The sequence below is a fragment of the Arachis ipaensis genome, chromosome B9, assembly GCF_059453495.1.
Source record: "Arachis ipaensis isolate K30076 ecotype BB chromosome B9, ASM5945349v1, whole genome shotgun sequence".
Classification (NCBI taxonomy): Eukaryota; Viridiplantae; Streptophyta; class Magnoliopsida; order Fabales; family Fabaceae; genus Arachis; species Arachis ipaensis.
In genome coordinates, this window is record NC_142444.1 from 8577836 (window position 1) to 8639355 (window position 61520).

The 61520-nt window shown below is 32.9% G+C and overlaps 7 protein-coding genes across 10 annotated transcripts; 4 read left to right on the top strand and 3 right to left on the bottom strand.

Annotated features, from left to right (window-relative positions):
* The first annotated feature begins 8810 nt into the window (after positions 1 to 8810).
* HSP60-3A (heat shock protein 60-3A) lies at positions 8811 to 13935 on the top strand. Its single transcript, XM_016321155.3, has 17 exons — positions 8811 to 8996; positions 9088 to 9219; positions 9331 to 9490; positions 9751 to 9926; positions 10157 to 10252; positions 10332 to 10436; positions 10850 to 10936; positions 11024 to 11113; positions 11373 to 11453; positions 11576 to 11644; positions 11719 to 11796; positions 12218 to 12313; positions 12396 to 12495; positions 12602 to 12705; positions 12826 to 12931; positions 13129 to 13207; positions 13562 to 13935. The coding sequence occupies exons 1-17, from the start codon at positions 8937 to 8939 to the stop codon at positions 13665 to 13667; spliced, it is 1725 nt and encodes a 574-aa protein (XP_016176641.1). The 5' UTR covers positions 8811 to 8936; the 3' UTR covers positions 13668 to 13935.
* Positions 13936 to 19175: 5240 nt separating this feature from the next.
* On the top strand, positions 19176 to 20796 carry LOC107614904 (uncharacterized). Its single transcript, XM_016317030.1, has 2 exons — positions 19176 to 19589; positions 19717 to 20796. Exons 1-2 carry the CDS (start codon positions 19176 to 19178, stop codon positions 20794 to 20796), a joined length of 1494 nt encoding a protein of 497 aa, XP_016172516.1.
* A 1373-nt stretch (positions 20797 to 22169) lies between these two features.
* On the top strand, positions 22170 to 23069 carry LOC148543666 (uncharacterized). The gene has a single exon (XM_088498626.1). It carries the CDS (start codon positions 22170 to 22172, stop codon positions 23067 to 23069), a length of 900 nt encoding a protein of 299 aa, XP_088354752.1.
* An 11739-nt stretch (positions 23070 to 34808) lies between these two features.
* Positions 34809 to 37166, bottom strand: LBD22 (LOB domain-containing protein 22). Its single transcript, XM_016317033.3, has 2 exons — positions 36370 to 37166; positions 34809 to 34938 (listed from the first exon to the last, which is right to left on the bottom strand). The coding sequence occupies exons 1-2, from the start codon at positions 37164 to 37166 to the stop codon at positions 34809 to 34811; spliced, it is 927 nt and encodes a 308-aa protein (XP_016172519.1).
* Positions 37167 to 41459: 4293 nt separating this feature from the next.
* MED9 (mediator of RNA polymerase II transcription subunit-like protein) lies at positions 41460 to 45522 on the bottom strand. 4 transcript variants are annotated; one of them, XM_016320943.3, is made up of 7 exons: positions 45039 to 45522; positions 43704 to 43852; positions 42853 to 43306; positions 42699 to 42761; positions 42444 to 42524; positions 41928 to 41986; positions 41460 to 41845 (listed from the first exon to the last, which is right to left on the bottom strand). In XM_016320943.3, the coding sequence occupies exons 3-7, from the start codon at positions 43234 to 43236 to the stop codon at positions 41788 to 41790; spliced, it is 645 nt and encodes a 214-aa protein (XP_016176429.1). In that variant the 5' UTR covers positions 43237 to 43306; positions 43704 to 43852; positions 45039 to 45522; the 3' UTR covers positions 41460 to 41787. The 4 variants fall into 4 exon arrangements, with proteins under 4 accessions (XP_016176429.1, XP_016176430.1, XP_088356020.1 ...); XM_016320944.3 differs by lacking the exon at positions 43704 to 43852; XM_088499894.1 differs by having other exon boundaries at positions 43704 to 45461.
* A 489-nt stretch (positions 45523 to 46011) lies between these two features.
* Positions 46012 to 49220, top strand: LOC107619199 (uncharacterized). The gene is made up of 2 exons (XM_088499710.1): positions 46012 to 46151; positions 48749 to 49220. Exon 2 carries the CDS (start codon positions 48756 to 48758, stop codon positions 48954 to 48956), a length of 201 nt encoding a protein of 66 aa, XP_088355836.1. The 5' UTR covers positions 46012 to 46151; positions 48749 to 48755; the 3' UTR covers positions 48957 to 49220.
* Positions 49221 to 56619: 7399 nt separating this feature from the next.
* LOC107618586 (protein indeterminate-domain 7) lies at positions 56620 to 60115 on the bottom strand. Its single transcript, XM_016320696.3, has 3 exons — positions 59541 to 60115; positions 59049 to 59445; positions 56620 to 57804 (listed from the first exon to the last, which is right to left on the bottom strand). Exons 1-3 carry the CDS (start codon positions 59773 to 59775, stop codon positions 56835 to 56837), a joined length of 1602 nt encoding a protein of 533 aa, XP_016176182.1. The 5' UTR covers positions 59776 to 60115; the 3' UTR covers positions 56620 to 56834.
* Positions 60116 to 61520: the final 1405 nt, after the last annotated feature.

The window sequence follows — 61520 nt, forward strand, 5'->3', positions numbered from 1 at the left end:
GAGATCTGTATCATGTCTCAGAGTTGTATGAAAAGTTGTATAGTGCAAAACAAGATGATCTTTCAATCATTTCCTATTTTACCAAGATGGAAGGGATTTGGAAAGAAATTGATAACTTCACACCGATTCCTATGTGTATTACCTGTACTAGCAAGTAGCAAGTGTATCTATTGTTTGGAAGCAATATGATTATACCGCAATGAAGACTATATTGCAAAATTTCTGTGTGGCTTCAATGATCAATTTGCGACTGCCAAAACCCAAATTATACTATTAAAACCCATACCTGACATGGATACTGTGTTTGCAATGCTAACCCAACAAGAACGCTAGCTCAGTCCTTCAGTTGACACTCCAGATTCACAATCTTATACGCTGCTAATTCTGGTCACAATTCCATCAGAGGCAGAGGTAGATGGGGTATGAATGGTAGAGGAAGAAGTCCAAGCAGGTCTCTTAGCACAAAGCATTGCTCCTTCTGTGGCAGAACAGGACACATTGTTGATACATGCTACAAGAAGCATGACCTTCCCCGTATTTGCAGAAATATGGAAGCATCAATAACACTTTCACTAATGAGAATGATAAAACCAGTACACCTTCGACTGCTATTAAAAATGGTGAGAATCCAAGCTATAGCTTGACCAATGATCTAATTGCTTTAATGTCCATCCTACAACTGTCAACCCAATCTAATCACAATATCAACCAAATCACTACATTAATTGAGCCAAAACCATGTAATCATGTAACCAAGTTGGCCCAAACCCGAATAGAGTCACGCACATTAATGACGAGTGAAAATACGCCCCCGAAAACCCTTCGTTACTTCGCACTCATTATGAAAAAATGTTACTTCTTCCTCAACACAAAATCGCTACACGAAACCGCTCCTTCTCTTTGAATCTCTCTCAAAATCACTTAAACTTCAGTCACGATCTCTGCAAAAACCACTACTGGAGAAGAATCTGGAGAAGATTTGGCAAGGAACAACCAGAAACGAACGAAAACAGTAACAGAGATTCACCTTCCTCCTCCTCCTCATTCTCCGCCTTCTTTTTCGCGTTCCTTCTTCTTCACGTGTTTTCTCCTTATCTTCATTTTTTTTGTTGTTATTGCTACTGTATTTTTTTATCTTTAATCTTTCTCTCCCTGGTGAAGAAGCAGTAGAAGGTGAGAAGGAAGAGTTTTGAATTGTGCAGAGCAGAAATGAACCGAAATGGCCAACTCCACTGAACCGAACATCATTCATGTGCTGAATAAAACGTCATAAACATTTAATCATCAAGAAAAATATTTCTACATGCACAAGGAGTCAATTGAACACACTAACAATCAAGTAAATCAAAATGAGCAACTTCACTGACCCGAGCAACATTCATGTGCTGAATAAAACGTCATAAACATTCAATCATCAAGAATAGTATTTTTTCATGCAAAAGATGTCAACTGAACACATAACAATCAGGTGAACCGAAATGGTCAACACCACTAAACCGAACACCAATCATGTGATGAATAAAACGTGATAAGCATTCAATTAGTAAGAAAAACATTTCTGCATGCACAATGACTCAACTAAACACATTAACAATCAAGTGAATCAAAATGAGCAACTCCACTTAACCGAGTAAAATGTTGGTGTTGTTGGTGATGATCATAACGAAAGAAGAAGAAGAATATGCATGCGGGAAGAAGAAGAAGCAGAAGAAGAACCTACGTGCACGAATCTGAAAGAAGAAGGAGGAGGAGGATGAGGAGAAGAAATACTATTCTTGTTTATTAAAAGTTAATCACAATTTATTCACCACATGAACATTGTTCGGTTCGGTGGCCTTTGTGATTTTGATTCATCAAATGAATGTTGTTCGGTTCGGTGGCCTCCTTTTACTTTGTTCAGAGTTTAAGATTATTGTGATAGCATGCAACAATCATTTCCTAGCTGTCTTAACATAATAACCTCATTCAACTGATTTGAAGTTGAATCATTCATTGTTTCCATTCAGAAGTGTAGATCGAAGAAGAAAACGAAGAAGAAGAAGAAGAAGAAGAAGAAGAATGACGGAGCTTATCACGCTGAATTCAATGCAGATCAATAATGAAGAATGCGAGCAGAGAAGAAAAACGCGAACAGAGAAGAATGACGAATTTTATTAGGTTGAAGAAGAAGAAGAATGCGAATAGAGAAGAAGAAGAAGAACGAAAATGCGAGAAGAGAACAAGGTTTACGATGAAAAAGCTTTATCACGCAGTAGAAGGTTTACGTTATATACATTATATGAGGCACGTGTATAACAAACGTGTAAGGGGGTTGGGGAGGCGCGTCTGATTGAAGTTACTTGGATAGCTTGGATGAAAAAATTACATGGATGTAGAGCTTTTTCGTAATTAAAATATGTTTGATGTTCAATTCATTAGGTATGCGGATGATTATTTTTATTCTTAGGTGGATGGTTATTTTTACTAAGGGTGAGTGGCGTGTGGCAAGCCAAGCAGTAAAGATGAAGTGGGATTAATATTGATGAAGGTGGAGGTAGCCGTCAATTGAAAAAGAAAAGAGTATTTGAGTAAAATATTTCGGTAAATTATGATTTTGGATGGTTATTTTTTTAAATAATTAATTGAATTTTTTAAAAATTTGAAATTTAAAATTGGGAGATTTAAAATTTAAAATTTAAAATTTAATGTAAAATAATTGAATAAAAGTTTTTGAATTTAGAATAATTTATAAAAGAATTTTTATTGTGTATCTCTATTGAGTTAAATAACTAACTCATTATACACATTGTTAATATTTTTCATTGTTTGTCTAATGGGATTCTTTTGATATTACTGGTCCTTAATCGTCATCTATCTCATATCTCTAGATATACCAATTCGATTTATGTGATTTTTGAGCCTAATTTATGTTTCAGAACATAGCATTCTTCTCGTTGAAAAAGATTGATGGTTTAAAATTGAAAAACTAATTTAATTAATATAAAATCTAAAAGTCTAATTAAATTATCACATAAAAACTGATAAATCAATTTAATTATTATCTCTTTTAAATTCTTACTTATAAATTTATTAATCATAATGTTGAGTTGTCGTGGAAAAATGAAAGAAATCATGTTGATGAGAAGAAGACACTAAAGGAGGCAAAATATGAAAAGCATCCGTACCATGAAGTTATGCAATTAATAAGAGAGGCCAGGGGACAAAAAATAAAAAATAAAAAATAAAGAAGCCGAAACATAAATAGAAGAATATTGACATTGAATTGAAAACTGATGTGCTTCAGGTGGCTGTAATTCGTTTCGCTCCCAGCAAAAAGCTTTAACACCCATATCTATGTTAGTTACCTAGTCAATCATTTAACTAGAATCCACTATTTGGACGGACATACTCTGGGAAGGGTAGGAGGCTTCGGCCCAACTTTTTTTTAAAAAATTAATAGTAATAAATTATTAAATATGATTTAATTTTTTTAAAATTTATTTAATATTTAGTCTAATATAAATAAAAATTCAATCTAATTTAAATATTAATAATTTTTAATATTTAAATGAGTAAGTAATAATATTAAAAAAATCTGAAAATACATTATTACTAATATTTTTTAATTAAATAAAATTTTTTAAATCTCATAAAGTAAATTTTTTTTTGTGAGTGTCTTTTTTATTTCATTTGATATTAATTCTTTTTGTTTCAACTATTACAATTAAGAGATCTTTTTCAGTGATAAATATTGTGAAGAATAACTCATAAACAAAATGAAAGGTTAATTTCTTGCTAATTGTCTTTTAATTATATTGAAAAGAAAATTGCTGAAAAATTTGACACAGATTCTATTATCGATAAGTTTTATGATACGAAGAATCGACCACTTCGTTAATAAAAATTATATATATATATTTTTTGTACTTTAAAATATATTCTCTATCGATATATTTTTATAATATATTTTACATTATATAATTTTTATATAATTTTTTAATATTATATATGTTATTGGCCCTCTAAAATAATATTTCTAGATCCGTCCTACTATTTGTCATTATATTTTCAGTAATATTAGATAGACAAAAAATAAGAACCAAAATTTATTTTATTTATTTTATTAAATTTATTTTATTTTATTTAATAAATATTAAATAAAATAAATTTTGTCTGATTTCAACTAAATTTTTTTGTTATTAAACATTTTCGTTATATTTTTATAATATTTGTATTTGTATGTTGGTTTTAAATATAACTCTAGTGCATTATATTATTTATGTATTTTAATTATAGAGGTAAATGTATAATTATTTTATATATATATATATATATATATAGATAATTGACTAATAATTGATTCGTTATATTAATATAAAATATTTTTTTTAATAAACTATATATCGCCGAGAAGAAAAATTTCCAAACTTAATATATAAGATTGGGCTAGGATATCTTGCGAGGTTGGCTTTTATTTTGTAATTATTGAGTCTCGTGTAATAAGATTAAATCCTTGTAAAGTAAATTAAAGAAATTAATAATATAGTAAAATTAAACGAGTGATTAATCACTTTTAAATTAAAATAATAAAATTTATATATAATAAAAAGTATAAATTTAATAATAATTAATATTTTATTTTATCATTTTATTAATCTATTTATTATAGTGTTTTTTACTGAATATAATATGTTAAAAATTAGTAAACAGATGCGTTGGGATACCGATGTTCACACAAATAATAGAATACTGAGGAGTAACGAGCGAGGTAGAAAGAAAAGTTTTTCTACTATATATATTATATGTATATTAAAATTAGTTATTAAAGTCAGTCATTAATATAAAATATATATTAAAATAATTAATATAAATATATATTAAAAATAAATTAAATTATATATATTTATATAATATATATAAATACATTGTTAATTAATTTTAATATATAAATAATATTTTTACATGTTTAATTATAATCCCAGATAATACTAAACATAAAAAATAAAACATTTTGAATGGCCGGCAATCAAAGTCAATCTAAAATATAATATGGTAAAAAAAAAAAAATTAAAACTCCCTTCGATCTAAAATATCTGTTAAATTATAATTACATGTAGAAAAACAAATTGATTAATATTTTCTAACGCACATGGAATTCAACTGGTGTATATTATTCGGGAAATTCTATAATTCTTTAGTTTAGTATCGATTTTTTTCTGAATTTATTTTTTATGTAAATTTAAATATTTAAAATTTATTAATTTATATATTTTTTACGTTTAAGTATTAACGACACCGTAACAAATACCATATTATTCCAAGTTGAAGAAAGTTGGGAGTCCCTCTATTGGTCAACCATTATATCGCCTTGGTCTTTCTTTAATTTATTTTTTAATGGGGTTTTGGTGTTTTGTTAATCAACATTCAACACACGACAACGCCTTTTTTCTTCTGAGTTTAAAAACTTTCAAGCAAATATATAATATATAATGGCAAGTTGGCAACTTGAGAGTTCTATTATTCTATATAGTATAAACCCGGCCAAATCAGAAGTTTGTTTATCTAACCAAGTACCTTGAAATTGCTTTCATAACTAAAATTAATTTGATTCCTCACATTTTAACATAACCATTTAATTAAGCCCCTCATTCTTTTTAAAATAAGTTTAATTATTCTATATAATTTTACTGATTTTTTAATTAAATTCTTACAATTTAAAATTTATAATTTAATATTTATATTAGATAAAAAAATTATAATTAAAATTTCAATAGTTATTATTTTAAAAAATACAATAATATTAAAATATTTTTTATAATATTATATAATTCATTATATATCAAACATAAAAACTAGTATTTAAAAAAGTTGTATTTTAAGAATAAGTTAGAAAGAATCTAATTAAAAGTTTTCATTTAATATAGAGATTTAATTACAAAATTTTAAATTTGAAAATCTAAGTAAAAGTGTGATGAAATTGTAAGAAATTAATAAAATAATTAAATATTACTCATGATACTATAATAATCACAGTTTAAAACTATCTATATTATTAAATACGAAAAAACTCTACATTTATAAAATTTTTTCATCCAAATTATCCAAATAACTTCAATCAGACGCATCTCCTTAACTAGGGACGGATCCACGTTTGTTTGTGTGGGGACAGTTGCCCCATTAAATTTATAGAAAAACAATAATAAGTATATATGTATATAGATAATTGTCCTCATTATTATAATTCATTTGTCTCCTATACTTTAAAAAAAATTGTGTAAGAAAAAATTGTTATTAAATATTAATACAATGATAAAAATTATTATATCGTATATATTTAAAACAAATAATAACAAAAATAATAATAATTCAATTAGCTACTTATCTAAAGTCAAATATAGTTTTTTAAATATAAATGAGATTATTAGTATTTAGTAGTTTTTTTATATAATATATATATATATTAGTTACTTATTTATTTTTTATTATTTAATTTAATTTAATTTAATTTTGGTCTTACTCTTACATATAATAATTATTTTTGTCGAAAACTTTTTACCATAAATATTAAAAAATGTCAATTTTGCAAAATGCTAACAAATTATTTGAATATTTACATAATATAAAAAGAGATATTATCTTATCTATACTTATATACAAAGAGAATTATAGTTGTTTGATTTAAATTTTTATTTTTCTCCCAATTTTTTTGTCTCTCACACAATTTTCGTAAAAATTTAAAATTAGTTAATTTGAATTATATTCCTGATAGATTCTTTAATTATTGAACTATAATATCTTTTGTTTTACATAAAAAATAATCAATAAAAATATAATTTGACAAATATGAAATAGCATTGGTATTAATAATAAATGTATCACACAATAATGTGCCCAAATATTGAAATGAGAAAAAATACTATATGAATTAATATGTTTTTTAATGTGTTAATTATATTTATTAAAAATTTGACTAACTAATATGCTCCAAAATTTAAATATCTAAATATATTGATATTATTTTTGCCCCCACTATTATAATTTTCTAGGTCCGTCACTGTACCCAACTCCCTTACGCGTTTGTTATACACACGCCTCATATAACGTATATAATGTAAATCTTCTACTGCGTGATAAACCTTTTTCAACGTAAACTTTGTTCTCTTCTCGCGTTTTCGTTCTTCTTCTTATTCTTTATTCGCGTTCTTTAACCTAATAAAATTCGTCGTTCTTCTCTGTTCGCGTTTTTCTTCTCTGCTTGCATTCTTCATTATTGATATGCATTAAATTCAACGTAATAAGCTCTGTCGTTCTTCTTCTTCTTCTTCTTCGTTTTCTTCTTCGATCTACACTTCTGAATAGAAACAATGAATGATTCAACTTCAAATAAGTTGAATGAGGTTATTACGTTGAGACAGCTAGGAAATAATTGCTGCATGTTATCATAATAATCTTAAACTCTAAACAAAGTAAAAGGAGGCCACTGAACCGAACAACATTCATTTGGTGAATCATAATCACAAAGGCCACCGAACCGAACAATGTTCGTGTGGTGAATAAATGATGATCAACTTTCAATCAACAAGAATAGTATTTCTCCTCCTCTTCCTCCTCCTCCTTCTTCTTTCAAATTCGTACACGTAGGTTCTTCTTCACGCACGCAGATTCTTCTTCTTCTTTCGTTATAATCATCACCAACAACACCAACATTTTGCTCAGTTAAGTGGAGTTGCTCATTTTGATTCACTTGATTGTTAATGTGTTCAGTTGAATCCTTGTGCATGCAGAAATATTTTTCTTACTAATTGAATGCTTATAACGTTTTATTCAGCACATGATTGGTGTTTAGTTTAGAGGTGTTGACCATTTCGGTTCACCTAATTGTTATGTGTTTAGTTGACTTCTTTTGCATGGAAAAATGCTATTCTTGATGATTGAATGTTTATGACATTTTATTCAGCACATGAATATTGCTTGGGTCAGAGGAGTTGCTCATTTTGATTTACTTGATTGTTAGTGTATTTAATTGAGTCCTTGTGCATGTAGAAATATTTTTCTTGATGATTAAATATTTATGACGTTTTATTCAGCACATGAATGATGTTTGGTTCAGTGGAGTTGGCCATTTCGGTTCATTTTTGTTCTGCACAATTTAAAATTCTTCCTCCTCACCTTCTACTACTTCTTCACCAGGGAGAAAAAGATTAAAAGACAAAAAAATACAGCAGCCATAACAACAAAAGAATGAAGATAAGGAGAAAACACGTGAAGAAGAAGGAACGCGAAAAAGAAGGAGGAGAATGAGGAGGAGGAGGAGGAAGGCTATTTTTGTTCGTTTCTAGTTGTTCTTTGCCAAATCTTCTCGCGATTCTTCTCCAGTAGTGATTTTTGTAGAGATATTGACTGAAATTTGAGTGATTTTGAGAGAGATTCGAAGAGAATGAGCGGTTTCGTGTAACAATTTTATGTTGAGGAAGAAGTAACATTTTTCATAATGAGCTCAAAGTAACAAAGGGTTTTTGTGCGTGTGTTTTCACTCGTCATTAACGTGCGTGACTCTATTTGGATTTGGGTCAACTTGCTTACATGGGTACATAGATGTGTAATGGGCTCCTATATTTTTTATATAACTTTTTTTTGGTAAGTATATTTTTTATATAATTTACTAATAAAAATAAGTGATAGTTGAGGCCCATTACGGTTCGCCCATTGTCTTTTAAAGTTTGGGCTTTCGCTTCTCCTAAACAGGAAATCCAAAAGAAAAAAAAAAAATGAAGGAACATTCGAGAATCCGCAGACAAAATAACAATAGTAATAACCAAAGAATAAAAAATAAATAAAAAATAGTGAAGCTTAAACCCTCTGTAAAGCCCTACTACTCTCAGCGGTCTCCATCATTTCTGAGTTCCATTCATTCATTTCATTCATTCTTTCATTTCTGATTCCCAATTTTTGTTTCAATGTATCGATTAGCTTCCAAGCTAGCCTCCTCCATCACTTCCTCAACCTCAAAGAACGTTGTATGAACAATTACACTCTCCTTTTCCACTCTTGTTTCTTCCACTTCTACGAATTGCAATCTTCATTTTTATTTATGTGTTGCTGGAACAGATACGCTGCAGGGTTATTTCAAGTAGAAACTATGCGAGCAAAGACATCAACTTTGGCGTTGGAGCTCGTGCTGCAATTCTTCAGGGTGTCACTGAGGTTGCTGATGCTGTCAAAGTTACCATGGGACCTAAGGTATTCTTGAGTTTGTTTGGGATTGAATAATGAAATTGACATGATTAGTGTGCAAATTTACTTTATTTAGTTACTTTTTTATGTTTGTTGTTTTTTGGTTGGTTGAATTAGGGTCGTAATGTGATTATTGAGAAAAGTTATGGGAACCCAAGGATCACAAAGGATGGTGTGACAGTAGCTAAGAGTATCAAATTTCAGGATAAGGCTAAGAACATTGGTGCTGATCTTGTTAAGCAGGTTGCCAAGGCTACCAACGCTGCTGCTGGAGATGGTGATTTTACTTTTCATTAAGGATTTGTGTTTTCTTTGATGATATTGCTTTAGTATGAATTCTAGCTGAAGCGATTTTGAACTCAGAAGGAATTGTTTTCAATCATGAGGCTATCAAGTTATTTATTTATTTTTAAAATAAATGTAAGAAGGTATTTTTCATGATTGTTCAAGTATCAAAAAATTTTAAGCTATTTTTCCACGTTGTTCATAACTTAGATCTATTTATCTAACAAGTCTATGTTTCTTCTGTGATTCCAGGTACAACTTGTGCGACGGTGTTAACTCAGGCAATACTGATAGAAGGTTGCAAATCGATTGCAGCTGGTGTAAATGTCATGGATTTGCGTAATGGAATAAATAAGGCAGTTGATGCTGTAATTACTGATTTGAAAAGCAGGGCAGTAATGATAAGCACACCTGAAGAGATAACCCAGGTACAAGCGTCTTTCAGAAAAAATTTCTCTTTCTGAATGAATTTTTGTTTAAAAAAATATGAAGTATATTTTTGTTTTACTTCCCTAATGCCCTTCTATCATTGATTTTAAGAGCGTAAACACTGAATACTATTGACAGTGGGAAGTTTTACAATATATTTATCTGACAATTATCTATTATCTATTGAACTATGTTTGTTGTCCATTTATTTCACTTGTATAACTTGCAGGTTGGGACTATATCTGCAAATGGAGAGAGAGACATTGGTGAATTGATTGCAAAGGCAATGGAAAAAGTTGGAAAGGAAGGAGTTATTACCGTTGCTGTACGTGAATGTTTTGTCCTTTTCTATGAACTTGTTTACAATGTTCAAGTCCAGGTTAGCTAACTTTCAGAGCTTTCAGGATGGAAACACTTTGGACAATGAGTTGGAAGTTGTTGAAGGAATGAAGTTGGGCAGAGGCTATATATCTCCCTATTTTATTAGTGATCAGAAAACCCAGAAATGTGTAAGTGTATAATACTTCTTTTGTCACTAGCATCATTCTGAAAAGCTGAATTACCATATTATGTTCCAGGATGTTGGCATGCTTAGATGGTGTTTCATTTATAATTATTATTATGTTTTGCATTATCTTTTGCGAAATAATGTTTCTATAAAGATGGCCTTATTCGTGATTATTATGATTATGTGGCAAGGATGAAAGTTTCCAGCTTATTGCTTTGAACCCTATTTTCATTTTCCATTGTATAAGTTTATAGCTTCATGCTAAGCAGTGGAAGCAATGTCACAAATATGAACTTGGTTTATTCAGATATTTGTGATGTACATCAAGTTAATTAAAAGCTTCATTAATTTGGGTAGTTTTATCTATTTTTGGTTTTATTTGTGATATTAATAATAACAACTTTGATTTTGTAGGAATTGGATCACCCCCTTATCCTCATCCATGACAAGAAAATTTCAGACATGAATTCATTATTGAAAATATTGGAGCTGTCAGTAGAGGTTTGCAAACTAATATTGACAATGTGCTTGTTTCCATTTGCAGTTTGATTCTTCTCATTGTTTTGATTGTTGTTTGATGTTAATCAGAAAAAAAGACCGCTCCTGGTTGTAGCAGAAGATGTTGAGAGTGATGCATTGGCTATGCTCATACTAAACAAGCATCATGCTGGGCTTAAGGTGATTACACGGCTTTCCTCTTGGTTATATATTCTGTTTCATTTCCCTCTAATTTTAGTGTCATTTATGTTTTATGTTGGTTACCTGAGTCTGCTTTCTTGTGTTGCTCTCTGATTTCTAATTTTCTGTTATGTTTACTTACGTTAGATGTTGAGTATCATATAGTCATCCATGTATTTGCCCTTTATATTGGTAACAACTTGGAACTTGATTTTGTGTTACTTTTTTTCCACTTACTTTCATGTTTCTTGCATTTTAGGTTTGTGCTATAAAAGCTCCCGGTTTCGGTGATAACAGAAAAGCAAATCTAGATGATCTTGCAATTCTTACTGGAGGAGAGGTGATTATCTCCTCCGCTTCTTTATTTCTTAGAGACTGCTTATTGGTTCTTGTTAGGGTGTGTCATTTTTAGAAACTGCTTGTCATTTACTGGGAAAATGATTATGATGGGTTTGGAAACAGGTCATCACAGAAGAGCGTGGTTTTACTCTTGACAAAGTCCTACCAGAAATGCTTGGTACTGCCAAAAAGGTCTGCACTCAAATGAACATACGAGTTTTTTGGTTCTTCATACTATTATATATAACCAAATGAATCCACAACAGGTTACTATCTCCATTGATGACACTATCATTCTACACGGAGGTGGGGATAAGAAACTCATTGCAGAGAGATGTGAGGAGGTATTTTTTATTTTTCGAATTTTTGGAAGTGTTTCATTCTGGTATTTTGTTCAAAGTCATTTAGATTAATAATTTTATATCTATTTCTTGCAGAACCAATTGATCAATATGAAAGGAATTAATCGGATCTTAGCTTAGACTTAATCCAATAATTGTTATAAATATCAAAATCAGAGTGATCATATTCATTCCCTCTAGTGTTTTGTTCCTGCTGCAAATTTTTTTATTGTGCAACTGTGTGCATCGAGTGATGTTTGTTGCATAGACATTTAAAAGTGATCTGAAGTTCTGAACACTACCATTTCAATTAAAATAGTTAACAATCTTTTTATAATCATCATAATGTTTACCAATTACCACTACTCATGTTATATTGCCTTTTATGTAACTTATGATTTAGTACATGGATATTGTTTTATAGCTTAGGACAGCAATGAACAAGAGTTCTTCCACGTTCGATAAAGAAAAAGCACAAGAACGCCTATCAAAACTATCCGGTGGTGTAGCTGTCTTCAAGGTTTGTATCTCACCTCCCGAAAATATTAGTTTGTGATGATCAATTTGTACAAGTTTCTTGAAATGGCATCAAATATCTCCAGGTTGGAGGGGCTAGTGAGGCAGAAGTTGGGGAAAGGAAAGATCGGGTGACAGATGCCCTAAATGCCACTAAAGCAGCAGTCGAGGAGGGAATTGTTCCAGGTACTCTGGCTATTTTTTTTTCTAACTAGGTGGAAAGTATACAGAGTGACCCAGCAAATCAGCATCTACCTTTGACATGTATTATTGATCATCTTGTTTTATTCAGGTGGTGGAGTTGCTCTCTTATATGCTGCAAAAGTGTTGGAGAACCTCGAAACAAAGAACGAGGATGAGAAAAGAGGAGTACAGATTATTCAGAATGCACTTAAGGTTCTTGCACCCTACTTTACTATTTTTTTTTTGTACAGAAAAGACGTTTCTGTCTATTTTACTTCTTGCTTTGTGATTTTTAATCCAACATCTTTCCTCATAGTGCATATTTTGTCATAGGCACCTACCCTTACAATAGCTTCAAATGCTGGTTTCGATGGCACTTTGGTTCAGAGCAAATTGTTAGAACAAGACAATGATAATTTGGGTTTTGATGCTTCTAAAGGTTTGTAACCAGTTTACATATATATTTACAGACTACAACTTTTATCGCTGGTTTTTAGTTTACACCATGTGTGTCTTGTGTATTAGACATTTTTATAAGAAGTTATGAATTATTATTCTCTAGTAATACATGTTATACATGTGTTATTCGTAATGCTTTAGTTGTTGCTTATGATGATGCTTATGTTGCTAAAGCAGGTGCCTATGTTGATATGGTAAAGGCTGGAATCATAGATCCTGTTAAAGTTGTTAGAACGGCTTTGGTAGATGCTGCCAGGTAAAATCATATGATCGTATTGCAGTTATTTTTACCTAGATGGCTAGATGCAATTCAATTTATTCATATATTGGGAGTTGGACATGGAATTGTCATGAGCAGGTAATAATTTAAATAATTACAAATTTTGATCATGTAAATGTTGAATTGACTTGTCGCGCCAACAACAATATTTTTAATGTTGTGCAGACGAGGATGCTTAAATCAAAACATTTGATCTTATTAGCAGTGGTTTATTGTTAATTAACTTGTTCTTTAATACTCAGAAACTGAAATCCGCACTTATTTAAGCAAGGCAGTATGAAAATTTTCAGGAATTAATATCATACTTAAATTAATTTTTTTTAATTGCAGTGTCTCATTGCTACTGACAACAACGGAGGCAGCTATTGTGGATAATCCAAAGGACAAAAATAAAGCTCCCAGCCGGGTGCCAGATATGGATGCCTTGGATATCTAACCTGCTATCCTAAATTATTATTTATGAAGGCATTGTTGTGTATTATTTTTTTTTGAGTCCTGAAATTCCTGTTAAAATAGTTGCAGATTGAAAATCTTAAAATGTATTTAGAGACATTGAAAAAAATAGGACTTCCTATTCACATTTTTTCCCCTGTAAGTTTAGGATACAAAAGAAACTGTTCACTCATCATTCTTTAGGTGAGTCGTCGGATTTATGCAACGAGGCAAAAGTAATTTTTGAAAATTAGATAAATTGAATCGAGTTATATTCCTGCTTATGATTTTTCCTTTCATCCACGAAGATGGGTTAGCTATTTCAAGCTTCTTCAGGAATCAGGATGTTTGAAATAAAATGGAATTAAATTGAATTATTGGAACAATTACTAAATAAGGACTGATTTAAGAATTTATTCATAAAATAAAGAGATGAGTCAGGAGAAAGAAAGAGTGATAATGCTTACTCTGAACTGAGTTTCAAATATAATTATTTGATGTTCGTGAATATTTTAAATTTTCCTTCCTTTTTATCTTTTTATCGTTTTTTTCCTAAAAATATATACATCTCTTATATATGTTCTAATCTTGGATACTGATAAGATTTAATGATCCGTTTTTTGAAACTTTCATATAAAACTACTCTCTTATTTATTTATTTATTTGTATTTGTACGGGAAAATGATTTGAACAGTTTGAACCTTATATGCCTACTAGCAGACAAATATAAAGCTCAAGACACAATTAACATGCAAGCTCTTTATTACAAGTAGAATTAGAACTACTACAATTATTATTACTTTATTAGTATTCAGATACAAGAGAACTCTTAGATAGCGTTTGTTTTGAGGTACTGAGACAGAGACTGAGACTCAGTATTGTGTTTGTTAGTTCAGAGATTGGTACTAAAATTTCTGTCTCTGTCTCTAAAATTTCAGTATTTCAGTACCTCCAAAAAGTAGAGACACAGGAGACTGAAATTTTTAGAGATGGAGACTGAAACTTTAATAATATTTTATACCTAAAATATTAATATTTCAATTAATTAATTTCAATTTTACCCTTTGTGCAAATTAAATTAGAGTTTCATTCTTGTTTCAATTCCTGTCTCCCATTTTGCACCAAACACAATACTGAGATTTATTTCAATCCCTGTCTCTTAGTCTCTGTCTCAATCTTTCCGTCTCTGTCTCTCCACCAAACGCTACCTTATATAAAACACAATACTAGTAACAATGAGGCCACAATGCAGAGATAAAATAAGACAAGAGTATAATGATAATTATTACACTTCAAAGACAAGGAGGTCTTTCCAAACCGGAGCAACATAACACACGAGTTTTTTCTTCCTTTTTTTTTTTTTTTTTAAATATCAGAGTAAAATCATCTCATGTAAATACTTAGATATTTGTTATTTGTTAGATTCTCTTATATATGTATAGCTCTAATAGAATCTATCTTACTAACTAAAGTGAATACTATGATGACTATCATTTTAGTGGCTATAAAAACATAAGATAATTCTAAAATCTTAACAATACATAAAAACTATATTTTTTACTATTTAATAATATTCTTTTATATTGTTAAATAATAAAAAAATATATATTTAATTTTAATTATACATTTTAAGTATTGTTAAAATATCTATTATATTTATCATAATAATAGTCAATTGTAAAATTCACCATCTTACTAATCAATAGTAAATTTTATGATGATATCATAAAATTTTGACACAAACTAGCTAGTAAGAAAGATTCTAACATGAACCATATAACATATACGACAAGTTAACTAACGACAAAGATTTAAATATAACAAGATGATGCTAAGTATTTCATACGAGATGATTATGACTTAGCAAAACAACAACAACAAGGGCAGGGGCAACAGGTAAAGCAGCTTGGAATCTTAACAATGGCCAAACATGACTTAAAGCAACCAGAAACTTGTTGCCAAAGGCATAAAACACCGCAAAGAGCACCACCTGGCAGCTTAACACAGTTGCAGAACATGGAGTTGTTCCCTTTTCCAAATGTGAATCCACTTGAATTTACGGCACCTTTGGTGTTTTGCTTTCCACTATTGTTGCTGGAATAATTATTAGAACTCATGTTGCTTCTTTAATTTGGTGTGTATGATATATTATGGAGGCCTTAATTCAATTCAATGATGTAATGTCTTAGACCTTAGTGATCCTCCTTATGCTATAATACTGTATATATATACACATTGAACAAGGATTAGGCATGGTTTATTTGTATATCTTATTCAGGTTTTTAATTAGTTTTTTTTTACTTTGGATCCTTAACTTTAATTATTTGCATCTGATTCTAGATTTCCATATATCCAGGCAGGGATTATAACAAAAATATTTTACCATTATTTATGGATTATAGTTGCCTTTTTGATATTAATATATAAGGTTTTAATTACTTGCAATATATAAAGAATTGAATATATAGTGCTTAAGCAATTCCTCCTACTTTGGTTGAAGCCTGAAATCACGTATATCTTCTTATTGGATGAAATAATATTTGAGCGCTATGTTAAACTTTAATCCATTAAGAATAAATTGACAAATAAGTCTTCTGAAAGATTATATTTTTGGACAAATTAATTCTTAAGAAAAGACTAATAAAAATTTCAAAGATAAGAATATAAACAAGTGAAATTCAAATTAAAATTTTCTATCCCAATTATAAGGACTAATAATTGTCCTTATCTATTATGATAGAAGCCTTTATTAATATTTTTTTTTTCAGAAATTAATTTATTTAAAGTATAAATCTTCAAAGACTTATTTGTCATTTTACTTAAAAATTTTGTATATTGGAAAGGATGGGTCATTTTGCATTTGATTTAGCTTGTTAATTTTTTTAATTCGCCTCCTTAACTTTGCATCCTATTCCATCCTTAAGAATAAATAATTTAAAAGAAAATGACATGGAATATGATATAAACGTTGTTGCTTACCGTTTGCATATTGCAGGCTTCTTTTAATTTGGATATTTAAGGTTGTTGGAAGATTCTATATGCGAATGTGTGTGAACAAGGAAAGCTTCAGAATGTGACAGAAGAATTCGTTTTTCTAAAATCAAGAGGTAAAAAGAAGAATGAGATACATAATAATTTTATGCTCGTATGCGTATGAGAGTGTGAACAAATATCAACTACATGAAGACTACTATAATATAACATATGTCATATATATATATATATATATTATGGAGACAATAATTAAAGTTATCACATTTAATTTAATATTTATAATTTTATACATGTCATATTTATAATTAGTTATTTATTATATTTTATATTATTTAATTATTTTATAATAATTAAAAATACAAAAAATAAAATAATTAATTTTATATTACTTTAGACTAATTTTTTAAATATTTTTTTGTCTCATATATAAAAGAAACTCATTTGTTGCTTCATGACTAAACTAAAAAATATTTTTTGAATGATACAACTAAGAGATGAGGTCATTATGATGATACAACAGATGAGGTCACTAAACTCATTTATTGTATAATATATAGTATTGCCACTTTTGGGTTAATTTTTTTTTTATATTGGAGGAGTGTGTGAGTTGTGCTTGGTTATGGTGTACACAGGTGTGGGACAGGAAGAAATCGGACCGTCCGAGTTTTTTGTTAAAAAATTCATTGATCGCAAATCGGACCGTCCGATTAGTTTAACATGAAATCGGACCCTCCATTTACACTGTTTTTTTTTAAAAAAAAAACTAAAAACGGATCTTCCGTTAACAATTTTTGTTTTTTTTTTCCTTTAAAACAAAACGGACCCTTCGTTTTTAGTTTTTTTTTTTTTAAATTAAAACGGACCGTCCGAGTTTTATAAAAAAATTAATTTTTTGTAGATCTCCTCTAATCGGATCGTTCGAGTTCCTTGCTCTAAATCGCTCGATCTGATTTCAGCCTCCTGACACCACATGCAGAAAAAACACTTCTATTCTCCATAATGCTGTTACATCCCACACCTTCCTCCATATTAAAAAAAAAAGTGCCACTTTTGACTTATTCTTGCTTTTCTTTTCTTTTTAGTTTTTATTATCAATAATGCTATATAAATAATCTTTTTGTACAATTATTATACAACTAAGAGTTAATTTTTTTTTTCATATTTGTTCACATAGTATTATTCATATTCTTGCAATAGAAATTGTTCATACATGTATATAATTATACAAAAATATTATTTGTACACTAAAATCAATCACTAAAATTAACTACTAATGTATTTATGTATAAATATATGTGTGATTTAATTTACTTTTAACGTGTATTTATATTTTAACATATATTTTATATTGATAATGTTGCGGCCCGGTCCAGCTGGCACAGCGGCCGACCCGGCCCACAAACAACCCGATCCGCGCGATCAGAAGGGCGTCCACAACCCGTCCGGTTCTGCGACCCGAACACGCGCCCCTTTAGCCAGCTGCATAACAGCTGTGGGGCACGAAGCTTCTTGGAAGGTGGCCTCCCCCTGTGGGGCCCGCCCTACTGACAGGGTATATAAGAGGAAGGCCCTACCCCTCCCTAGATATAGAGGTACGTCACCATATCCCCTATTCTCATACCACCTGCACACCTTCTGACTTGAGCGTTGGAGTGTCATTGGAGGTGGCACCTCCCTCAACTCACGAAGAGCTCGGGAAGTCGGCTGCTCTCTCCACTCGCGCCCCAGACCCGAACCCATACCAGGCCCTACCTTTGCACCCGACAAGCATCCCTGAACCGTCCGGTAACCAACTAACCGTACATTGGCGCCGTCTGTGGGGACATGGACTTTATTTTGGGCACAGTAGGGGCGGACGACGGAGGCGAGCCCCGCGGGGAGGGAATGGACCCAGAAACGGTAGCGTAGCCACAGGCGCTCCCACTTGCGAGCGCACCAGATCCCCCCACGACAACCTGAGAGACGACCCTTTGGAGGAACGGGCAGTGATAGCACAAGAATAATACAAGAACTGCGCCACAAAGTGCAAAACCTAGAATGGGAAGTGACCAGTAGAGAACGCCATCAACCGACTCCCAGTCAAGAACGTTCCCGATCTCCTCAAAGCAGAGAAAGAAGCCTCCGAAGAAGTCGCTCCAGGCGCACTCCAAGCCCCCGGACAGAGTCTGAGAGCCAGGAAAGTAGGGAAGTGCCAAGGAGACTACGAGATCCTGTGATTTACTCCCGATCACCGACGAGAGAAGCTGTAGAAGAAGACCGAAAAGGCAGCAGAGAAAGACCAAGGAGAAGCCGACCACAGTAAGAAGACAACAGAGAGAGGTCAAGGAGAAGCCGACCACACAGGGAAGACAGTAGAGAAAAAACGAGGAAAAGGCGACAACCGGTGGTCATGGGAGCAACTCCTTTCTACCACTCGATCTTGGAAGTCTGGCTACCGAAGCACTTCGATAAGCCAACGAACATGAAGTATGATGGGACCTAAGACCCCCAGGAGCACCTAACAACCTTTGAGGCCAGGATGAACCTGGAAGGAGTGGGCGATGAAGTAAGGTGTCGCGCTTTCCCTGTAACCGTAACTGGGCCGGCAATTCGTTGGTTAAACGCCCTCCCTCAGGGCTCCATAATCTCCTTTGCCGACATCAGTCGTGCTTTCTTGGCTCAGTTCACTACACGTATCGCTAAAACGAAGCACCCGATCAATCTGCTGGGAATAACACAAAAAACTGGCGAGCTGACCCAGAAATACTTGGATAGATTCAACGACGAGTGCTTAGAGATCGACGGCTTAACCGATTCGGTAGCCAGCCTGTGCTTGACCAACGGGTTATTGAATGAGGATTTCAGGAAACACCTTACCACCAAGCCCGTTTGGACAATGCAAGAAATTCATAACGTGGCCAGGGAATATATCAATGATGAAGAAGTCAGCCAGGTCGTGGCAGTCAATAAGTGGCAGCCCGCTTACTCCGATGCTTGCCCACTCAGTGGCGGGGAAAGGTCGAAGGAGCACTCCAAAGACGGAGGATCAGCTAAAACCTTCAAGCCGTTTTCCTGAGTAGGAAAGTTTACCAACTATACCCCCCCTGACAGCTCCAATCGTTGAAGTCTACCAGCAGATTGCCGACAAGGACATCTTGTCGCAGCCCCGACAGCTCAAGGATAGGACGGGAGGAAAGAAAAACCTCTATTGCAATTACCACAAGGGTTATGGCCACAAAATCCAAGACTACTTTGACCTTAAAGACGCCCTAGAGCAAGCTATTCGGGAGGGGAAGCTGGCTGATTTCTCCCACCTTATAAGGGAACCGAGGAGGCGGGACCACGACCGGTCCAGCGAGGACAAAAACCGCGCCGTGAGACAAAGACGAGAGCTCGAGGAGGATAATGAACGCGGCCTTACTGTTGTAAATGTAGTGATCGGGAGAGATGTTCCCCCCAAATCGAAATCGGCTAGCAAGAAGGACGCCAAGGTCTTAGCTATGTCTTCTGGCTCCACGCCGCCCTCCCGGAGGGTATCGTCGATATCATTCGGTCCCAAAGACCAATGGTTTGATGATGCGACGGAGAACCCTCCGATGGTGATCACGGCCAGGGTAGGCACCGGCCTGGTAAAATGGATCCTGGTCGACACGGGAGCCGATTCCAACATCATGTTCCGTAATGTATTTGATGCTTTGGGCCTATGGGATGCCGACTTGAGGGGCCACCAACACGGCGTCGTCGGCCTGGGCGATAACTTCATCAAGCCTGACGGAGTAGTTTCCCTCCCGGTCTCTATTGGTGGAGGTCGAGGGAAGAGGTCGCTAATGGCGGAGTTCGTTGTCTTAAGAGACTCCACGACCTGCAACCTCATCTTGGGGAGGAAGACCATTAACGAGTTTGGAGCAGTGATTTGCACCAAACTGCTGCTAATGAAGTTTGTTGCTGATGACGGATCAGTGGGGACCGTCAGGGGAGATTTGGAAATGGCGGTCGCATGTGACAACGCCAGCCTTTCTCTGAGGAAGAAATCTAAGGAAGCATCTGGTGTCTTCCTCGCCGACCTGGACGTATGGTTGATGACAAGCCCAGGCCGAAACCTGAAGGGGACCTCGAAAAGTTCAGGGTCGGTGATTCGGATGAAAAGTTCACCTTTGTAAATAGAAACCTGCCTCACGACTTGAAAGAACCCCTGATGGAGATGATCAGAGCTAACGACGACTTGTTTGCCTGGACTCTGGCCGACATGCCGGGTATAGACCCCCAGTTCATGTCACACCAACTAGCCGTAAGAGCAGAAGCAAAGCCGGTGGCTCAAAGAAGGAGGAAAATGTCCCAAGAAAGGGCAGAAGAGGTGGCCAGGCAAACGGCCAATCTACTAGAAGCGGGCTTCATCCGGGAACTCGACTACTCGACTTGGCTGTCGAACGTAGTCCTAGTTAAAAAGCCCAGTGGGAAATGGAGAATGCGCGTGGATTATTCCAATCTCAACAAAGCATGTCCCAAGGATTCTTTCCCCCTTCCCAACATTGATGCCCTTGTTGACGCGGCGATAGGGTACCGATATCTGAGTTTCATGGATGCCTATTCCGGGTACAATGAGATACCGATGCACCGGCCAGATGAGGAGAAAATGGCGTTTATAATGCCAGGAGGGACATACTGCTACAAGGTGATGCCTTTCGGACTGAAGAACGCAGGGGCTGCGTACCAAAGGCTGATGAATAAGATATTCAAAGACCTTATTGGCGGGACGGTAGAGGTGTACGTAGACGACATCCTGGTCAAGACCGCCAAGGCTGAGGACCTCATCAATGACCTAGAGAACGTCTTCTCCTCTCTTTGACAACACGGCATGAGGCTCAATCCACTCAAGTGTGCCTTTGTCGTCGAAGCTGGGAAATTCTTGGGGTTCATGATAACCTAGAGAGGAGTGGAAGCCAACCCGGAAAAATGCAAAGTAATCCTACAAATGAAGAGCCTAGGATGCGTGAAAGATGTCCAAAGGTTGGCGCGCAAACTCACCGCGCTGTCCCGCTTCCTCGGTGTGTCGGCGGCCAAAGCGCTACCCTTTTTCAACTTGATGAAAAAGGGGATAGCATTCGAATGGACCCCGGTATGCGAGGAGGTTTTCAAGCAATTCAAAGAAATAATCTCGGCACCACCCGTCCTAGGGAGGCCTAAGAATGGAGAAGCATTGTACTTGTACTTGGCAGTAACCGATGAGGCATTGGCGGCGGTCTTGGTGCGAGAAGAAGGGAAGATCTAACAACCAATATATTTCGTGACTAAGGCACTATAAGGAGCAGAGCTAAGGTACAACAAGCTGGAGAAGGTGGCATATGCGCTCCTGACCTCATCCCGCAGGCTGCGGCAATACTTTCAAGGGCACCAAGTAATCGTCATGGCGGATCAGGCAATCCGCCAAGTACTCTAGAAACCTGATCTGGCAGGTAGAATGATGACTTGGATTGTTGAACTCTCCCAATATGACTTGTAATATGAACCCAGGCACGCGATCAAGGCTCAAGCCATGGCTGACTTCCTGGTAGAGGTCATAGGGGACCCTGCTGGGACTCCGAGCACACGGTGGAAGCTCCATGTGGACGGAGTATCCAACCAAATGTTCGGAGGAGCAGGAATCATCTTAGAGAACCCAAGTGGAGTTGTATACGAGCAGTCATTCAAGTTTGAATTTCCGGTATCGAACAATCAAGCAGAATACGAGGCCTTACTGGGCGGCCTAGCTCTAGCAAGAGAGGTCGGAGCTTCCAAACTGGAAATATGTAGCGACTCACAGGTCGTGACCTCGCAGATCAATGGGACCTACCAAGCCAGAGATTCGCTATTACAAAAATATCTGGAGAAAGTCAGGGAATGGAGTAAGCAATTTGAGGAGGTCACAGTTCAGCATGTACCAAGAGAGACGAACGCACGGGCAGACCTCCTATCAAAGCTGGCGAGCACAAAACCAGGGACGGGGAACCGATCTCTCATTCAGGGTTTGATAAAGGAACCGACAGTGGCGTTGCATCTGACCCAGGTAGATCCTTCCTGGATGAGCCCAATCATCAATTTCTTGGAAAAGGCCGAACTCCCCAGCGACGAGAAGGCGGCAAAGACAATAAGGCGAGAAACGGCCAAGTATACAATCTTACAAGGCCAATTGTTTAAGAAGGGGCTTAACCAACCCCTGTTGAAGTGTCTGCGTCCCGACCAAACGGACTACGTCCTTAGAGAAGTCCACGAGGGATGTTGCGGCCACCACATCAGAGGAAAGGCCCTAGCCAGAAAGCTTGTCAGAGCCGGTTATTACTGGCCCTCTATAATGGCGGATTCTAAAGAATTCGTTAGAAGGTGCAAAAGATGCCAAGAGAACGCCAACTTCCACAAAGCACCAGCGGCCAAGCTAAGCCTACTAACGGTTTCCTGACCTTTCTCGCAATGGGGAATCGATCTGTTAGGACCTTTTCCGATCGGGCCAGGGCAGGTCAAGTACTTAATAGTGGCCATCAATTATTATACCAAGTGGATAGAAGCCGAGCCGTTAGCTAGTATATCCTCGGAAAACTGTCAAAAGTTCATGTGGAGACAGGTGATAGCCAGGTTTGGAATCCCGAAAGTCGTTATCTCGGATAACGGGACCCAGTTCGTTGATAAGAAATTCGGAGAGTTCCTTACCGGCCTGGGCATAAAGCAAAGTTCTCGTCAGTAGAGCATCCCTAAACCAACGGTCAAGTTGAGGCTGTGAATAAGGTTATCCTGCAAGGCCTCAAGAAGAGAGTTGACCAGAAAAGGGGGCATGGGCGGACGAGTTAGCCTCAGTCCTCTGGTCCTATCGCACGACGCAGCAGTCATCTACCAGAGAGACCCCCTTCCGACTCACGTATGGGGTAGAGGCAATAATACCCATGGAGATCGGCGAGCCTAGCCCACGGCTGCTCCTAGGAGGAGTTGAGGAACCCGTAGAAAAGGATTTGATAGAGGAGGCCAGGGAGACGACCCATCTATCAAAAATGGCGTTAAAGCAAAGAATGGCCCTACGTTACAATGCCAAGGTACTCAAGAGAGAATTTGAACGGGGCGACCTGATCTTGCAACGCAACGACATATGGCTACCGACTCTGGGTGAAGGAAAGTTAGCGGCAAACTGGGAAGGCCCATATAGGGTGAAGGAGGTCCTCGGCAATGGTGCCTACAAGTTAGAGCAGCTGGACGGCAAGGAAGTTTTGAGGACCTGGAATGCGGGCAACTTAAGGAGATTCTATTCATAGTAAGCAAGAAGCGCCAACCGAGCAGATGACCTGCCGCTGTAAACGGTTTAGTAAGACCCGTGTTATTTTCTGTTGAGTTATTTGCCTTTGTCATATATTTACTATTACCTTGTCTTAGAACCATTTACCTATATTATTCATCTACTATTTGTCGTTTCCTTTTTACGTTGAGAATCGCTAATTGAATGGCTACGCCGGTTAAACGACGAAACGGTATGCCGGGACTAATCACCTCGGAAACCACTAAAGTAAAGAACGTCACCGTGCGCGGTTACTAAAACAATAAAAGCCACGGTCCGGCTTTACCAATTATTAGCAAAACGGTAAGTAAATATAAACAAATAGCCGACTACCAACAGAACGGTAAAGAGGATACAAAATAAAATGATTACCAACAAAGCTAGAAGAGAAGTAGTTCGGTATATGCCGACCAAACGGCAAGCATATTTGTTAAAACTACGAAAGTTCTAAATCCACAAAATTTTACAGTCTACAAAGCTAAAAGTTACTTCTTCGGCATGTCAACAATCATGCCATCCCTAATAGTTTTGAAAATGCCAACAGCCGAGATATCGAAATCGGGAGCCAGTAGCTTCACTTGAGCTTTGAGGGCCTCCTCAGTCATTAAGATGGCACTCTCGCCCTGCTTCACGGTGTCTTTATACTTCTTCTTAAATTCAACAGCTTCACCCTGGGCCACCTTGGCCGACGAGAGGGCCTCATCATGCTCCTTCTCCAGCGTGACCACCCGACCCTGAGCAGTATTAAGTTGACTTTTCAGGGTGAGCTCTCGCTCGGTAAGACGCGCCACGGAGGCGTCAGCAGTCTTGACCTTTTCCTTAACAGTTTTGACTTCCTCCTCAGCAACCTTTACCTTCTCCTCGGCTGCCTTGGCCCTCTCCTTGGCAGCAGCAAGTTGTTCCCGAAACAACTTCACTTCATCTCTGTACTTGGCATTGGCCTTGACAGAAGATTCAAGTTTCGTTCCCAAATACCGTGTTTCTGCCAAGGCAGATTCCACCTTCCTCGCTATAGCTGCTCCTCGAAGCAAAGTTCGGTACATCCACCTTGTTTGCGAAGCAAGGTCCCCACCGTAAAAGAAGTCCTCGGTGTCGGGAAGCAGCTGGAAATCGATAAAGTTTCCGGCATCAAATTTCTTCTCCATAACGGTGAGAACCCCCTCCGGACTGGAAGACGGCTTCCTCTTCTTAGGATTCTCAACCAACACTTCAATTTCAAGACTAGAAGGAGATTTCCTTTTCCTTGATTCGTCACCCTCCTCTTCGTCCCCCAGATCCCCCTCTAGTCGGGGACCCGAACCAGCCCCTACCTCCTGCTGAGGACCCGAAGTGGTGTGCTAGTTCCGGGCCCCTCCCCCTGAGTAGGTTGGGACGGGAGATCAGGCTCAATGACATCATCAGCTGGCACCTCCTGGGTAGGAGTAGCGTGTAAGGCCCACATCGGTTGGGGAGGGGAACGAAGCATGCCTTATAAGGATGTGGATACCTCTCCCTAGCATGACGCGTTTTGACGAGTGAGTGTGGGGGGCTTAGGCTATCATCCCTATCGTCAAAGGCAAAACCGTGAGGCCTTGTGTGCCAAAGCGGACAATATCGTGCTAGCGGGTGGTATGGGCTGTTACAGATGGTATCAGAGCCGGAACCCGGATCGATGTGCCAGCGAGGACGCTGGACTCCCTTAGGGGGGTGGATTGTAAGGCCCACATTGGTTGGGGAGGGGAACGAAGCATGCCTTATAAGGATGTGGATACCTCTCCCTAGCATGACGCGTTTTGACGAGTGAGTGTGGGGGGCTTAGGCTATCATCCCTATCATCAAAGGCAAAACCGTGAGGCCTTGTGTGCCAAAGCGGACAATATCGTACTAGCGGGTGGTCTAGGCTGTTACATAGCGGAGTCATCATCACTGCCATCAGCTAAGAAGGTGTTGAACAAAGCATCAAGTCCTGTTACCTCGGCAGACATTGACACTGCAACAAAACACAAGAGCCTGTTAGTCGTCAAACCGAAACCACAAAAAGGACAATTGTAAACACGGGTATATCGCCATACGGCTACTCACATATATAATTCCTAGCCATGTCCCGATCACCCATGAGGAGATGGAGATTAACGAGATTCTTCTCAAAAATAGCCAACAATACGTTGGCAACCCTCTTGTTCTCAGAAGATAACCCTTTATATGTTATTTTGGTAAAGGCGTTAGCTCCCGCCCCGAAACTCCAGTAAGTCGGTATGCGACGTTCCCCTTCTAATGTCAGCCAAAAGAAATGCCGACCTTCTGCGGGACGGACCTTGAAATACTTATCCTTAAAACCGTGATAGGAATCTTTGAAGATGCCGAAGATCTTCTGGCCTTGGGCCGCCCGGAAGGACATGTAGCCCTTTTTATCTCTCCCCTCTTTGGAAGGATTTGTTAAAGTAAAAAGAAAAAGAAACACTTCGACGGAGACCGGCAACTCCAGATGCTCACACACCATCTCAAAACAGCGAATGGAAGCCCAGTTGTTCGGATGCAATTGGGATGGCGCCACGTCGCAACGATTAAGTAGCGCCATTTGGAAAGGGGAGAAGGGAAGGCGAACTCCCAGGTGAGTAAACATGGTCTTATACAACCACATCCAATCGGGGACCTGAGGAGAGTGCATATTTAATTGATATATTCGTTCGTTGTCGGCAGGAATGAAAGCTGCGTAATTAGCCTCCTCGTCAGTTCCTCCACAAAGATAGTCGGCCTGTCGGAACTCCGTAAGTTCCTCTAGGGACATTTGATTAGGGGCGTCCTTCACATCCGAAGTCACCCAAGTATATCGGTCATAGGGTGCCGGTCTCACGACCCTCACGATAGGATGCTGGGCCATACCTACAGTGGGGGCACCACCCAATATCAGTCTAAGAGGCCGAGAAGCCGGTACTAATACCAGAAACTATAACTCACCTATTCGACAACTACAAAACAAGGTATAAATCTACAACCAAGAGCAAGGCCAGAAAAACAAAATCCTAGAATGGTAACCCCCTACAGTATCTACCTAATGCTAAAACGCCAGCAAACATGCAATTCAAATCAAGAGTGCAACGACAGGAAGACGAACGATGAAAATAAGCAACTCCATGCCAATACCAAAGAAAAGAATAGGGAGTTTACCAGGATATTGGCAATGATCAGGGAGGATCAAAAAGTTGGGGAAGATCTGAACAAAGCAGGGGCTTGCAGTAAAGATTTTGGAAGAAAATGGAGGAAGCAAAAGAAACGTAGCAACAATATAATGAAACCGAAATGAAACCAGAGAAAAACTGAAAAGAAACCAACTCTAAGAAGCGCGAAAGGTAGGGGCAAATTAGTCTTTTCCCGCGGGATTTTGAATTACCCATTAAGAGCATTAAATGCTCAATGCAAAGAACGGGGCGACAAAAGATGCTCCCAAATCACGAACAGGCATACCCGCGGGCAGAAGGCGTGTCCTTCCCACGGACGACCGACTAGGCGACGACTCGCGAAAGAGAAAGCAAAACGCGCCACCAACGGCATTCACGGCCATAGCTGGCGCGTTTGGGGCACTGTTGCGGCCCGGCCCAGCTGGCATAGCGGCCGACCCGACCCACAAATAACCCGATCTGCGCGATCGGAAGGTCGTCCACAACCCGTCCGGTTCTGCTACCCAAACACGCGTCCCTTTGGCCAACTGCATAACAGCTGTGGGGCACGAAACTTCCTGGAAGGTGGTCTCTCCCTGTGGAGCCCGCCCTACTAACAGGGTATATAAGGAGAGGGTCCTACCCCTCCCCAGAGGTACGTTATCATATCCCCTATTCTCATACCACCTGCACACCTTCTGACTTAAGCGTTGGAGTGTCATTGCAGGTGGCACCCCCCTCAACTCACGAAGAGCTCGGGAAGTCAGCTGCTCTCTCAACTCGCGCTCCAGACCCGAACCGATACCAGGCCCTACCTTTACACCCGACAAGCATCTCTGAACCATCCAGTAACTAACTAACCGTAGAGATAACTAATTTTGGTTATTAATTTTAGTGGACATATAACATAGTCAATAATTATATATTATTCAAATTCTTGCAAAAAAATTTCATTTTGGCCTGAGTTGCCCATCTTAAGGGAGTCATTTTGAAATTATCGCCACTCGTGTTGAGAATTCAATGTTCACTCATGTTGAACTTGAATCTACAAGTTTGAGGGGTTTTTTTCCCCAAAAGATTTGAAAGACATTATTCTGTCTTTCATTATACGTAATCATAACTTATTTTTTGGTCTTTGTTTGCCTTCATTAATTATTTCTAGAATAAATGTATAATTATAAATGTATGTTGTCATATTAGATTATAGATGTTAAATTAAATAAAATAATTTTAAATTATTATCTCTCTAACATTTTAATTATTGTAACAATTACTAAATTTGGAACAAATTAGTTATGCAATAGATATCTTTTAATAAGTTTAGGAACTAATGAGTAATAAACAAATATTAGAAGGATTATGCTACGTGTACACTAAAATCAGCCATTAAAATTAGCTACTAATATAAAATATATGTTAAAATATAAATACATATTGAAAATAAATTAAACCACACATGCATTTATACATAAATATATTGGTGACTGATTTTAGTAGTTGATTTTGGTGTATAAATAACATTTTTCATATTAGAAACTAAAGTGGTCATTTAAAAAAAGAGAAAATGACAAATAGGTCCCTGACCTTTTGGTCATGGGCATTTTTATTCCTGAACTGACCATTGAAAAATACTTTTAAGTCCCTGACCTTCACAAAACTTGGACGGATCAGTCCCTCTGTCCAAATGCCTCCGTCGGGGACTGATCTGTCCAAATGCCTTCGTCAGGGACTGATCCGTCCAAGTTTTGTGAAGATCAGGGACTTAAAAGTATTTTTTAATGATCAGGGACGAAAATATCCGCGGAACAAAAAGTCAGGAACTTAGGAACCTATTTGTTGTTTTCTCTTAAAAAAATTAAGGACTAAAAATAAAGAAATGAGTAAGGAGAAAGAAAGAGTGTTAATGTTTACAGTGAACTAAGGTTCAAATACATTGATTTGATTTTAGTGTCCATTTTATAATATTTTAAATCTTCCTTTTTTTTCATGTATACATTTTTTATATAATGATCCATTTTTTAAAAAACTTTTTCACATAAAACTAATTTTTTTCCACTTGTATTTTTAGGGAAAAAACCCGAACTTAGTCCAACAAATATGATGCTAAAGACACAATTAACATATATGCCAGCTTTTTATTATGAGTAGAATTAGATCAGAATTGCTACAATCGTTATTATATTATTAGCATTCAGATATATGAAAACTTCTATAAAACACAATATTAGATAGTAGTAATTGGATCACACTGCAAAGATAATAAGACAAAATTTAAGAAAATGATAGTTATTACATTTTTTTTTAAAGATAATAGGTTATATTTCATTAATTATTAAAAAATAAAATACAAGATGTTCAAAAGCAGAACATCATAATAAAAACCCGCAACCTCTTAATTGAATATGGGGAGTCTATGCCATTTGAGCTATTACTGATTGGCAATAGTTATTCCATTTCAAAGACAAGGAAGAGTGTTTTTTTATTAGAATCCACCTATATATATAGTAATAGAATCTATCTTACTAAGAAAAATATTATGATAGTTACTATTATATAATTAACATCATTCTAAAACATTTTAATTGAGATGATTATGACTTATCAAAACAACAACAACAGAGACAAGGACAGCAGGTAATAAAGCAGCTTCGAATTTTAATTTTTGCGAAACATGACTTAAAGCCACCACCTCGCAGCTTAACACAATTGGAGCAAAATATGGAGTTGTTGCCATCTCCAGATGTGGGCCCAGTTGAATTCAACACTCCTGTCATGGTTTGCTCCCCGCTATTGTTGCTGGAGAAATTATTAGAACTCATGTTGCTGCGTGCTTTATTGTGTATGATTATGATATATTGTGAAGGCCTTAATTAATTAAATTCAATGATGTATTTAATGTTTTAGAGCTTTGTGATCTTCCTTATGCTATAGTGCTGTGTGTATATATATACACCAGACAAGAATTGCGATGTGGTTCATTTGAATATCTTATTCAAGTTTTTAATTAGTTTTTTTTACTTTGGGTCGTCCATTGCATCTGATTCCAGATTTAAGTTTCCAGGAACCCAGGAATTGCAAGAAAAATAATATTTTACTATGGATTATTAACGTGCTGCATAGATATAAAATATTATATACACATATATACAAACATTTTATTTATTTTGATGACTAGTTATTTTATTGAAAACATAGAAAATAATTTATATAAACAAATGCATGTATATCTGGTGATTTTTTTGGTTCTTAGAAAATTTTTGATAATATTCGTAAATTTTCAACTAACTCCGTATAAAATAAATCACCCACTATAAATTATAGTTGCCTTTTTTATATTAAGGCTTTTTTAAAAATATATAAAGAATCAACTATATTAAGTATACATTAAAATTAGTCACTAATATAAAATATATAAATATATTAATAATTAATTTTAGTGACTAATTTTAGTGTACAAGTAATATTTTTTATAAAGAATTAAATACTGGTATAAGTAATTCCTCTTATTTTTGTTGAAACTTGAAACCACGCACGTGTATCTTTCTATTGGATGTAATCATGTTTGATTGGAGTTAAATTATTTGCTTAGTAAAATTTTGACATATAGTTTGCATACTCATCTTAAATTTAAGAGTTATGATCGATTAAATCAAAATACGTCTTCACTAACTGAGTTGGTAACTTTGTTATATGCTTAATTAATATTTTATGTTCTCAAATTAGTTCCACATATTAACAAATAAATAGGTTTATTTCAATGGTTTTAACCCATTTTTCTTGTTGCAGTTGTTGCTTTTAGGGAAACAATTAAAGGTGTGACTATTTTTACGTGACATATACACTGAAAAAATCAATTAAGGGATAAGTATTGTTTTAGTCCCTAACGTTGAGGGTCAGAATTGAAACCATCCTCAATATTAAGGATGATTCTAAATAAAAAATTACATTGATGATGGTTTCGATTCTGACCCCAACGTTAGGTACTAAAACAATACTTATCCCATCAATTAATTATTTATTTTATGAGCTATCCTTTGTATATGATTGGAGAAGGAGTGCCCATTTTGCATCTGATTCATCTTTTTAAGTTTCTTACTTCAATTCCTTAACTTTGCATCCTATTCCATCCATAACAAATAAATAAATAAATAAATTAAAAAAAATTATATAAAATTTGATATATATATATATAAAGTATTATTGTTGATTATCATTAAGATATTAATTACTTAAAAGGTTTCTTTTGAATATTCAAGATTAGTTGTTGAAAATTTCTACGTATGCATGTGAACAAGGAAAGCTTCAGAATGTAGCAAATTAAAGAATTCGTTTTTCTAACAATCAAAAGAAGTTTTAAAAAAATGAGATACATAATGTTTATGGTCATATGAGTTTGTGAACAAATATCAATTGCATGAAGAATCTTCCAAAAGAATCACGTTTTGCTTTTCTTTGAATGATATAATAGACGAGGTCACCATGATGAGATCACTCGCATTCACAAACTTCTATGTTAGTTATGCCACTTGCCACTTGCTTTTTTTTTTTTTTTTGTAGTTTTTATCATCAATAATTCTTCAAGAACAATTTTTTTGTACAATTATTATATACAGTGTTAAAAAATTTTTATATTTGCATATAAAAGTTTTATAACTCTTAGTTATAGAAAAAAGAAGAAAATTGTTCATATAGTATTAGACATTTTGAAATGATCATGACTCATGTTGAAAATTCGATAATGTTAAGGTTTCTAATCCCATCGATTTAAAAGAAATTAATTATTCTGTCTTTCATTTCAAATCAAATTCAATTTCAATTTCTATTATTTTCTAAAATACTAAAGTATACGAATTTATCTCGAGTAATAAGCATAATGTATGCACCTTAATTCTAAAGGAATATTTTTTCACTACCTCTTCACTCTGATATTCTCATGCATGAGAAATATTATGGATATATAGTGTTTTGAAGGTTACTTTTAATTAATGTGATTTGGATTTGATTTGTTGATGGGGTATTTCAATATCTTCTCCAGTAATATGATGTCATCTGAATTTTTTTGAAAAAATTGAGGTAGTATCTATAAAAAATTCTGATACTTAAATTAACAAAAATATTAAGTTAATTTTATATAAATTAGAGTTAAGAAATACGAGATAGAAGAGAATATTTATATAATAATAAAAATAAATTATTTTTAATTTTATTATTTTTCTTTTATCTAGTGATTATTAAGATTAAATATGATCAAGGATATAGATTTTTGGACTTTACCTACTTTTAGACTAAGCTAAATTGTGATCAAGATATGAACAGATAATACGGTACATTAATATTTCTCTCATATAAATACTATTGTGTGATCGAAATAAACATAGTAAAATTGATGTGAAAAATCATCAACGAAATTAACAAACGAAATTATATACGTAATAATATCATTCACATGTATCGTACATATATAATATTGCATAAATAGATTGTGACACATATGATACAGGAACAGAATTTTTTTTAAGAGTAAAATTTCACTTCGACCCTTAATTATTTTATTAACTTTTATTTGATCTATTATCAATTGAAAAATAATATTTCAATTCTTAACATTAATTCTATCAAGCATATTTTACTTTTTTTATTAATATTTTTATCTAAAATTAACGAATTTTATATATGTATCACATTAACTGATAATGTGTCGAGAAACTATTTTAAGAAACAAAACGTCTTTATTGTATTAACAATACACCGTAATAAAAATAGGACAATTAAACTTTTAAAATTTTTTTTTAGAAAATATAACTAATTTAAATATATACACATAAACTCAAATATAATTAAAAATTTTTAAAATATAATAATTCAATAAGTACAAATTTAATAAAACTATAAAAATTATGTATTAGAATAATTTAACCCGCAATCTATAAAGAATTGAATAGTGGTGCTATATAAGTAATTCCTCTTATTTTGATTGAAAGTAACTTGAAACCATGAAACCATGTATATCTTCTTATTATTGGATGTAATCGTGTTTGATTGCAGTAAAATTATTTGCATGAAAAAGTATAAAAAATTTGTTTTTAGTTATCCAACATTAATTAATTTTAAGATTTTGTGTTTATAATTTAGGATACAGAATTAAGGATGGGAGCAAGATTTATAATGTAGGATTTAAAATTAAAAAAAAATAAAATAATTTTAAAAAAGTTGATAAATATTAACTGAAAAAAAAAAATAATTTTCTAACATTACTTTGTTTGCCTAGTAAAATTTTGACATAGTTGCATACTCACTTTAAATTTAAGAGGTATGATTAAGTCAAAAAATACATCTTTACTAACTGATGAGTTGGTAACTTTGTTATATGCTTAATTAATACTTTATATTCTCAAATTAATTTCCCATATTAGCAAATAAATAGGTTTATTTCAATGAGTTTAGCCCATTTTGCTCCTTCCAGCTGTTGCTTCTAGAGGTGTATGTGACTACTTTAGGTGACACTGAAAAATTCAATTATGTATTTATTCTATGAGCTATCCTTTGTATATTATTATTGGAGAAAGATGGACAATTTTACATCTGATTCAGCTCCTTAAGTTTCTACATATGCATCAGTGTGAACAAGCAAAGCTTAAGAATGTAGCAAATTAAAGAAGAATTCGTTTTTCCAACAAACAAATTAAAACAAGTTTAAAAAATATGAGATACACATAATGTTTATGACTTTATACTCGTATGAGTGTCTGAAAGATTTAAATCAATGGATGAGATTAAAATATTTTTTATAAAATAATAACTCTATAAAACACACTTATATTAAAAAATTTAAAAAGAAATTTTATTTAAAAATATCTATTTTATTTTCTTCCTTGTTATACCACACTTTAATTTCCTTTTCTCCTTTTTTATCACATTTAATTTATAGGTACCGAACTTAGGGTTCGTTTGAAAAATTTCAAAAAAACTACTTTTTTTTTTTTACTTTTGATTTATAAAAAGTTACATTAATAGTGTTTGGTACAATTTTTTAGATAAACTTTTAACTTTTTAAAAAGTTATTTAAGAGGAAGTTAAAAAATGTGACTTCTCCTATTTTCAAAAGCTATTTTATCACTCCTATTTAATGCATAACTTTAAAATAAGGACTTCTATAATAACTTTCCAAACACAAAATAACTTATTTAAAAATTATTATTAATACAAATTCTTATATTTTAAGCTCCTTTTTTTTCAAAAGAACTTATTTAAAAAGTTTAGTAAAACTGGGCCTTACTCTCTATCTTTTTCTATTGTCTTCTCTTCTTCGTTTTACTTTTTCCTTCTTCTACATATGCACTACTTCAAAGATAAACCTCACATTCTAAGACATTAACATATGTTAGTTGCCACTTGCCACTTTCCCATATACAAAAGGTCCTTCATGTAGTCTATGTTCTAATCAAAGTACTAATTGTGTATTTGCAATAATAATAGAACCTCAATGAAAAGAAAGTAGTATCCTTTATTAGAAGAGGGAATAAAATTAAAAGAGGAAAAAAAAATGAGATAGTCTTCTGTGATAGAAATAGTATTGCTACAGCCGCATTTATAGTTCCAAAACTTTTAATAAGCTCAAAAATAAAATGTGCTAAAATAAACATTCTTCTAATGACAACAAATGATGTGAAGATAAAAGAGAAAAAATAATGTATCTTCTACAATAATAATAATCTATATTGCTCTCTAATTATAATATATCTCAGCTAGTACAATTTGTGAGTGTAAACAAAGTTGCTGCACCTTTCAGATCATGGTCTTGAACTTGTTGGAAGCAATCAGTTTCTGCTTTTATTACAGCATCATCTATCTTAAACAAAACTGCTTCATCACTGCAAAATAATTAACATGATTAGATGATGTTTTATATGTATCAACTAGAAAAAGATTGAACATGGAAAATAATAGTAGTACATTCAATCATAGTAGATATTTGATTATTTCTTTAATTTATTGTTGGAATTAATATTGCCATTTACATATATCCAGTAAACAATTATTCCTAATCACATGCATTGGATGCATGCAATTCTTTCTCTAGTATAATTTCAGTCACTTTTAAATTTCAACATTGTGCATGCATGGAAAATTTTAAAATATTTGAGAGTTAATAAAAAATTAGTCTAGAATAATCTATTATTTATTTTATATTCATAAATTATTATTAAAATAAATAAATAATTTTAAATATAATAAATATAGAATTATACATTGTATTAATAATTAGTCAATTTTAAATAATAAATTATAAATACTAAATATTAAATTTTAATAATATTAAAATAAAATATTAACCTAAAATATTGAACAACATTATTAAAAAATATTTATTTTCTAATATTTCTCCTATTAACACTATTCAAAAGTTTAGATAGAGTAAAACATCTCAATTATTCCATTATTGCCGTTAAACACATTAGCCTTTTCGATAAGATTGTCTATCAAAGAGATAACTAACCAATGACGGGAAGGAGACAATGATCCCCTAAATTAATAATTTATACACAGTAAATCTTTATTTTTTTTTAATTTAATCTTTCTTTAATTTTAATTTTTTATCTTTAATTTATATTTTTCATATTGACCCTCCTAAAAAAAATTTCTAGCTCATCCCTGTAAACAAACCACTCTAACGGCAACATTATCATCCTCGTAAGCAACAAAAAAATCACAACCACCAAATCTAGTTTGTTTTTGAGGAGATCATCATCATCACCAATTTGAATAACTCCCGTTATTGTTTCTGTACCTATTTTCAATTTTCTTAAAGAATTTTTTCTTTTTTCAATTTCATTTCTCAAAACTTGGTTCAAATTCACCCAATTCCAATATAACACCGGCACAAACAAAAGAACATACAAACACAAAAACCCCACACCTCAACGCAGCATAACATACAATAAGATTATATCCCCTTTTTTTTTTTTTGAGTGAAATGTATAGCTTCTTTGATGCAAAATAATTAACTGAATCAATGATATCATGAATTCTATACATTGAACTAATAAATTTTGTGAATCCAAACCATTGCAATTATTATATTACATATAAACAATTCACCTTTTTAGCTTGGATCTTTATTTGTGTAACCTAATTAATCAACTAGATCTGCTAAGGTCGTATCATATTTACTCATCACATAATTTTTGTAATCAAATCGAGACAAAATTATGATGATATAACATTTTTTCTTCAAATGAAAGAACATCCAGATCAAAAGAAAAGATAATGATAATAATGAACCATATATATATAAAACAAACCTGCGCTGAACTAAATCTTGAGGCTCAAATCCAAGTTCATTTCTGTCATCGGAAGGCATATCAAGCATTGGCTTATGATCATACTCATCACCAACACTACAGTTACTATTCTGCCCCTGCAACGACAACGACGATAGCGAATTTTGCATGGACCACATGTTAGCATGTTCTTGCAAAGGGGTACCGTTGTTGCTACTGCTATCATTCACCTCTTGCACCATCATACACTGCTCGTGATGCGGCATTTGTTGAAGGTAATGGTAATGGTTAACCCCATTACCACCAACAACAAGGCCGCCACCGCCACCAGAACTGTACAGCGTCAACGGATCTGAATTGATACTGTCATCTCCGTTGACGCTGACATTAATATTACTGGTGGCGGTTTGGTTATAAAGATGTTGGGCCTGTTGATGTTGGGCCTGGGCTCTAAGTATAGCCAATTGTTGAAGGACGAGCTCCAACTCGGCCAGGTGAAACTCGATCTGAGCCTGAAGATCTTGTACCATGCGATAGCAACCGCCAACGGGGTCCTTGGCTCGCATATCGGATTGAAAGATGATGGTTTTCATAGCTTCGTCCTTTTCGTGAGGATTAAGGACCTTGATGATCTTGGTGATGTTGCTTACGCCGAAAAGCTTGTGAGCGTTGAGGAACTGGCGTTGGCGGTCATGGGGGAAATAGGGGGCGAGAATGCAATCGGGAGCGCATTTGCGGCGTTGGTATTTGCAGGCAGCACAGGCCTGGGTGGTGCTGTTGCCAGTGCGTGTTGTAATGGTGGAGTTTGAGGAGCTCATGGCTTTTTGTGAGAGAGAAAAGGAGGAGAGACAGAAAAAGAAGGAGGGGAGTTTGAGATATCAACTGCGTCTCCGGCGGGGAGGGGATGAAAGAAGGTTAGGGGATGGGAATGGAAGCGTAGGGATGTTAGAAGGCTTCGGACTTTTTCTCCAATATCAGAGTTTCTCTTCCCTTAATTTCGAAGAATGCTGAAACTCATGGTTGATCCAGAGAAATGTTAGGAGTGGCATGACATGTATATATGCATGCATGCATGCATGTGTGTATCAGAGAAAGAGAGAGATCATAACGGATTCAATTGTGTCAATCGATATTTTTGGGTTATCCAATCACCATAGTATATATAATCAATTTTGCTAAGTACACGGTAACTTTTATAAATAATGTGAATAATAAATTTTAAAATTAATCTAATAAAATAAATAAATACTTCTCTCCAAATTATTTTATAAATATTAATATTAAAATAATTATATGCACACTTAGTAAATTAAATATTTAGTTATTATTAATTGTGTATGAATAAATTGAATTAAAAAAATAATTATTCAATTAAAAATAATGAACATAATTATCTATATATCTATTAAATTAAACATTCGACATATTCATTATTCACGTGATTTAGTATTCTTATTTTTTACTTATACTTTCCTATATATAATATATGTTAATTAAGCTTCTTATAGGTTTTGTTACACTTCAACATGGTAGTGCATATAGTGCTTAATTACCAAGTGTTATTATTTGACATTTGCGTTATGGTATATTAAGTTATTAACCAAAAAGAGAATATATAAAAAACAAGATATATAGTATAAGAATGAATTAAGAATCTTATGATATTGTCGATTTAAAGTTTTTTTTAAAGAATTATCATACATCTTTGTATCTCAATGTTATCTGTATCGATTATGTCATGGGTACACTAAAATTAATTATCAGTATAAAATATATATTAAAATATAAATATATTAAAAATAAATTAAATTACATATATATATTTATACATAAAAAAATTATAAGAAGACAATGAGAATAATAAATAATATAAATAATATAATAAAAAATTAAAATCATAAATAAGATGATTAATTAATTATTAATAATTTATATTTTAAAATTTAAAAAATAAAAATTTTAAATTAAACCAAATTACAAACGATACAGTTATGCCTAATATCACGCTAACCTCACTTTTCCAGAGTAACCAGTCGCAACTTCACTCCTCGCTCTCTGGTCCGACACTGCCCAAATTCTAGCTGCCGCTGCCTAGCCTTCTATCAACGTCGTCCAGCTTCTCTGTAGATGTCCAATTGCGCCGCACCGGCTGCCGCCCAGCCTCTTCGCCAACGTCTGATCGCGCCACACCAGCCCTAGAGAGCTTCCTTCACACTGCCCACTCGCAGCTGGCCGTGCAGCCTCCCCGCAGCCCACTGCGTTCATCGTCCCAGCATCACCATCCACGATAGATCCGATCAACATACATGAACGTACACGATTAAGGGAGTTTGATCATGGTTGCTTCTTCTGTTCATTCATCTCCTTCTTCTTCTACTTCAATGGCTAGTTTAGGATGGTCACTTTAGTATGTATGCAGATGATTATTTTAATTTTTATGTGAATGATTATTTTGATTGGATTGGGTTTAGTTATATATAATTAAAATATGTTGAATGTTCAATTCATTAATTACGCGGATGATTATATTTATCCTTAAGTGAATGGTTACTTTTACTAGGGGTGAGCAATATTGGCGGTGGCGTAGGACAAGCCAAGCAGGGACGGTGAATTGGGATGATTATTGATGAAAGTATGGGTGGCAGTCGGTTAAGAAATAAGAGGGTGTTGGAATGAAATGTTTGGTAAATTAGGGTTTGGAATGATTATTTTTTTTGAATAACTAATTAAGTGGATTTTTTTATTTAGGTAATTTGTGGAGTGTTTTTTATTTACATATATTAGACTAAATCTGCAGCTCATTGTTCACATTGTTTAGATTTTTTATTGTCTTTCTAATGGAATTGATACATAAATATATGGGTTATGCTAGGTAACCAATGACTTTGTTGAACAACATGAACAACCACCAATAAAATAAAAACACACTACACCTTCAAATTACCCACCTAAATTTTAATATTAGAATAACCATTCACACACCTAATGAAATGAACATTCCATATATCCATTGTTCATATTGTTTAATATTTTCATTGTTTACCTATACTTTTCCTAAATATATTAGTAGTTAATTTTAATAATGGATTTTAGTGTACAAATAATATTTTTCATCCGTTCTAACGATGAATTAAGGTCTCGTTTGGGAAGCTTTAAAAGTAACTTTTTTGAGTTTTTGACTTATGAAAAGTAGTAGTATTAATGTCGGGTGCAATTTTTAAAATCAAGTTGCAACTTTCTAAAAAACTATTTAGGAGTTTATAGAAAAGTTAAAAAAATGACTTCTCTCATAATACTACTATTTTTTTTATCACATTTCTATAAAATAAATATTTTTAGAACTAAAAATTTAAATACAAAATAATTTATTTATAAACTATTTTTAATATGGTTATAGTCAAATTTCACGTAGGAATCTTTTGTGCGACGTAACAATTAGCTATCGACGGAAAAGGAAATAATGCATGCATGGTGTGATAAGGGAAAATTACTCATTTGCCAATAGAAAGGAATCAACTTTAAGTAGTTAAAATTAGTCTTTTTTTTTTTTTAAATTAAAGTTTAGAGTTTAAATTTTAAAATTTATGGTTAAAAATTAAAAATTTAGGATTTAAAATTTATTATGAAAAAAAAGTTAGTTAATATTAACGAAAAATAATTAGATTTTTAATTGAATTTTTGAAAAATAATAATAATACCTTTTTATTTTAAATATACATAAGATAAAGTGTTCAAATTTGTACGTTCTTGTATACCGATTTCTCTCCCATAATGTTACCATAGTGTTTTTGGTATTGATTTCATCTCATTTTGCTTTTTGAAGGCATTATTGATATATTTAGTTTGCATGCGTAAGCGTAATGTTGAGGGAGAAAAGGAATGGGCATGAAGCATGGGATATGGTATGGTATGACATGACAAGGCATGATATGAAATTATGGATACATTTTTCAGTATCCACAGGTGGTGTAATATCCATATTCCAAGGAATAATGCAGTTAAAAAGTCAAGTCAAAATCTCATTTTACCTCAGGATATAATTATTGATTATATATTATATATTTTTCTTAACTACGAAGAGCGATTCATTTGGAGATGGTTCATTATAAAAGATAAGAGTCAATAGCAGTTTAATTATGTGCATTATGTTAATGTGGCTGATATTTCACTCCATTAACACCTACATCATATATTTTTGCATGCATGCAAATTATGCATGATTCGAAGCTTGCCATTGTATTTTTATTATAGGTTATACTAGCAAAATAATAACTCAAAATTATTTTATTTAACTCAACGTTCATGATTTTATATATATGACATTTATAATAACATATTTATTATATTTAATAGTATCCAATTATTTTAATAGTAATTTTAAAATACAAAACAAGTTATTCAGTGATAATTAAAGAATGCACAATAAGTTTTATTATATGGTTACAAACTTATGGTATCGATATTGATGTGGTAAATGGTAATGCACATTGGCAATGAATGAGTTCTTTGAGCTGAATGATAATAATCATAAACAAAAATATTATTTGTATACCAAAAACAGTCATTAGTTTTATATAAATACATGTATAATTTAATTTATTTTTAATGTATATTCGTATTTCAACATATATTTTATACTGATAAATACATGTATAATTTAATTTATTTTTAATGTGTATTCGTATTTCAACATATATTTTATACTGATGACTAACTTTAGTGCCTAATTTTAGTATATACATAGCATAACTTTAATCATAAATCATAATTGAGTATGGCTTTAGGTTTTTTTTTTTTAATTTTTTTTTCATCTTTTGTGAAAATAATAACATCCTTCAATTTGAATAGTCAAACTATGAGATGTATTGCAACAAACCAACCCTCACGTGAATGACATTTGTTCGTTCTCATCGTAAATAGTAAAAACTAGTCATAAAATTAGTAATAGCGAGTTTTATCCTATATTTTCACAGAAATATTTTTCAGTGGATTGAAAAGCAGATCGAGAATTCGAGATAGACAGATAAGTTTCTCTCAATCCAATTTTATATTTGTAGTGTGAATTCTATAATTACTTTTTCTATTTTCTATCGACAACAAGACAGTGACACTCAACATCAATGAGAATGCTGTTCAGCTATGCACTTCTTGTGTTCTGTACTTTGATGATAATCAGATATACATGTGCTATCGGCTATCTTTCCATCAAGAAATAACTTTAAGCTACACCTATTAATCCTTGACTACATTGAGATTGTAGAACATAAATCTAATTCTGAGACATGCTCTTGAACAACGTATCAAGTGTAAATCTTAGCAATTTTGTTAATTTGAAGTTAGAAACTGGAGATACACATCTAGTAAAACAACGAAGCTACAATCTCTCGACAAACAATACAATATTTGTGGTTTTTAGCCAACCTGAAAATTGACAGGCTCCTATGGCTCAGACTTAACAAGCTCCTCGACAGAATTTCGGTAATTAGCAATCAAGTCTCTGTAACAAGGAGAAAAATGAATACGTGTTTAGCATCAAGCAACTCAATCAAACATAGATATCAGATAAACATAGCACTAACCTTCGTTGATTTAGCAATTGCTCACTTTCTTCTAGCTTCTTGTTCTGTCCCTCAACTGTCTGCATTTAGCATCATCCAGAAAGTACAAACTCATATTAGACCTAGAATAGTACCGGTATAAAACAGCAAGTTAAAGATTCAACTTTTCTACTGTTTAAAGAACAATCATATCAAGATGCAGAATAGAATATGTATCATTCTTCTTTTCTGTGTTGGTCGATGCATGTGTTTTTTTAATTATCATGCATAGGTTGGACACATAAGTATAAATGCTAAAACCTCAAACCCAGCTCAAGACACACATAAATACACAAGTGCACACATGAGTGCACCTAGTACCAAAACCATAATAAAATTATTCAGTTTCAGCACACTTTTGAAGCTAAATATTTAGAAGTTCAAGTGTTTAATTAAATATGCCTATCCTCTATGTAGCAACCAATATATGTAAAAGCAAAGCATAAAATAAGAAACATATTTTACAACAGAAACAGAAATTGCAGAATCGCTAAATACCATCGCCTTGGTGCTAATGGAGTCGGAGATTGAGTTCAACAGTTGCTGGCACTTCTCAAAATGGGTGCTCAATTCAGTGATCTATAACAACAAAACCAACCAAATATGACACAAATGACTATTCAAACTTTCAAACAACCCTCAATTGGGAAGTTCAATTGCCAAAACGAAAAAAGAAAAAAAAAGGTGATTGATATTGAACAAAACAATGAAAACAAGGCAAAAAAAATGAATGAAATTTAAAACATATCATACCAATGCATCTGACTGTTGATCTGGAGTCCCATGCTCGATAACCTCAGCCAAATTCTCAACCAGCTATACCCAAAAATAAAACTAAAAAATTAAATATAAATCATAACAAAGCAACAATAACAATGAAGTTAAGGGGAAACTGGGTTAAGGTTACATGTAAGAGGTGGTAGTGTGAGGCCAGTGATTGGTGAAGGTTCTGCTGCTGCTGCTGCTGCTGCTGTTGCTGTTGCTGTTGCTGTTGCAGCTGCTGCTGCTGCTGTTGTTGTTGCTGCTGCTGCTGCTGCTGCTGCAGAAGAAGTTGCTGTTGTTGTTGTTGTTGTTGTTGTTGTTGTTGTTGTTGTTGCTGATAAAGCTGCTGCTGTTGTTGGAATTGAGGCTGTTGAGGTTGCTGAAACGTTTGATGGAGAAACTGTTGTTGTTGCTGCTGCTGTTGCTGCTGGTGGAGATAGAGGGGATCTTGAGATTGAGAATGGGTTGGGGTGTTAGTGTTGTGGGTTGGGATCATTGTCCAGTTTCCTCCTGAAGAAAACTGATCCATCGATTCAATTCAATTCTGCCCTTTGCAAACACAGATTAGGGTTCGAGCACCAACAATACCACTATTGTTTCTACATTAACCACCAAATACCATTAGAAGTTTAGAGGATGCAAAAGCCCCTAATATTACTTGAAAAATACACAAAAGCAAAATTGACACATGAATGAATAATCACAGTATATGTTTGAACTATGAACTATGCAAAAGCCCTTCCAGCTCACCAATTACAAGAATAGGACTAGGTCTAAGTGAAAATAGTATAAATAAGAGTAAAACTAGTGTAATAATTGTATGCAACAGTGATGAAATGAAATTTCCTTCTCATTGACTATGTTCTTCTCTAATTCCTCTTCTAAATTATAATAATTCTTCTTCTCCCTTATTACACACTCATCCAAATATTCCCCCTGATTCTTAATTCCATTCATACACCATTCTTAAGATAACAGCAAGAACAACAAATATACCAGTGAGAGGACGATGCCGACGGAACGAAGAAACGCTGCAGCCAGAGGAAGGGAGGGAATCACAGCAGCAGAGTGAGAAGAGAAATCAGGGGCAGAGGATACGGCGAAGGCTGGGTTTCCTTTTCGACCTTTTTTTTTTCAATGGATAACTAACAAAAAAATTCATCTCTTTAATAAATGGTGAACTGTATTTATATTTATCAAGGTTCTGAAAACCGGACCGGTCATCAAACCGCTTTAGTCATTGGTTTATTGGTCTAACCGGTCTAACCGTGGTTTAACCGAAAAAACCGTTCCATGATAAAATAATAAGTAAATTATAAATAAACATCATAAAATATCTTTCAAATTTAAAACCCTACACAAACTATCACCAACTAAATGTAATTAATCATCAAAATATGCAAAATAATTGCAGTGCACAAGTTAAAGATAGACAATATTACCTTAACGTAATTGAGTCAAAAAGTAAAACAAAACAGGCTCTTTTAATTCTTTTATGCTTGTAGGCTTTAATATAATCATTAATATAATCATTATCATACAGAGGAACTTTGTTGAAGGAATTTATGGCAACCAAAATAGGCCCTGCTTTTGTCTGAATTGTACAAGATATGATTAACAAGGTTAAATATTGAAGTTAGTTAATCAGACCAAACAAGAATATTTCCCAGTTGTCTCACTGAGTCCAGCCAAATGAAAAAAACATCACTGTGTACTATCGTAATTCTAGATCATATCTTACTTTCCCATCAGGCAGTGAAACAACAGAAAGCAGTTCCAGAAGATGTTGTTATCTTAAAACTGATTTCAAAGCCTAGAAGCAGAGTGAAATTAAAAACATGAAGCATATAATAAATCAAAAGATCACCAATTGCAATTTTTTTAATAAGAACAGAAGTTAAGAACAATGAAAAATGAAGAAAGATTAACATTTTTCAACCCAATTTTAACAAAGCTCATCACAATGATTAACAACAACAAAAAGCACTGAAGGAACAGTGAATCAGTAACATGGGCAGTGCAAATTTAAAATTTAAAAGTTATCAATTTAAAATCTATCATCAAATACAATCAGTGAGCAAAGCCAATCAACCAAGCACTCACTGAGCATTCTGTTATGATTCTGTGACTAGGAAGCAACAAATTCAGCAACAAATTCAAGTTACAGCAACAAATTTAACAAATCTTAGTAAAGTCCCGATTTACAGCAACATTTAGATCAGCAACAAGGCAAATTTATTGATTAGCAATTTTTTCGGCAACATGCAAAAATACAGGGAGAAGGGAAATCTGGAGAAGAGAGAACAGGGAAGCGATGGTGCAGGGACTCACCAACGGTCGACGGCGAGTCAGCGACCACCCCACGGAAGGCGACGAAGCAAGAGACAACCCCACGAGTTGCTTCTGCCGCCGGCGACGAGACAGGCGAACCACGAGATGCCAGTGACTGAGACGAGACTCGAGTGACACTGGGAGGCAGATTCGAGCAGAGACAACCACAGACGACGAGCAGCAACCAACGCGCACAGCTCGAGCACTCACTGGCGGAGGGAGGCGCGAGCAGCCGAGCACAGAGGAGAGAGGCGAGATGCGAGCAAACGACGCGGAGGATCCGGCGAGAGGCCCGAGAGCACGAAGACGGTAGTTCTTGAGTGCGACGGACGGCGGCAGCAATCTCCCACTCCGACAGACGGCGACGACGATTGGTGGAGGCTGCTAGGGTTTGGTTTCTTTGGCTGCTAGGGCATTTGCTGCAGAAAGGAGTTGGAGAAGTGGGGGATAAGTGGATAACGCGTCACGCGTGCAATCTTTTCCCTTTCAACAAAGGAAACGACGTCGTTTATGTAAACCGGCCGGCTTCCGATCCGATCTGACCGACCAGTTACTGGCCGGTTTAACGGTTCTCGAACGGTTTTAAATTGAGCGGTTTTACAAACTGGATCGGACCATTTTTATGATCGGTTTCCGATTCAACCGGTTCGACCGATCGGTCCTATCCAATTTTTAAAATTGATATTTATACTTGATAAATAAACTGTACTCCTAATTAGAAATTTTGTAAAATAAAATTTGATTTTTAAATAATTTTATTTTTTAATTTTATTTATAAAAAAATACATCAACATTTAATTTACAAATCTTTTATAAATATATATTTAATTATTTTTATTGTAGTTATAAATCTCTCAAGGAAAGGACAAATTTGTTGTTTATCTCTAAAAAATATACTGTTCAATACATGAAACGACGTTGTCGTTTGGAGCAGCCGCATTGCGCCCTCACCGCAACCTTGAACATTACAGACCTTATATCTAGGTCCGAGGGACAAGGCAAGGAACACAGCGGGGCGAGCATTAGATTCGTCGTTGCACTGTCCTCTTTCCTCTTCACATTTCCCTCAAAGGTTTCATCTTTCACGTGGATCCACCTCCATTTCACTTTCAGGTTTGATTTTTTTTTTTTTTTTTTGGTACTTGAACTTGCTGTATCAGCTGCAAATGCCGTCATTCTCAATTCAGCTATCCTTTGTAATAATTAACTCTTGTTTAGGCTCAGAATATTAATACAATTAGAGGATTAATTAACTCTTGATTGATTATGTGAATTAAAAGAGGGGGGGGGGGGATTATGAATTTGGTGAGGTTCTTTAGTTAGGATTGTTTATGATAGTTTATCATCTGTAAATTCAAAACTAAATACCTAATTAGAGTTCCGTGAATTAAGTATGATCAAAAGTAGGGGGTTTTTAAGCTTCATGCTTCAACTATCTTGATGTCTAATCAGATATTAGGAAATGAAAAAAAAGGGGAGAAGAAAAACTGTTACATAGATATGGATTCAGTACCCATACCCTATACATATAAGAGTAGGATTATGAAATTTTTGCCAAAAAGTACGGTACGAGAGGGTATATATAACATTTTTTTTTCATTATAATACTTTGAATAGTAAGTGCCCAACAACTACTAGTATCCGGTACAAGTAAAATAGCCATTTAGAAATGCCTATGCTTCAAAGTAGAAGAGGAAGAAGAAACCTTATTTACAAAATTTTATATTCATGACTAGAAAATGCCTTTCACATAGTTTTATGAGGGGATATGTAAAAGTTCTAATGCTATCTTACTTTCCCAACAGAATTTACATAAATTTTGATTCGGGCAGCTATGCGACTTCTGTGCCAGACTTACCCATTTTATCTTTCTCTTCATGCATATCTTGGGCGATACAATTGTGTCCAAATCTTGCAAGACAATCGTATCTGAAATTGTGATCTAGGGAGATGCATTGATTGCAATGCTTAGTGCAGAAGTAGGTTAACTGAAAAAATGTATCTGCTCTGGTGGTGTTGTAGAGATTTTTTCCTCAAGTCAATATAGCAAGGATAAAGCTCAATAGATCGATTGAATGGGGGTAAAGTTTATGTTTCTTGTGTTGAATCTGTTTTAGCTTGTGGCAAGCCATCCCGGTTGCCAAAATGGAGGAATACTGGTTATCTATTTGCAAAAGAGTCATAGTTGCTAAGAACTATAGTTGTAATTTGAAACTGACTTTGGTGATCTGATCTAAACTTCAACACCGAATAGCTTTGATTCTGGGTGCATTAAGTAAACCATTTTAGTACTGGCTAACTTTGACAAAATCAAATTCACACTAGCTGATGAGTTCTTGATGGCACCTTGATTCCCTTTTCTTGTAATGATTATTGATTATTGGTGAATAGAAATGTCTCGAAGTTACAATGAAAATATAAAGCTCTACACACAGGACCAACAAGAATTAGTGTTGATAGGATTAAAGTGAAAAGTAATTATTCAGTGCTCTAACTGCAGCAAGATACAAAATTTAGGAACAGAGAACAAAGCTTATCAACATCTGTGCCCTCAAGTTAGACCCTGCTTTTGATTGAAGATCATGATATTCATGATTAGAATGGCAAATAGCAAGTGTTAGGGAATAAGTAATATAATATAGTGTTAGTGGCCTTGGGCTTATGTTAGTCTTAAAATGTGTTTTATTCCTCAGTATAAATAGACAAGATGACTCCCATAATTAAGTTAGTCACTCCTTTTACTCTCTTTCTCTAATTTCAAGCATGCCTGGTCATACCAGGTGAAATTGGCTCTGTGTACCATTCAATGCTATTGAGAGATCTTTAAAAAGGCCAACATTCGAAGGAAGATGAAATATGGTTTTAAACTGATGTCAATGGCCCAATTCTAGTAATGTTTTAAAGACCATCAACTTCTGAAAGGGATAAGTCTTTTATGACGTCTTATATTGTTTAGACCTACCATTTGTCAGATGATTCTATAAACCAAATTTGATCATAATTTAAAATTTTTGGATAGAATACATACAATCAAAAGTAATGTTCCATAATTCTCTAGTTGGACTTGTTCTGTAAGAACAGGTGCCAATTATAGGAGAATCAACAAATATTAAATGAGTAAACCTCTAGGACTTGAGCAAAAGAGGCAGTTTCATCCTCTTCCTGGTATGTATTATTCACTGCAAAAACAGAAAATGTGTACAATAGTGGTAGCCTGTTAGATGTTGAGTCTCTCTCCTAAATCTGATTCTATTTCAGCTTTCTAACAGCACTCTTCGTCTCTCCCACACCCTGTATAGTTCTAAGTTCTAACAACCTCACTCCCGTGCCATTGCCAACTCAGCACACTTGGTTACAAATGTGCACCCGTACTCTTCCTTAATTCTGTGTCTATTTTCTTATTTCACCCTTTCTTTCATGCACTCTATTAAGCGAGTTACTAAGTTTTGTGAATACTTGTATTGCGCTTGAAAATGGTTTCATGATTGCTATTGTACACATTTTTTGTATGAGAAAGGCCTTTCATTTTTAGAGGGTTAAATAGTAATCCTTGAAAGTTCATAGTTTATTGCTGGCATGCATTTACATTGATGTTGCTGATTGACGGAAACCGGGGTTTTCTTTGTGTATGGAAATGGCATTCCTATGCTAATATGTAATAAACTTGCTCAGTATGCAAGTTGGTGTCAATCTGATTTGCTCTTTTGCAGGTAGAATATGGCAATAAAACCAACAGTTGCATTGAGAGCTATACTTGTTGGAGGGGTTGCAGCATTCGCTAAAATAGCCGGCGCAATGAAGGCAGCAGGTGGTGTAAAAATGGGCGCAGCTGCGGCTGCAATGACAGCAGCAGCAACCGCAGCTGTGGCAGGATCAAAACAAGAACAAAAAGATGCTCCTCAACAGTCTCCAAAATAATGTATCTTTATCTGTTTCCGGATTTCTTTATGTAGATTAGTTGAATCTTCCCCGAGTTTTATGGGAACAAAGAGAGCCATTTGCGGATTGTGATATAAACAGATGGTGAATATAATAACCACTTCAAATGTTCTGTTAGATATGGAATCATGGAGTCTTAAATGAAGCTGTACACTCAGCTGAGTAGTGTGTTTTAGATGTTGTAAATTTTATTTTGCAAAATGACGACTTTGCAGTGAATTTATTTTATTTTATTTTTTTCAATTTTCCTGTGCCAGTTTATGTTTGTATTTTTATATAAAGTTTATTTTAATACTTAATAACACGATTTCATTTTTGCATAATGATTAGTTATTTAATGTTGATTATGCTGGCTTCCACAATGTTAAAAGTAGTATGGAATGGTCTAGTGGTGAAGGGTTTATGTAGTATGTATGAAGTTATAGTTTTAAACTTCATTGCTATAAATGTAACAAAAAAAAATGGTAGTTGCAACCTTTGGGGGAAATGTTGGTTGTGCTTGCAATTGAGTTAGAACGTGGAGTTGGAAACTGATGCTAGAAGTGCATAGAAGGACAATAGAACAGTGTTCGGAACATTATGCTATATAGCTTGAATTTTAGGCACTTTAAATGTAATTGATTCCTACACATTAAACAAGGTGTTGATAACTTTAGCAAAATTTGCTAGAGAATCTAAGAGAAACGGAAATGGATCAATTTTTTGTTTCACTTGAGAGGATAAAATGTTATCTCTCATCATACATTTTATAGGTAGGACCAAGAGAAAACATTGAACGATTATAAATTACACTTTATTCTTCCAATTGAAAAAAAAAATTGAGATGATCTATTCACAATAAAAACAGGTTTGGTTTAGTTTATAAGAGGAGAGGTAAGTAGTCTAATTGCTAGTTTTAGTTGTTTTAGTTCTTGCTTGCTATTAATTTACTATCTGTTTGATCTCTTTGAGCTGCACTAACAGCCATAAGGGCAATAGTCTTAGTCCTAGTTGCTGCCTATAAATACTAGTTGATTAGTTAGTTTTAGTTTTTGTAAAATTTCTGTTAGATCTGTTAGAATAGGAGAGGAAGAACTCCCTCCATAGTTGGTAGTTTCACCAGTGTATTTCAATGAGAGACTGATTTGCAATTTCTAATTCATCAATAAAGCCTCTAAATCTATCGGAATCCTTGGGTGAGTCTTGGGTGGGTTAAGCTCCTAACTCTCTTTTGCATATTAATAGTCAAGATTATAACATAAATTTTTAATAACGTTTATTTTATGTAGTGTAAAATATACTTTTTGAGATGCTGTCTTAGCAACTCAATAATTAAATTCTAAAGATATAATTAAAACATATTTGAAACATCAGAAATAAAATTTAAAATAAAATAAATGTTAAAGATAATTTTAAAATATTTTAAAAACTTTTAAGATATTTTATTCTTTTGTTTAAGTAGTCATGTTAAGCATAGTTATAAAAATCGAACTAGACCAGCTGGTTTAACTGAAAAATCAATGAACCGAATTTTAATCCGATTCGGTTTACTCATTTGGCTGTCTAAGGAAGTTGTGCTTCTAAGTACAATATTTGACAAATACTAATTATATAGTATACATAAATATCTAATTTAATTTAATTTTTTATTTTTATATTTTTCAAATTAATTATATTTTAATTATATACCATTATTAATATAAATATAAATTTCACTAAAAATTTATTAATTTACTTTATCTATTTTATTGCTAGTATTGTGATTAAGGTTATTTGTTTTGATATTAGTGTTAAAATCTACTGATATTATAGTTAGATAATAGGCTTTGTGAATTAATCATTTTTTTTATTGTGTCAAATTAAGATACTATTGTAGTATTACTGATAAATTTTATGGTTTTTTATATTAGTTATTTTTAGAAGTGGAGACTTGATTCTTCATAAAATGTTGGTGAAAATATGTATTTCAAATTTTAATTTTAAGTTTTTAACTATTTTATATTTTATATTTTATAGTTACGTGAGATCGGTTTTATCGGTTCAACCAATAATTTATCGGTTGAACTAATAAATCAGTGAACCAATAATTTAACTGGTTCGATCACTGATTCGATTCTAACAACTATGATGTTAAGTAATTAACTTTTTTTAGTTAATATTAGTCAATTTTTTAAAAATTATTTTATTTATTTTAAATTATAAACTTAAATACTAAAATTAATTAATATTAGCTGACTAAAATTGAGTTGCTATACTTTCTCTTTAAGGAGTTATAAGTTATAACATTTGACTATCCATGTATCTCAATTAGAATTTAGTAGTGCGTAGTTTGTAGCACTGTAGCAGTACTTTGAGTGCGAGAGTGGAGCCGTTTGAAAAAATGGATCCTTTTAATTTTTTTAATAATCAAAGAAAGAAAGTGTAATTTTTTATTTTTTAATATTTTTTTTATATTTTTTAAATCTTACTTATAAAATTAATAATAAATAATTATATTTTATTCTTTTAATTATTAAAAAAGATTGAGAAGATCACCACCAAAAAAATTGAGGTTGGTGTCGGACAAGAGCACGAGGAATACGAATAGGATAGATGACTGAAAATGTTAACAGCAACCCATGTGAATCAAAATCAGAATACCATTTCCCTCCATTTCTTTCTCTTTATTCATGCCCTCACACACACCTGTCCTTTTTTTACTCTATTTTGAACCAAAATTAAGTTGAGATTTTAAGCATATAAAAAAATTATTATACAAATGCAAACAAGTTTTATTATTGATCTATTATAAATTTAATTATTCTATTGATTGACTATTTAGTTAAAAGAATGTAAATAAATATGTATAAATTGATTTAGGATGTGTTTGGTAATTACGTTTGAAGGAAAAAGTACGTTAGAACTTTTTGAAAGCTTCAATTTTTTATTTGGCTAATTTTTTTTAATTTTTTTCATAAAATCACGTCTACAAGAAGTAATAATTTCTAATTTTTCCGTTGCACTAACGTGCTTTTAGCATTACCTTCAACATTTATTTTTCTTTTACCAACTTTATTTTTTATACATGTTATTGCATTATTTATAAAATTCTTATTATTTCTCTATAATTTTTTTATTATTTATTATTTATATTTTTTATTAATTTTTTATTTGACATTATATATTTTTATAGTTATAATTTTTATGTATTATATTTATTATTATCTTTTTATAATAGAATTTATTGATCCCATTAGGTAAAATAAATTAAACAAAAAAATTAACCATAAATGATAATAATAATAATAGTTAAAAATTATAACCTACTAAAAAAAATACTAAGAATATTAAAAATATACTATATAAAAAACATAAAAAAATGTATAAAAAAAATTAAATATGTATAAAAAAATAACATTATAATTTAATGTCATGTCCTTTTAAGTAATTATCTATCTAAAAGTGATTTTAACTAATATTATCCAAACAATATTTATTTTATTAAAATCAATTTTGATAAAGAATTGCTAAACATAAATCATGTTGAGTTACTTCTACCCAAAATCAATTCTATAAAATCACTTTTATTCAAACTCCAATTTGACAAACCACAATCTAAACACACACTTAGTGATTGATTTTAATATACATGTAATTTTATATATATATAAATATGTGTGTGTTTTTAATAAAAAATATTTTAACAATACAATTCCTTGATAGAATATTGATTGCCAACTTGATTTTGATAATTATGTAACACTCATATCAAAGCAAAAATGAGTAGTATAGTATATGGTGGGTAATAATGCTCATATGAATATAAAATCAAATAGTGTCTATAATGCAATATTATCTCACTAAGACACTAACTAATACTTTGTTTTTTTTTTTCTCTCCTATAAAATATAGTATTGTCTCAGTAACTTAATAAAGTAGTCTTTTTATTATATAAATTTTCAAAATCCTATCCACTATTTGGCTATAATCTCTAATAAATTGTTATATACTAATGCAACATTTTGAAAATCTTTTTAAATTATAATTTTATTAATATATGAAATACATGGAAATTAAAACAAGAATAAGCCCACACGCCAATTAATTATAACTCAAATGACATAGTCTTTTCATACTCATCTAAAATATCGCGAATTCGAATCTCCTTATCTTTAGTAAAAGAAAAAAAAAGCCCACACAGGGTGTAGAAACTGGTCCAATCATATATAGGTGAAGATAAACACACATACATAATTACACTACATATATAGATGAGTTGGAGAAGAAAGTGATGGAGGCTTATATAGTCAAACACAAAAGGTGACATTGATTTTGGCCAAAGGAGATGGAAGAAAAGAAAAAGGCATCTTTATAATCTTTTTACAACGACAAGTCAACTAGGATTATGGCTCAATATATATACATGCCCATCAATAAACAGAAAAAACACATACAACAAACAAATACCCTTCAATCATTCTGGCAACTCTTTCAGCTTTTAGAGCTACCAATATCCACTTATTAATTATTATTGTTGTTTTTGCATTCTTATTACCTTGTGACTTTTAATTCAGATTTTTTTTTCCAGCCAAAAAGCACTCCCAACAAATCACATCTACACCCAATATAAACAGTATAATATAGTACATAATGTTTTTGTTAATTATTATTATAAAGAATTTTATATATATTTAACTAAGTTTATTATTAGTATGTAGTTATTATGACATCATATAAGTGTAAAGATAAAGACAAGACAAAAATTGTATATTATTGTAATTCTTTATTATTTTTATTTTTAGAAGAACAAAAATACAATGAATTTATAATGTTACAATTATCTTCACCTCCAAACAAACATTTTTATATTTTGATTACACATGTATATATTATATTATGTATGTTAAAAATTCAAGATAATAACTCAAGAGAGAATTTGCTATGTAGATACTATTATATGAATAAACAATAAAAAATGTTTATTTACATGTCAAAGAATATTTTTCACAGCCGTACAATCAGGGGAGGAGCTAGATAAAATATTAAAGAAGACCAAAAATATTTACACAATAAAATAAGACTAAAATAAAATTTTATGGGGTTAAACTGAAATTTACATATAATTTATATGTAAAAATTTAAAATTAGGGTGACCATTGCCCCCTTTTTATGTACGTAGCTTTGTCCCTGCATACAATCACAATCGTTTTCTAAGATGACTATTTATACGATTAATTTAAAAGATAATTATTTTTGTTAATGTTGTGTTATGTGATTAAATGTATGTGTAAAATAATTTTACACTGACAGTGCATCAAAATTAAATTCAATCTAAATATAATAAAAAAACTTAACCTAATATATTTTTCTTTTAGACAAATTGAACATTTTAATAAATATATATAATAAAACTAATACTTAATTAAAAAATTAAAAATGAAAACTTTACATTTTTATTTTTAATCATACAAAAAAAAAAAAAAAATTGAAGACACTAGTTACAAAATCTAGCAAGAATGTATGGCTAAGAAAGAGTGTGCTTTTTGCTGTATCTATATTCTCTAGCTACCAGCTTAGCTAGCCCACCACCCTTTCCCTTTACATTGTTTAGTTGTGTCTGCACCTTCCCTATCTCACACAAAGATAACTCACTACTTACATGAAAATGACAAACATGCAATTATACCATATCATTTCTATATCTTTAGCCTAGCTTCTTCATCAATTAACCAAAGACATTTTTAAACAAAAATCAAACACAATTTATTAGTTTCCCTTCTCATGTAAAGGTAGGAGAATATAATAATATGGGTAGGATCATAGATTATTGGTACGTACTATGTATATTTGTCCCTTTTTTTTAATCCTTTCCTTTTCATGTGTGTATGATGGAGGCTCAGTACACAAGAGCATTGGGATTCAGAGGAATCTTTCGCTGCAGAGATGTTTTGCCTTTACAAAACCAATGAAAGTTGAGGTGGTAACGCCACTTTCAATGCATGCTTAGCTTGTTTATTATTACTATATCAATTCTCAATTTATCAATATATTACTTACATTGACTTAATAATGTGAAAAAGCATATATAGTCTAAGCTAGGAGTTTAGGGATAAGCATATCTGTCTCGCATTTCTCTTCTTGTAAAGTTCCTACTTAAACACACATGTAATTATTACCCTAATGATATGTATATATACCTTAAGAATATATAATAATAATAATAATAATAATAATAATAATAATAATAATAATTAGTCCCATATAATGTAATTATAATTATGTGTTTTAGTAGAAATAAAATATTAAAAATTATATTTTCCTTAGATTTTACTAAATATTATTTGGTAGAAAATATAAAACTATTGAATCTAAAAACAAGTAGGTCATATATATTTTTTAATTTATTTATAATTGAATATTTATTAATTTTTTTTGTCAAAATCTTGTTACTACATTTATTTATTTAAATTTATTACTACTAGTGAATTGATAGGTATATACTTCCATCCATATCAATTCACTTGTTCTATTTTTTAAATTCTGAAAATAAATTGATTAATTAAATAATAGATATAATCTTGTATTTTAAAGAAAAAACTGTAATTTAATATAAGTGAGGAGAAGATGACATACTTACTTAGGTCTCTTTTTTAATATTTTAATTTTCAAATGCTGCTATTAAAAATATATTAGTAGACTTAACATGATAATTTAAGATAATGATCTGAGTAGAAATAAATTAAACTAAAACTAACTTATCACATTTAATTTCTATAATTAAACCACAAAACAAAAAAACATTAGTTTACAAGCTAACATGCATGCACATCTGTCATATTAACGAATGCTCCCTCTTCTGAAGAATCCAATGCTTAATAATATATGCTCCCCTACCATATAATATATAATTAACAAACTTTATTCGGACATATTTTCTCTCCATACCTATATCTATATAATATTTTGTTGCCTCTTGCTAACAAAAACATGTGTGGCCATACAGTTTTGTTGTTTTGTATTCATGTTTTTGTTGTGATTGTGAATATAAGATTCAAATTAAAGCAACAATTATATTTATTTTTATATCCCAATTAATCATTATCACCTAAATTAAACTAATCATTGTTGTCTAATTATCTTATTTTGAAATATAGTAAATGTAGGGACTTTCCCCAGTACCTAATATTGTTCCAATACTTAACCAAAGAGTTATATATAAGAAAATTATGTGTAATTTTTAAATAGGCATGCATCTTTTAGTTGAATAAAAAAAATTAAATCCCATAACTACATATATAGAAGGTTCGGTGGAATTATAAATTTATGTTCATAGACAATGCAAAATTGTAATTTTTAACTCTCAATAATTGAATGAAGCATAAACAAGCTTAATATTTGAAATTATACAGATATTTAATTATATATTTGTAAAATAACTCTCTCACACACTTGCTACAAAAAATTAAAATAAAATGAAAAAGCCCAAATGAATAATTTAATTGAATAAAAATATAAAATTACATAGTGGATCTATATTAAAATCTCTTTATGTTGGTTCCATTAGGCCTATAAAAAACTCTTAACTTTCAATAATGATAAGAAAATAGTGTAATTTATGTTATTTTGCTATCTATTGATGATGATCCAATAATGATTCTTAATCTATCTATCCATGGACATAATTGAGTATCCAAAATAAGTACTTAAGGAACTAAGATTGTAGAACGTCCTTCCCTTTGGGAAGATTTACACAATATCATCAACAAAAACTAAAAGCTAAATACAAAAAGTAACAGAATAAAACAAAATTATATATTAATGATTAAGAAAAAAGAAAAGTAAATCCATATACACATTAAGATTGACCTAATAATTAACCTTAATTAATTAATTAATTAATTACCAATGCTTTTGAGGTAGGTTTTGCTGATCATTCATACAGTTTCCCATAGCAGCAATGTTGAGAATGTCACTATGGGAAAGTGGCCTTAGACCCAAGAAATCCCTCGTCAACTCTTCTTTTGCACCGCCGCCACGGCCACCACCACGGTCATTGGCGGTGGTGGTTGTTGCCTTTGGAAGAGTATCATGCAACAAGAAGTTATTATTATTATTGCCATCATTACCATTACCGTTACCATTATCATCACCATCTTTCTTTGTGATATTATTATTACTAACAAGAATTCCACCAAAGGGATCATCAAACTGTGCCGCTTCAAATCCAGAAGAGAAAGAGTTCATCATCATGACATCATGAAGAAGAGAAGAAGAAGAAGAAGGAGCAGCAGTTGTGGTGGTAGTGGTGGTGGTGGTTGTGGTGATATGGTTATGGTTATGGTGGTGGTGATCACGTGAGGACAAATTCAAAGGAAAGTGATTAAGAGTGGCAGAAGGATTAACAGACACGTGACTTTGATGGTGGGGCCCAATGCTGCTGCTCATGGTTGCACCCATCTGAGCTGCTTTTTGCAGCAAAGCTGTTGCTGACATGTGAGCTGAAGGGTACCCTTCAATTGTGGGACCACCAACACCTACAAGCCTAGGGTTAGGGTTTGGATTTGGATTTGGGTTCTCATTATTTTCATGGAGATTCAAAAAGTCTTGACCTTGATGATTATTTTGTGATGGGGTTGGAGTATTACTACTACTACTGCTACTTCCAAGCCATGGGGGTAGTTCTGTCCTAACAAGGTTGAAACTTTGGTGGTGTAACTGTAATGGCTCTTTCTTCAATGGGAAAATTTGGGGATTATTGAATTGATGATGAAGTTGGGGTATTGTTGTTGTTGAAGTGGTGGTGGTGGTTCTTGCTGTCTCTTGTGCAAGTGCATCACAGAAGGCTCTGTGGGTTATGAAACTGTCCCTCCTGTAATTGAAGAAAGAGAGAGAGAAAGAGAGATCATATCAGAAAAGAGAATCACAAACAAACACACACAAGAAAACAAAAACTAATGAAAGATGTTACTTAAAGTGTTAGTACTATTGTGTTGTGTATGACACTCACACACTACACTACTCCAGAAATTATTCAAACACCATTATATTTATCTTTCTCTCTCTCTCTCTCTCTCTCTCTGTCTTTCCAATTTAAAAACAAAAACAAAAAAATTAAACAAAGGAAATTATCTGGGAGTACTTAAAGAGTGGATAGTGCATGTTAGGTGGTACATTTAATTTAAAAAAAAAAAAAAAACAAACTAAGAATCTGCACTCTCATGAGGTGTTTATACTTTATGGGAGACTTCTATATTAATGAAATAAAAGGTCCATTCAATAGTGTATCATGTCTCATCTGTCCTCCTATATATCCAAGAAGAAAATGTTTACACTCTTTCTATTTTAAAACACCAATCATTTTAGAATTTAGAAACATAAATTATATTAATTTTTTTCCAACCCCATTAACAAAACTGCTAACAAGTATTGGTAATTCTAACAAACTATTGTATATATTAAAGACTTCAAAACTTTTCTCTATTGGAATAAATTTTCACTTCTAATATCTCTAGCATATGTTCAGAGACCAATTTACCATAGAAACCGAAAGAAATGAACAAAATAAATAAATAATAAATGATTTCAAATAATAATTCAAACACCATATCTCAGTCAACCTCGGATTTCAAAAATCCCATCCTTCATAAATGAGAGTATAGATGTTGGTCTGACACTAGTGGTGAATAAAAATTAACTAGAACTCATAGTAGTAGTAGTAAATTTCACATGTCATTCATTATTTTCCTAATTTATCATTTCTTTTTTTTATTATTATTACTTAATTTTCTTAAGCATTTATGTCATCCTCTTCTGCATTTTTTGCCATAAAAATTTAGTTAACTTTAATATTCACCTAGCAGCCCACCAAAATCAAAACATATACACAAGTTTCAAACTCACTAATTATATCATTGACAAATTAATTATCAAAACAAAATAACCAAAAACAACTGCATCTAAATTTTCATCGCTCTTAAAATATACTTCAAATCTTTACCACTTAACACCACATATCTTATCTTACAGAAGACAGATGATTCAGTAATTTTAATCGATGATTTCAATGTTCACATTTTATATAGTTTGAATGATACAAGAATAGTAGTTAGTTACCTTGAGAAGAGAGTTCCACAGTCACATCTGTACTCTCTAGTGCCACAGGTCTTGGAATGCGCTTTCCAATCAGATTGAACTGCATACTTCTTTGAACACTTCTCACACTTCCACTTCTTCTCACCATGCTTCCTACAGAAGTGTTTCTTGATCCCAGTCAAGTCCCCCAGGGCCCGTGACGGGTCGTGGTGGACGCAACTGGGTTCAGGACACACGTACACTTTCTTCCTTATCTCTTTGCTTGTTCTCTGCTTCAGCTTCCATGGTAGGTTGTGGCCTCTTCTGTGGAGTTGTAGGTTTTGGTCTCTCTGGAACCCTTTGTTGCAGATCTCACACATGAATCTGTTTGTTGCTAAGAGAGATTTTGGAGATAAAGCTATTACCTCAGCATCTGGGTCTGAACCAATTAGAAGGAAAAAGAAAAACATCTTTAATTACATAATAACTCTCAAGAAAAAGAAAGGAAAAGAAGCTAAGGAAGAAGAAGGGAACCTGGGTTGCCGGGAAGGTTTCTCTTTTTCTTTGATGGTGGCTGTGTAGAAGTGTCAGATGATGTTGGTGGTGGAGTCATGAAGGTTCCAATTTCAGTTCTTGTACCTGAGGAAACACTGTTATTACCTTCGTTTGAAGCTGAAGTCAAATTAGACATGTTTTCTTCCACTACCACCACTTGTTGCTGCTGCTGATTTTGTTGTTGTTGGAATATCAAACTCTTCATCATGCTCATATAATTAATTACTTGATTTCAAATAAGCCTCTAAGAATGGTAGCTATGTATATATATATGTCTACGTATGAGCCATAGATCTTTTTGTTTTTGGTTTCTGGGATCTAGAGGAGAAAGGTTGCCGAAAACAGAAAAAGTAGGAAAAAGAAGTGAAGTGCAGTAATAGAGTTGATACTTGATAGTTGATAATGAGGAAAATGGTATCTGAAATCCGGGTGAAAAGAAAGGGAAAAAGGAAAGGGAAAAGTTTGATGAATATATAGTATTCTTCTCTCTCTCTTGAATGAATGAAAGTGATTTGGTTTCACACTAAGCTTAAGGCAGTGGTGGTTTTGGCAGTGAGGCAAAGAGACAAGTAGTAGTTTTGGTTTTTATTGAAATGAAGAGATGAGAAGGGAAGAGAAGAGAAGTGGAAGAAGCTTAGGAGGAGAAGGAGGAGGAGAGTGAAATATTATGTTTAGTTTTATAAAGCTAAGATGAGAGAAAATCCAATTACGGCCACACAAATATGAACAAAAAATATAGACAGAGAGAGAGAGAGGGGGAAAAAAAAGGTGTGGATGAGAAGGGTTTTAATTTGTTTGCAGTAGAAATTAGAAAATCACAAGGAGGAGGGGAACCCTACTGCTAACATACACACACTCTCTTAACACCTTGTATTAACAAAAATGTTTTTGGTAGACTAATATCAATAATTAATATTAGTATGTATATAAATACATTTATAATTTAATTTATTTTTAATATATATTTTATACTCGTAATTTATTTTGATAGTTAATTTTGATGGTACATATAGCATAGTTATTATGTTAAATAAGACGAAAATTTAGGTACAGTTAATTATTCGATCTAATAATTGAAAGCTGTTAAGTAATTTATTAATAAATTTAATTAAATTATCATTTAATGTCTAACGTTTTTAATTATCAATTTTACTTAAAATTAACTATACTTAAATTTTTATATAAAAATATCTCTAAGTAAATATGATATTTAAAAATAATAAAATTATTTAATATATTTAATTAAATTATTTAATATAATATTTTAATATTTTAACTAATATCTTCACATAATAATATTATAAAATAAAATGTTCAAATTTTAGTCATTTTAAGGATACTTATTAGCAAAATTCTAATGCATTTTATGCATAATTTGTTTTAATAACATATGATTACATGATTGTAAAAAAAAAAACATTTTGATGATACTGTTAGTTCTTGAATATTATAAGGTGTTCAAGTTTTAGATTGGGTATTATATGATATTTAATGTTATATATATAAAGAGAACGTGGTTCTTTCTTTTTATTAACTAATTTTTAAGATATAATAATTTTCTATTTTTCTTAAATACTTAACAATAATATCAAATTAGTCTATATATCTAGCTAATATAATTATAAATTTAATTTTGATATACCAATTTACACTGATATCAAATTAAATTCATTCTTTCAAATAATTATATTAAACTATATATATTAGAATTCACTAAACAAATAGTGATGTATGTACTATGTAGCAGTGATGAATCAGTGTTGTTGAAATTAACTTTTGTTCTTATTTTATACACATCCTGGCTCCTTGTAATTCTCCTTTGGACCATAAAGTAAGCACAAAAAAGGGTTGAAAAAAGCATCATAAAAAGATAAAAGAGAAAGTAGTATGATTTGAATATATGGAGGTATAGATAGACAAATAGTAGTGATGAGTGGGAGAAAGAGAAAAATATGAGAA

What these genes read in the sequence shown, in the direction of transcription:
- HSP60-3A (XM_016321155.3), top strand. Translation starts at nt 8,937, where the DNA reads ATGTATCGATTAGCTTCCAAGCTAGCCTCCTCCATCACTTCCTCAACC. An exon ending in TGCTTGGTACTGCCAAAAAG is followed by an intron (nt 11,645 to 11,718) that starts GTCTGCACTCAA and finishes AATCCACAACAG; the next exon opens with GTTACTATCTCCATTGATGA. An exon ending in GTGGTGTAGCTGTCTTCAAG is followed by an intron (nt 12,314 to 12,395) that starts GTTTGTATCTCA and finishes AAATATCTCCAG; the next exon opens with GTTGGAGGGGCTAGTGAGGC.
- MED9 (XM_016320944.3), bottom strand. Translation starts at nt 43,236, where the DNA reads ATGGATCAGTTTTCTTCAGGAGGAAACTGGACAATGATCCCAACCCAC. An exon ending in CACACTACCACCTCTTACAT is followed by an intron (nt 42,762 to 42,852) that starts GTAACCTTAACC and finishes TTTTGGGTATAG; the next exon opens with CTGGTTGAGAATTTGGCTGA. An exon ending in CAATTGCTAAATCAACGAAG is followed by an intron (nt 41,846 to 41,927) that starts GTTAGTGCTATG and finishes TCCTTGTTACAG; the next exon opens with AGACTTGATTGCTAATTACC.
- LOC107619199 (XM_088499710.1), top strand. Translation starts at nt 48,756, where the DNA reads ATGGCAATAAAACCAACAGTTGCATTGAGAGCTATACTTGTTGGAGGG.
- LOC107614904 (XM_016317030.1), top strand. Translation starts at nt 19,176, where the DNA reads ATGAACCTGGAAGGAGTGGGCGATGAAGTAAGGTGTCGCGCTTTCCCT. An exon ending in ATGATGAAGAAGTCAGCCAG is followed by an intron (nt 19,590 to 19,716) that starts GTCGTGGCAGTC and finishes TTTCCTGAGTAG; the next exon opens with GAAAGTTTACCAACTATACC.
- LOC107618586 (XM_016320696.3), bottom strand. Translation starts at nt 59,775, where the DNA reads ATGAGCATGATGAAGAGTTTGATATTCCAACAACAACAAAATCAGCAG. An exon ending in AAACCTTCCCGGCAACCCAG is followed by an intron (nt 59,446 to 59,540) that starts GTTCCCTTCTTC and finishes TAATTGGTTCAG; the next exon opens with ACCCAGATGCTGAGGTAATA. An exon ending in TGTGGAACTCTCTTCTCAAG is followed by an intron (nt 57,805 to 59,048) that starts GTAACTAACTAC and finishes CTTCAATTACAG; the next exon opens with GAGGGACAGTTTCATAACCC.
- LBD22 (XM_016317033.3), bottom strand. Translation starts at nt 37,166, where the DNA reads ATGAGCTCCTCAAACTCCACCATTACAACACGCACTGGCAACAGCACC. An exon ending in CAAGATTTAGTTCAGCGCAG is followed by an intron (nt 34,939 to 36,369) that starts GTTTGTTTTATA and finishes ATTATTTTGCAG; the next exon opens with TGATGAAGCAGTTTTGTTTA.
- LOC148543666 (XM_088498626.1), top strand. Translation starts at nt 22,170, where the DNA reads ATGGCTGACTTCCTGGTAGAGGTCATAGGGGACCCTGCTGGGACTCCG.